General features: G+C 44.0%; 3 protein-coding genes across 7 annotated transcripts; all 3 read right to left on the bottom strand.

Annotated features, from left to right (window-relative positions):
* Nucleotides 1-13,365: 13,365 nt before the first annotated feature.
* On the bottom strand, nt 13,366-49,067 carry MSH4 (mutS homolog 4). Of its 5 annotated transcripts, none has more exons than XM_072127599.1 (20): nt 48,633-49,015; nt 44,416-44,580; nt 42,193-42,356; nt 35,247-35,357; nt 34,805-34,920; nt 34,167-34,340; nt 33,234-33,406; nt 30,677-30,744; nt 26,043-26,117; nt 25,704-25,768; nt 24,117-24,286; nt 23,913-24,043; nt 22,419-22,480; nt 21,210-21,334; nt 20,310-20,510; nt 19,160-19,278; nt 17,537-17,665; nt 16,563-16,737; nt 16,393-16,481; nt 13,366-15,077 (listed from the first exon to the last, which is right to left on the bottom strand). In XM_072127599.1, exons 1-20 carry the CDS (start codon nt 48,868-48,870, stop codon nt 14,886-14,888), a joined length of 2,742 nt encoding a protein of 913 aa, XP_071983700.1. In that variant the 5' UTR covers nt 48,871-49,015; the 3' UTR covers nt 13,366-14,885. The 5 variants fall into 5 exon arrangements, with proteins under 5 accessions (XP_071983700.1, XP_071983702.1, XP_071983699.1 ...); XM_072127601.1 differs by having other exon boundaries at nt 13,367-15,077; nt 22,377-22,480; nt 48,983-49,067; XM_072127598.1 differs by having other exon boundaries at nt 13,367-15,077; nt 22,377-22,480; nt 48,633-49,011.
* Nucleotides 49,068-50,038: 971 nt separating this feature from the next.
* On the bottom strand, nt 50,039-61,112 carry RABGGTB (Rab geranylgeranyltransferase subunit beta). Its single transcript, XM_072127325.1, has 9 exons — nt 60,996-61,112; nt 59,441-59,548; nt 58,603-58,800; nt 58,389-58,494; nt 56,519-56,571; nt 56,239-56,349; nt 56,032-56,157; nt 53,356-53,505; nt 50,039-50,966 (listed from the first exon to the last, which is right to left on the bottom strand). The coding sequence occupies exons 1-9, from the start codon at nt 60,996-60,998 to the stop codon at nt 50,826-50,828; spliced, it is 996 nt and encodes a 331-aa protein (XP_071983426.1). The 5' UTR covers nt 60,999-61,112; the 3' UTR covers nt 50,039-50,825.
* Nucleotides 61,113-63,437: 2,325 nt separating this feature from the next.
* Nucleotides 63,438-71,723, bottom strand: ACADM (acyl-CoA dehydrogenase medium chain). Its single transcript, XM_072127114.1, has 12 exons — nt 71,495-71,723; nt 67,859-67,955; nt 67,459-67,556; nt 66,949-67,018; nt 66,729-66,829; nt 66,079-66,159; nt 65,819-65,949; nt 65,536-65,644; nt 65,285-65,425; nt 65,069-65,164; nt 64,676-64,924; nt 63,438-63,777 (listed from the first exon to the last, which is right to left on the bottom strand). Exons 1-12 carry the CDS (start codon nt 71,699-71,701, stop codon nt 63,706-63,708), a joined length of 1,452 nt encoding a protein of 483 aa, XP_071983215.1. The 5' UTR covers nt 71,702-71,723; the 3' UTR covers nt 63,438-63,705.
* Nucleotides 71,724-72,089: the final 366 nt, after the last annotated feature.

The following is a 72,089-nucleotide window of genomic DNA, read 5'->3' as shown; positions in this document are numbered from 1 at the left end:
TGGGGGGGACATATAAAATAACTTATGGTGCGGGGGGGACATATAAAATAACTAATGGTGCGGGGGGGGACATATAAAATAACTAATGGTGGTGGGGACATATAAAATAACTAATGGTGGGGGGGGACATATAAAATAACTAATGGTGCGGGGGGGGACATATAAAATAACTAATGGTGGTGGGGACATATAAAATAACTAATGGTGGGGGGGGACATATAAAATAACTAATGGTGGGGGGGGGACATATAAAATAACTAATGGTGGGGGGGGGACATATAAAATAACTAATGGTGCGGGGGGGACATATAAAATAACTAATGGTGCGGGGGGGACATATAAAATAACTAATGGTGGGGGGGACATATAAAATAACTAATGGTGGGGGGGGACATATAAAATAACTAATGGTGCGGGGGGGGACATATAAAATAACTAATGGTGCGGGGGGGACATATAAAATAACTAATGGTGCGGGGGGGACATATAAAATAACTAATGGTGCGGGGGGGACATATAAAATAACTAATGGTGCGGGGGGGACATATAAAATAACTAATGGTGCGGGGGGGACATATAAAATAACTAATGGTGGGGGGGGACATATAAAATAACTAATGGTGCGGGGGGGACATATAAAATAACTAATGGTGCGGGGGGGACATATAAAATAACTAATGGTGGGGGGGGGCATATAAAATAATATAAAATAACTAATTGTGCGGGGGGGGGACATATAAAATAACTAATGGTGCGGGGGGGACATATAAAATAACTAATGGTGCAGGGGGACATATAAAATAACTAATATTGCGGGGGGGACATATAAAATAACTAATGGTGCGGGGGGGACATATAAAATAACTAATGGTGCGGGGGGGACATATAAAATAACTAATGGTGGGGGGGGACATATAAAATAACTAATGGCGGGGGGGGACATATAAAATAACTAATGGTGGGGGGGGACATATAAAATAACTAATGGTGGGGGGGGACATATAAAGTAACTAATGGTGCGGGGGAGACATATAAAATAACTAATGGTGCGGGGGGGACATATAAAATAACTAATGGTGCGGGGGGGGGGACATATAAAATAACTAATGGTGCGGGGGGGGGGACATATAAAATAACTAATGGTGCGGGGGGGACATATAAAATAACTAATGGTGGGGGGGGACATATAAAATAACTAATGGTGGGGGGGGGACATATAAAATAACTAATGGTGGGGGGGGACATATAAAATAACTAATGGTGCGGGGGGGGACATATAAAATAACTAATGGTGCGGGGGGGACATATAAAATAACTAATGGTGCGGGGGGGGACATATAAAATAACTAATGGTGGGGGGGGGACATATAAAATAACTAATGGTGGGGGGGACATATAAAATAACTAATGGCGGGGGGACATATAAAATAACTAATGGTGTGGGGGGGGACATATAAAATAACTAATGGTGCGGGGGGGGGACATATAAAATAACTAATGGTGCGGGGGGGACATATAAAATAACTAATGGTGGGGGGGGGACATATAAAATAACTAATGGTGGGGGGGACATATAAAATAACTAATGGTGGGGGGGGACATATAAAATAACTAATGGTGGGGGGGACATATAAAATAACTAATGGTGGGGGGGACATATAAAATAACTAATGGTGCGGGGGGGGGACATATAAAATAACTAATGGTGCGGGGGGGACATATAAAATAACTAATGGTGGGGGGGGGACATATAAAATAACTAATGGTGGGGGGGACATATAAAATAACTAATGGTGGGGGGGGACATATAAAATAACTAATGGTGGGGGGGACATATAAAATAACTAATGGTGGGGGGGACATATAAAATAACTAATGGTGGGGGGGGGACATATAAAATAACTAATGGTGCGGGGGGGACATATAAAATAACTAATGGTGCGGGGGGGGACATATAAAATAACTAATGGTGCGGGGGGGACATATAAAATAACTAATGGTGGGGGGGGGACATATAAAATAACTAATGGTGGGGGGGACATATAAAATAACTAATGGTGGGGGGGGACATATAAAATAACTAATGGTGGGGGGGACATATAAAATAACTAATGGTGGGGGGGACATATAAAATAACTAATGGTGGGGGGGGGGACATATAAAATAACTAATGGTGCGGGGGGGACATATAAAATAACTAATGGTGCGGGGGGACATATAAAATAACTAATGGCGGGGGGGGACATATAAAATAACTAATGGTGCGGGGGGGACATATAAAATAACTAATGGCGGGGGGGGGACATATAAAATAACTAATGGTGCGGGGGGGACATATAAAATAACTAATGGTGCGGGGGGGACATATAAAATAACTAATGGTGCGGGGGGACATATAAAATAACTAATGGTGCGGGGGGGACATATAAAATAACTAATGTTGCGGGGGGGACATATAAAATAACTAATGGTGCGGGGGGGACATATAAAATAACTAATGGTGGGGGAGACATATAAAATAACTAATGGTGGGGGGGGACATATAAAATAACTAATGGTGCGGGGGGACATATAAAATAACTAATGGTGGGGGGGGACATATAAAATAACTAATGGTGCGGGGGGACATATAAAATAACTAATGGTGCGGGGGGACATATAAAATAACTAATGGTGGGGGGGGACATATAAAATAACTAATGGTGCGGGGGGACATATAAAATAACTAATGGTGCGGGGGGGACATATAAAATAACTAATGGTGCGGGGGGGGACATATAAAATAACTAATGGTGCGGGGGGGACATATAAAATAACTAATGGTGCGGGGGGGACATATAAAATAACTAATGGTGCGGGGGGGACATATAAAATAACTAATGGTGGGGGGGACATATAAAATAACTAATGGTGCGGGGGGGACATATAAAATAACTAATGGTGCGGGGGGGACATATAAAATAACTAATGGTGGGGGGGACATATAAAATAACTAATGGTGCGGGGGGACATATAAAATAACTAATGGTGCGGGGGGGACATATAAAATAACTAATGGTGGGGGGGACATATAAAATAACTAATGGTGCGGGGGGGGGGGACATATAAAATAACTAATGGTGCGGGGGGGACATATAAAATAACTAATGGTGCGGGGGGGACATATAAAATAACTAATGGTGCGGGGGGGGACATATAAAATAACTAATGGTGGGGGGGACATATAAAATAACTAATGGTGGGGGGGGGACATATAAAATAACTAATGGTGGGGGGGGACATATAAAATAACTAATGGTGGGGGGGACATATAAAATAACTAATGGTGGGGGGGGACATATAAAATAACTAATGGTGGGGGGGGACATATAAAATAACTAATGGTGGGGGGGACATATAAAATAACTAATGGTGGGGGGGACATATAAAATAACTAATGGTGCGGGGGGGACATATAAAATAACTAATGGTGGGGGGGCATATAAAATAACTAATGTTGCGGGGGGACATATAAAATAACTAATGGTGCGGGGGGGACATATAAAATAACTAATGGTGCGGGGGGGGACATATAAAATAACTAATGGTGCGGGGGGGACATATAAAATAACTAATGGTGCGGGGGGGACATATAAAATAACTAATGGTGGGGGGGACATATAAAATAACTAATGGTGCGGGGGGGACATATAAAATAACTAATGGTGCGGGGGGGACATATAAAATAACTAATGGTGGGGGGGACATATAAAATAACTAATGGTGCGGGGGGGACATATAAAATAACTAATGGTGCGGGGGGGACATATAAAATAACTAATGGTGCGGGGGGGGACATATAAAATAACTAATGGTGGGGGGGACATATAAAATAACTAATGGTGGGGGGGGGACATATAAAATAACTAATGGTGGGGGGGGACATATAAAATAACTAATGGTGGGGGGGACATATAAAATAACTAATGGTGGGGGGGACATATAAAATAACTAATGTTGCGGGGGGACATATAAAATAACTAATGGTGCGGGGGGGACATATAAAATAACTAATGGTGCGGGGGGGGACATATAAAATAACTAATGGTGGGGGGGACATATAAAATAACTAATGGTGCGGGGGGGACATATAAAATAACTAATGGTGCGGGGGGGACATATAAAATAACTAATGGTGGGGGGGACATATAAAATAACTAATGGTGCGGGGGGGACATATAAAATAACTAATGGTGCGGGGGGGACATATAAAATAACTAATGGTGGGGGGGACATATAAAATAACTAATGGTGGGGGAGACATATAAAATAACTAATGGTGCGGGGGGGACATATAAAATAACTAATGGTGCGGGGGGACATATAAAATAACTAATGGTGCGGGGGGGACATATAAAATAACTAATGGTGCGGGGGGGACATATAAAATAACTAATGGTGCGGGGGGACATATAAAATAACTAATGGTGCGGGGGGGACATATAAAATAACTAATGGTGCGGGGGGACATATAAAATAACTAATGGTGGGGGGGACATATAAAATAACTAATGGTGCGGGGGGACATATAAAATAACTAATGGTGGGGGGGGACATATAAAATAACTAATGGTGCGGGGGGACATATAAAATAACTAATGGTGGGGGGGACATATAAAATAACTAATGGTGGGGGGGACATATAAAATAACTAATGGTGCGGGGGGGACATATAAAATAACTAATGGTGCGGGGGGACATATAAAATAACTAATGGTGCGGGGGGACATATAAAATAACTAATGGTGGGGGGGACATATAAAATAACTAATGGTGCGGGGGGGACATATAAAATAACTAATGGTGCGGGGGAGACATATAAAATAACTAATGGTGCGGGGGGACATATAAAATAACTAATGGTGCGGGGGGACATATAAAATAACTAATGGTGCGGGGAGACATATAAAATAACTAATGGTGGGGGGGGACATATAAAATAACTAATGGTGCGGGGGGGGACATATAAAATAACTAATGGTGCGGGAAGGGACATATAAAATAACTAATGGTGGGGGGGACATATAAAATAACTAATGGTGGGGGGGACATATAAAATAACTAATGGTGCGGGGGGGACATATAAAATAACTAATGGTGCGGGGGGACATATAAAATAACTAATGGTGCGGGGGGACATATAAAATAACTAATGGTGGGGGGGACATATAAAATAACTAATGGTGCGGGGGGGACATATAAAATAACTAATGGTGCGGGGGAGACATATAAAATAACTAATGGTGGAGGGGACATATAAAATAACTAATGGTGCGGGGGGAGACATATAAAATAACTAATGGTGGGGGGGGGACATATAAAATAACTAATGGTGCGGGGGGGGACATATAAAATAACTAATGGTGCGGGGGAGACATATAAAATAACTAATGGTGGAGGGGACATATAAAATAACTAATGGTGCTGGGGGAGACATATAAAATAACTAATGGTGGGGGGGGGACATATAAAATAACTAATGGTGCGGGGGGGGACATATAAAATAACTAATGGTGCGGGGGGGACATATAAAATAACTAATGGTGCTGGGGGAGACATATAAAATAACTAATGGTGCGGGGGGACATATAAAATAACTAATGGTGCGGGGGGACATATAAAATAACTAATGGTGCGGGGGGACATATAAAATAACTAATGGTGGGGGGGACATATAAAATAACTAATGGTGCGGGGGGGACATATAAAATAACTAATGGTGGAGGGGACATATAAAATAACTAATGGTGCGGGGGGGACATATAAAATAACTAATGGTGCGGGGGAGACATATAAAATAACTAATGGTGCGGGGGGGACATATAAAATAACTAATGGTGGAGGGGACATATAAAATAACTAATGGTGCGGGGGGGACATATAAAATAACTAATGGTGCGGGGGGGACATATAAAATAACTAATGGTGCGGGGGGGACATATAAAATAACTAATGGTGCTGGGGGAGACATATAAAATAACTAATGGTGGAGGGGACATATAAAATAACTAATGGTGCGGGGGGGACATATAAAATAACTAATGGTGGGGGGGGGGACATATAAAATAACTAATGGTGCGGGGGGAGACATATAAAATAACTAATGGTGGGGGGGACATATAAAATAACTAATGGTGCGGGGGGGACATATAAAATAACTAATGGTGCGGGGGGGACATATAAAATAACTAATGGTGCGGGGGGGACATATAAAATAACTAATGGTGCGGGGGGGGACATATAAAATAACTAATGGTGCGGGGGGGACATATAAAATAACTAATGGTGCGGGGGGACATATAAAATAACTAATGGTGGGGGGGACATATAAAATAACTAATGGTGGGGGGGGACATATAAAATAACTAATGGTGGGGGGGGACATATAAAATAACTAATGGTGCGGGGGGGACATATAAAATAACTAATGGTGCGGGGGGGACATATAAAATAACTAATGGTGCGGGGGGACATATAAAATAACTAATGGTGCGGGGGGGACATATAAAATAACTAATGGTGCGGGGGGGACATATAAAATAACTAATGGTGCGGGGGGGACATATAAAATAACTAATGGTGCGGGGGGGACATATAAAATAACTAATGGTGCGGGGGGGGACATATAAAATAACTAATGGTGGGGGGGGGACATATAAAATAACTAATGGTGCGGGGGGACATATAAAATAACTAATGGTGGGGGGGACATATAAAATAACTAATGGTGGGGGGGGGACATATAAAATAACTAATGGTGCGGGGGGGACATATAAAATAACTAATGGTGGGGGGGGACATATAAAATAACTAATGGTGCTGGGGGGGGGACATATAAAATAACTAATGGTGCTGGGGGGGGGACATATAAAATAACTAATGGTGCGGGGGGGACATATAAATTAACTAATGGTGGGGGGGACATTTAAAATAACTAATGGTGGGGGGGGGACATATAAAATAACTAATGGTGGGGGGGACATATAAAATAACTAATGGTGGGGGGGGACATATAAAATAACTAATGGTGCGGGGGGACATATAAAATAACTAATGGTGCGGGGGGGACATATAAAATAACTAATGGTGGGGGGGGACATATAAAATAACTAATGGTGCGGGGGGACATATAAAATAACTAATGGTGGGGGGACATATAAAATAACTAATGGTGGGGGGGGACATATAAAATAACTAATGGTGGGGGGGGACATATAAAATAACTAATGGTGCGGGGGGACATATAAAATAACTAATGGTGCGGGGGGACATATAAAATAACTAATGGTGGGGGGGGACATATAAAATAACTAATGGTGGGGGGGGACATATAAAATAACTAATGGTGCGGGGGGGACATATAAAATAACTAATGGTGCGGGGGGACATATAAAATAACTAATGGTGCGGGGGGGACATATAAAATAATGGAGAGGGGTCCCAGTATATTTAATAATTAATTCATTGGGCCAATATATAAAATAGTTCAGAAGAGGGTGCGGTTTATTAAATAATTAATTCAGGGGGGCCCAGTGTATTACGGATGCGCTATTTATCCGGCCCTCCAACGGTGTGAGAGGGACAGTGAACGGCCCCCTATGTAAATAGTTTGGGGACCCCTGCCTTAGGGTTTGCTAAACCTCTGTATTAAACTTTATAATGTTAGCTACATCTCTTCTTATCTTATAACTACTGTAAGTGTATGTTATACATATTTATACTAATATAATCCATGCCATGTATACATCCAGCTCTGCTACGTGTGTATAGCTAGAGAGCAGTCTTCCTGTATAGCAGAACCAGGGCCGGTTCTAGACAAAGTGGGGCCCTGGGCAAAACTAAAAGTGGGGCCCCAAAATAAAACTATTTTATGACCAGTCACAGTCAGTAAGAGGCTCCTTTAGTATGGTAAAACAAACTGTAATTTTGGAGAATTTTATACGAGATAGATCAAAGGGAGATTGATGGGCAGCATGGTGGCTCAGTGGTTAGCACTACAACCTTGCAGCACTGGTCAACATCTGCAAAGAGTTTGTATGTTCTCTCTGTGTCTGCGTGGGTTTCCTCCAGGTCCTCCGGTTTCCTCCCACACTCCAAAAAATGACTGGTAGGTTTAGACTGTGAGGCCCATTGGGGAGAGGGACCAATATTTTCTGAAAGCAGACACTTGCCCCATTTTCAAAATTGCATCAAAGTTTATAGACATAAGCGCAATTTTGATTTAAACTGAAACATTTTATAAAAAATACTTAAAATTTGACTTTGATGGCAAAAAAATTTTTCCAAACAGAAAATATTTACCTTCGCATCTCCTAAATGTAATAGATGGACATGTGTAGAGTTCACAAATGTCCCATATTGATATGTTCACATGCATAAATCCACATAATATCACTAAAACTGTAATAACTAGATATCTGCTTTTCAGCTAGACATTTTTAGACAGTCACAACCTGCAAAATATATCAATAAAACAGAATAAAAAGTAAAGGCATAAAACCTATAGAATTTTGAAAGCAGACAACCAGGCCATGCATTTGGCAATTAACAGTCAAAATTTCCTCTAAAATATGTACAAATCCAGATCCTTATATAAAGAAAATCTACTTTCCTAAAACAGCAAGATGTGAGGAGACCATACAGACCCCACATGTGTATAGTCACCAAAATATGCAGCAAAGGGAACTGCAGAAAATTCACACAGATCTATCATTGTCTGTTCCTTACACAATGGTAACCCAAATAATAACTATATATCCATAAACCAAGCTAATGAGATAATAAAAGTCACTTTTAGATGTCGCCATTGTATTAGCTGCACATTAACAGAATCCTCCGCGCTTCATAAGAATGAGAGTGAGAACGTCATAACATCGGTGTAAATAATGGAGGATGATGGGAAATAAAAACTTTATTCCAAAACATATGTGTGTTATTGGTGTTACATATATCTTTATGGACACGTTCTGGGTCGCGGTGTTAATATATAATAGCAACATTTGGCGAAGAGGATCGAATGTTCATCGCATCAGTCAATTTTCCCAACAAAAAAAACTATCACAAAATAGAAGGGAATAAGAGAGAAAGTGTGTTCTCAGATAGTTCTGGATGGAGAAGGGTTAAAAACATGAATATTAGTTGATATTATTCCTTCTCAAAATGCAGTAACATATAAAGTGACTATTTCCATTATCTGTGAGGTGCAGCAGCTCCTGTGTGCAGCAAATGCTCCCTGCAGCTGATGGCTAAGAATCTGGATTGGGGGGTGGGGGGTATAATTTCAGGGGGCTGTATCTCTGGCTCTGTGACACATAGAACCTCACTTCTTTTTTCCTATGAAAGAAGAGAGTCTCCTCTTTTATATGAATCTAAATTTGTGTTTCTATGTTTTAGGAAAATGGAGATAATAACTGTTGAACTGCCGTTGGGAGTGAATTTTATATATAAAATGGCACCTGATATTGTCACTTTAAACCTGAATATCTCTGGATCCATAGCACCTAGAAACAAAATTCAAGATTCATTTGAAAGAAGAGATTCTCCCCTTTCAGGGGGCCCTGGGCAATTGCCACCTTTGCCTACCCATAGCGCCGGCCCTGAGCAGAACCCCTCCTCCCATATTACAGCCCTGCTCCGTATACACCGGTTCCCACCATAGAGAATTCCCCTTCAGGCCATCCCCTGGTCTATTCTTGCCTTAGCTGTGAGCCGCAGCTCATTGTCTTATTGTTTGTGTCCCTTGTGTTGTGTTTGACAGTTACCAATCAGTTGTGTGACGTGAATGCAGACCTCATGGTGCGGCCGATCACACAATACCCGCTCTGTGCGCCTGCAGTCATTTTTAGGACTCAAGTGTCCCAATACTTTGTCATCTACCTCACTGGTCTAGGAGGCTGCTAAGAGGTGACTGCAACAGCACAGAAGCCACAAGACAGAAGCCACAACTGTAACAAGAGAGAAGCCACAAGTGCAACAACACAGGAGCAACAACTGCAACAACACAGGAGCAACAACTGCAACAACACAGGAGCAACAACTGCAACAACACAGGAGCAACAACTGCAACAACACAGGAGCAACAACTGCAACAACACAGGAGCAACAACTGCAACAAGACAGAAGCCACAACTGCAACGAGAGAAGCCACAAGTGCAACAACACAGGAGCAACAACTGCAACAACACAGGAGCAACAACTGCAACAACACAGGAGCAACAACTGCAACAACACAGGAGCAACAACTGCAACAACACAGGAGCAACAACTGCAACAAGACAGAAGCCACAACTGCAACGAGAGAAGCCACAAGTGCAACAACACAGGAGCAACAACTGCAACAAGACAGAAGCCACAAGTGCAACAAGAGAGAAGCCACAAGTGCAACAAGAGAGAAGCCACAAGTGCAACAAGAGAGAAGCCACAAGTGCAACAAGAGAGAAGCCACAAGTGCAACAAGACAGAAGCCACAAGTGCAACAAGACAGAAGCCACAAGTGCAACAAGACAGAAGCCACAAGTGCAACAAGACAGAAGCCACAAGTGCAACAAGACAGAAGCCACAAGTGCAACAACACAGGAGCAACAACTGCAACTACACAGAAGCCACAAGTGCAACAAGAGAGAAGCCACAAGTGCAACAAGACAGAAGCCACAACTGCAACAAGACAGAAGCCACAACTGCAACAAGACAGAAGCCACAACTGCAACAAGACAGAAGCCACAACTGCAACAAGACAGAAGCCGCAACTGCAACAAGACAGAAGCCGCAACTGCAACAAGGCAGAAGCCACAAGTGCAACAAGACAGAAGCCACAAGTGCAACAAGACAGAAGCCACAAGTGCAACAAGACAGAAGCCACAAGTGCAACAAGACAGAAGCCGCAACTGCAACAAGGCAGAAGCCACAAGTGCAACAAGACAGAAGCCACAAGTGCAACAAGACAGAAGCCACAAGTGCAACAAGACAGAAGCCGCAAGTGCAACAAGACAGAAGCCGCAACTGCAACAAGACAGAAGCCGCAACTGCAACAAGACAGAAGCCACAACTGCAACAAGACAGAAGCCGCAACTGCAACAAGACAGAAGCCACAAGTGCAACAAGGCAGAAGCCACAAGTGCAACAAGACAGAAGCCACAAGTGCAACAAGACAGAAGCCACAAGTGCAACAAGACAGAAGCCGCAAGTGCAACAAGACAGAAGCCGCAAGTGCAACAAGACAGAAGCCGCAACTGCAACAAGGCAGAAGCCACAACTGCAACAAGGCAGAAGCCACAACTGCAACAAGGCAGAAGCCACAACTGCAACAAGGCAGAAGCCACAACTGCAACAAGGCAGAAGCCACAACTGCAACAAGGCAGAAGCCACAACTGCAACAAGAGAGAAGCCACAAGTGCAACAACACAGGAGCAACAACTGCAACTACACAGAAGCCACAACTGCAACAAGACAGAAGCCACAAGTGCAGCCTGTGTCTGTGTCACTTCTCCGGGGGCTCCAGCATGAGGACAGGAGATGCAGAAGCCTGGAAAATGCAGCAAACTTGAAGGTATCATCTGACTAGGCAGGAGTGGACCCATGGACTGAGACCCCGGCTCGGCAGCAGCATGTACTTCAGCTCGGTGAGGGGGAATTTCTTTAAGGCGCACGTGCAGAACCACTATGAGAAGGTGCGCTGTGATCACTATATGAAGGAGGTCTCCAAAAGACACGTCCACTCATTAGCCAACATCAATAAGAGCATCAAGGACACCAGGGACACACTGAGAGACATCCAAACAAATTCTGGATACTGCCGAGATGACACAGGACCCAAATCCCAAATCTGGAATGGAAAATCCGAGACAAATCTGTGCAGAAGTGACGCTCAAGCAAGGCCAAAAACATCCGTATTTCAGAGGGAACATTTGGTTTCTGGTGAAACGACCGTGGATGGAGTCAGGGGAAACTCGTTAACTGAGGAGAAGAATGAACGGAATATTCTAGAACAATCAGAGATTTCTATGGATGGGAAGAAGGGTCCAAGCAGCGGGAGGGCAGGCGCTGAGATGAATGGGGATAGAAGTGGACGGTTGCTGAGAGATGATGAACTAGTAAAGAAACCAGAGAGCAGGAATGTGAGCGGCGGAGGTACAAGGGGGATAAGCCGGCAGGGGACGGACAAAAACTGCGAAACTCAAGGAAAACGTCATGGAAAATCCATGTCTTCTGAATCCAGGGAGCATAGAGGGTCCCTCACATCCAGGGAGCATAGAGGGTCCCTCACATCCAGGGAGCATAGAGGGTCCCTCACATCCAGGGAGCTTAGAGGGTCCCTCACATCCAGGGAGCATAGAGGGTCCCTCACATCCATGGAGCATAGAGGGTCCCTCACATCCAGGGAGCATAGAGGGTCCCTCACATCCATGGAGCATAGAGGGTCCCTCACATCCATGGAGCATAGAGGGTCCCTCACATCCAGGGAGCATAGAGGGTCCCTCACATCCAGGGAGCATAGAGGGTCCCTCACATCCATGGAGCATAGAGGGTCCCTCACATCCAGGGCAGACGAACCCCCAAAATCTATAGGGCCTCCTAAGCTTGGAAAATCCACAGGACGCCGAAGTCAGACCGCGCCAGAGAAAGCGGCACGCTCAAAACCGCAGCCGAAATCCGCGCGGACTCAAGAGGATGATGAACTGATGGAAAATATCGGATCTAGATACTTGTCCTTTGGAGACGTGAGGAAGCTGAAGATTCACCTGAGTATTTCCAGGACGGAGAAGAAGAGGATCCTGCAGGAGCTCATCTCCAGCTGCAGCGTCCCCTGCGACAGGAGCGTCCTGGAGAGGGAGCGCCAGAGGCGGCTGCAGGACAAGATCCACAACTTCTTTCAGCTCTTGTTTGAACAGGACGATGAGGAGAAGAAGGATGATGGGAGTGATATCTTCGACGACGAATAGAACTTGTCGCTTTGCAAGGGATGATCCGACATTATACAGGGAGAGGCAAAAGTATGGAACAACTTAAAATCCACTCATCTGTGCGGTTCATCCATCAATTCCATTACATGGGGAGGTATAGCTCTGTATGCTGACTACCACTCCTATCATCCTACTACTCCTATCATCCTACCACTCCTGCCAGCTGCTGGGGTAAGTGATCCGGCCTCATGCAATGTCTGGCTTACGGTCGTCCTTGTGAGAACTCTCTTATAAAGCTCCTGTAACTCCTCACACCTTTATATAATGTTTGTGAAGGGTTTCATCGTTTCATTGGTTGAATTTGTCTTCTTAAATTAAACACACTTAAAAAAAACTAGAGGATTCTGTTTTCCAGGGTTTTGTACAATGTCCGGGGTCGGGGGTTTTTCTCATTGGATTTTATTTAACTTAATAGACACAAGAAAAGAAAAGACATTACACAATGTGAGAGACTGAAATAACGAGACCAATGACACTGGAAACAGGAAATTATTGTAACTTTTCCAAAAAATAAACAACTGAAGAAATGTCCCTTATAGATAGGTGACCCCATAGGTCAGGTCTTGTTTGGATCATGTACTGTAAGAAGCCGAAAGAATCCCCCAGAACTAAGGATGACAAACTCAGCTCTGCTATACGTGTAGATCAGTTACAAATATATATGTGATAAGGAAATGACATCTACCACCAGGATGAAGGATTGTAAACCCGGCACTGACACTGACATACAGGTGTGTGCCCCCTCTGGCAGGATCTGCTCTTCTTTTTTTTACAATAAAAGGATTTTAAAATTATTCAAATGCGCCTCAGGGGCTCAGACTTCATAGGTTTTAATGGAGCTTAGAGCCACTCATTTGCATAATTTTTAAAGCCTTTTAGTCCTAAAAATAAGGGCATAAGAATATTAAAGAAAAGTGGATCCCTCCAGAGGGGGCACACATCAGTATGTCATTGTGCTTGGTTTACAATCCTTCATCCTGGTGGTGGATTTCTTCTAAATCTGTGCTCTTTTATACATGTATTACCCCATCCCATCCAAAGCCTATAGAATAGGGGGGCATACAGGGCCGAACAGAGGTACATCCAAACCCAGTGACTGCATGTGCCATGGTGCAGCTTATGTGCCTTACATATATCTATTAGCTGCTGACTTTACATTTAAAATCCATGTCAACTTGTGCAAACATTTTGTTCTTTTGTAGTGGATCCATTTAATTTGTTAAAATCTCATCCATATTTCTGCTATTGTAATTTTTTTTGGTAAGGATCTTATCTGCAGGTCTAGTAAAGTCAATAGAAGGTTAAACTGAGCTCCAAAATACCAGATCACGACACGTAACATGCAGACCTCGACTTGGATTTTGGAGTGGAGTTAAAGGGGTTGGTCACTTTTACAGGGTAAGTATAAGACCCTGATAGGGTCACCCTTACTATACTTACAATGTTAAGGTTTGCTGTTCTCCGTGGGTCGGCCGGCAGCTGGACTCGGGACTTCCTGAGGTGTCTGAGGGGTCTGTGCAGTCATTACTGTGTGCACGCTCCCTCCATCATAACCACTGTGGCTGGAGGCACATGCGGATGTCCTTGGCCAATGATGTCTGCATGTCCCTCCATCCAGGAAGCCCTGAGTCCTGCTGCTGCCGGTGGGTCATGTGACCGGCGGCTTGCGAAGAGTATAATATGGGTGACCCTATGTTGGTCTTACAGTTACCCTGGCATCCTGCTTATTGGCTCCAAATCTGGATGGAAAATCAATAAAATGCAGAGATTTTCTAACCCCATTGGGGGAAAGTTTGGGGGGATTTAGAACTGTAATAACCAAACCAGGCAGAAATGTCGTGGTTCACCAGCAGATCAGCCATCAGCTTGTGTTATTCTGTGCACTTATCACTCTGTAGACTCCGCAGGAGGACGCTCAGCTCCAGTGCATTGGGTGAAGTATTTGCTCTTCAGCTGCTTCAGGTAGGTCCTCAGACTGTCCGGCTCCAGCTGGGAATGCTTTGCGGCCTGCATCAGTCTTAGAGCCAGTTGGTAGTTTGCCGCTTGCCGGATGCTCTCTGCGCTGCTCCTCTGATTCTGCTGTTAATTAATTCAGAATAAATAAAGTAATTGTTCAACAAAGACGAGCGGAGCCTCAACCATCCGACAAATAGTTAATCATTTAATCATGGACTGACATGTATGACACTGATCAGGCAAAGGTTTGGTCTCTCATGTCAGTGGATAGTGACAGAGATTTCCCATCGCCATTGACTGGGATGAGAGAGTAACCTCTGGGTAACCGAAAAATGTGTCTTATATTCTTACAGTCAGGTAATCTAAAGTAACTGTCCTGAAATCTGACAAAAGCATCTGGGGAATATTGATGTAATGGAGAAATGAGCATCCTGATGACAGGTTTATGCCAAGACAGTAATACCCCTTTAAGGTACCAACGCCCCTTGGCCCTTTAACCCTTTTATGACCGATGGTCAAGGGTTTTCAGTCCTAATTTGTCCCTGGCCTATCTCTGCACACTCTTGGTGCCATGGGGAACTAAGCACATTCTTACTCTTAGGCACCATGGAATCTATAGTACTCTTAGCTATGGTATGGTTAATGTGCTTCACTATGTTTAGTCTGTGATAAATGGAACAGATATCAGGATTCATACCTCATACATAATCATCTATAGTCACCTATGATGCTAGGAGTCCCTGCCTCCCCTTGGGACTACTGTGCCGTACTGAAGACATGACCACAATGTGGGACAGTAATGCTGAGCGGAGGCAGCGACTCCTAGCATCATGGATGACTATAGATGACTATGATGCTAGGAGTCCCTGCCTCCCCTTGGGACTACTGTGCCGTACTAAAGACATGACCACAATGTGGGGCAGTAATGGCAGCGACTCCTAGCATCATGGATGACTATAGATGACTATGATGCTAGGAGTCCCGGCCTCCCCTTGGGACTACTGTGCCGTACTAAAGACATGACCACAATGTGGGGCAGTAATGGCAGCGACTCCTAGCATCATGGATGACTATAGATGACTATGATGCTAGGAGTCCCGGCCTCTCCTTGGGACTAGTGTGCTGTACTGAAGACATGACTACAATGTGGGGCAGTAATGGCAGCGACTCCTAGCATCATGGATGACTATAGATGACTATGATGCTAGGAGTCCCTGCCTCCCCTTGGGACTAGTGTGCTGTACTGAAGACATGACTACAATGTGGGGCAGTAATGGCAGCGACTCCTAGCATCATGGATGACTATAGAGGACTATGATGCTGGGACTCTGGGTCCCGGGCAGGGGTCAGTCCCATGTATGGTCTGTGTTTCATGTGTCTGAAACCCGTCTTAAAAAAATGTGTGTCAAGAAGGAATGAATATTAACCATTCACTTACTAGAATCTTGTCTGCAATGGTTCTTGAGATTTCGTAGGCGTCCTGTAATATTGAGGGGGGGAGTGATGAAAGTGAAGCCGCCTTCAAACCTAAATAACAGGAGGGGAATAACGTATGTTATAAATGCAAGAGACACAGAGAGACCGGACACCAGTGATGCTGTATTTTACCATAATTCTTCTCCTGTGTGTGACCTCTGGACAGCAGGTAGGTGTAAGAGATGGCGTCCTCCTTCCCTGACTTGTCTCCCATGTGCTTCACCTCAAAGTGAAAGTTCTGCACGTTTGGGTACAAGGTGCTGAGGTGACACAGCTCCAAAAAATGAGTTGCGAAGAGTGTAAAAGCCTACAAGAAAAAAAGGATGTCAAAAAGCAAAATAAAACTCACACCCTAAGGTCCTCTGCTCACGAATGTGTGCGGGACCCATAACGGTCCCCATTGAGGCCTCCGGCGCCCAGTAACGAAGCAGTGAGCACGCGTCTCGCTACACTGTGACTGGAGAAATAGAGGACATGTGCTATATATCGCTGTACTACAGTGCTGGCTGCACGCTCTTCTCCTGCGCGCGGCTCGTCTGGGACATTTGTGTGCAAGGAGCCGAACAGAGGAACAGCTAGAATTTTGCGAAAAATATTTCATTGACATGTAAGGAGAGGCGATAGGACCAGATCGCGGAGAATCCTTGTCATTTGCACATGTTCCTGAGGTGTTTTCAGCATTCAGGCGATCCCCTACTTAAGGACACCCGACTTACAGATGACCCCTAGTTACAGACGGACCCCTCTGCCCCCTGTGACCCCTCTGCCCCCTGTAAACCCTCTGCCCCCTGTGACCTCTCTGGATGTTACTATAGTCCCAGATTGCACTGATCAGCTGTAAAGTGTCTGTAATGAAGCTTTATTGATAATCCTTGGTCCCATTACAGCAAAACATTTTGAAAATCCAATTGTCACTGGGGCCAAAAAAATTTTTTTGTTTTGAACTACAATTCTAAAATATACAGTTTCGACTTACATACAAATTCAACTTGAGACCAAACTGACGGACCCTATCTTGTACGTAACCCGGGGACTGCCTTGTATTTAGAGCGAGCAGAGGAGATGCAGCCGTGGATTGTGGCATTGCAGAGGATGTAACGACTTACCTGAGTTCCTATAAAGTGCTCACAGACGGCGTAGCAGATGCCGATGCCTTCCTCAGCGCTGGTGCCTCTTCCTAGTTCATCAATTATGATCAAGGACTTTTCATTAACGCTCCGTATTATGTATGTGATCTGTATGAAAAAGAAAAAGATATCAGTACTTAGAAATCCATAAAAAAATCCAATATTTCTATGAGACACATTTGTTACAGAATAAATCCTAAGCTCCTGCTAGCGGGGCCCTCATTCCAATTGTTTCCATTGACCATGTAATTACTTTGTAATGTTTGTATATGCACCCAATAATGTGTAGCGTTACAGAGGAGCTATATAAAGAAAGATTTATTATTGTTTAGAAGTCAGTGGTTTTGGGACTAAGCACATGTATTTCTGCAGATCCCATCTATTGTAGGTAGCACACTGGGAGTAGTTCTGGTGTGTGTGGCATATAACATTTCCATGTAGAATCGCGAATGCAACTCCAAAAATGTTACATTTTTCACAACTGAAGTTCTTCCGCGCCCCATCCATCTTTCAAAGGATGCTTATAGCACTATATTCTTTTAATCATCTTTAAAAAATCTTGTCCTTGTTTTGGCATCAAAAATAGAATTTAAAGAAATCTACCATCAGGATAATGGATTATAAACCAAGCACTGACATGCTGATATGAGTCCCCTCTGGCAGGATCCGCTCTTCTTTTAGCTTTTTATGCCTTAGTTTTTCCAAAAAAAGACTTTCTGAAAATTATGCAAATGAGCCTCAGTGGCTCCATATTTCATAGAATTTAACAAAGCATGGAGCCCCTGAGGTGCATTTACATAACACTTTTTATGTAAAAACAAAGGCATAAAAAGCTAAAAGAAGAGCGGATAATCCCAGAGGGGACTCACACTAGCATGTCAGTGTGCTTGGTTTACGATCCATAATCCTGATGGTAGATTTCCTTTAAGCAAGAAATTATTTGTTTAATATTTGTGAACGCCCCCATAAATGTGCAGCAGATTAAAGTGCTGACCTGTATAACAGGAAGTATAGTGCAGGAACAAATCATCTCTAATACAGACCACGTAGGGCTAGTAATTTTGAAAAGATTAATTAGTGCCGAATATACATGCACACATGCAGTAACCCTTAAATTGCACTAGTTTAATAAAGGGCTACTATGCTATTATACTACTATTATAGAGCGTATTTGTCTTTAGCATGTGATCATCAGGCCACATCTCATGCTCAGGATTTGGCCACTATTTTGCATCAGGATTTGTAAGCCAAATTCAGAAAGGGAACCTACAGTAAGTAGAGTATAAAGAAAAGATTTATACAATGTCTGGGTTTTGGAGCCACTCATGGTTTTGGCTTACAGATACCAATGCAAAATACTGATCAAATACTGACCGTGTAAAACTACCACTTATGGGGGAATTTTTCTCTTTTCATGGCTGCTCCTGTGCGCCATATTTATGGACCTTTGGTGCCACAATTCTGCTTTTTTTTCTGACATTCACACCTTTTTTTGTCTTTCAATTATTTGGGCCCAGCTTTTGAATCCCGACACTAAGTCCCAGACTAATTAACCACACAATTTGAGCACCAAAAACAACTTTTGTTACATTTGTGAACTACCTCCTTCATTTCCTTCATGAAGGTAGAAGCATTTGTTTCGATATCGTCGTCCATACCAATTCTGGTGAAGATCTGCTCAGCGATTCTGACAGAACAGTATTCTGCAGGGACAAACGAGCCTGTAATAGATAGAACGCTCAGTGTTATTGTGTATCCGTGATGTATCGCTCCCAGCAAGTTATGCTGAAGACTATGGCAACACTGACTGAACTGTGTTGTATCTGTTACATAGACATCTAATAACCAAGGATACCAGTTTTTGTCCTAACTTCTTATTAACATTGCAGTGAGCAGCTTATTAGATCACATTCCTGCTCGCAGCGAGACGACATTCCAGAAGCTTCTACCTGCTTGTGTATGGGCCACAAAGGCTGCCATTGAGAAGGAAAAGGAAAAACTTAAATAAAAGAAGAAATATTAGAAGGAGCTATACTATATAGTGCCTAGGTTACTGCTAGGTGATGCTGCAAACTTTAACCTATCACCAGGGACCTCAGGTTACAGAAGCCCATCACACCTGCAGTGCACATCTACCTTTTCTAAGCATTTGCATTACAATATAATTGTGTGTTATAACTTATCTTGCACCCTGACAGAATCCTCTGTGTAGTCCCAGGGGTTGGGCTTTAGTTTCGATGCATTTCAAAAAACCACATGTGACTTGTCTGTCCTGCTCTGGTCAGCTCTCAGCCTCCACCTTTGTGCTCCTGTACAGCTCCTCCCCCCACTAATGTCAGCTCACCAGGCTGGGAGCTCTGTGAAGGAGCAGGAGAGAGGAGCTGTACAGGAGCACAAAGGTGGGGGCCAATAGCTGAAGAGTCTGCAGCACAGACCTTTTTGTTTTTTGAAATGAATCCAAACCAAAACTCAACCAAGGCTATTGGCAATTGTGACTGCATCCTAAGTGCAATATTGCGGTACTGATTTTTCAGTAAAATTACCCCCTAGTCACCCGTATAGATGCTTGAAATATCACTGGCATTCAGTATCACAGCTGCCCAGATTTACACAAGTCATAAAACTGAATGCATTTGTAGAGGCAACAAAACTCCAAGAGTATCACATGGCGTCTAAAGTATTCTATCTCAATGGAAAAACAAGGTACACAACGAGCCATAGGTCAGTGATATATACCCTGGACCCTCTATACCTATTTGTGCCATGATCTGACACAGCGCAATCTGTTTTAAGTACGTTGATTTTCCACTCATATTCGGTCCGGTGAGTATAATAAAATTATTCCCTTCACTCATGAAAGTGTCATTAGGAACCGGTTTCCCCAGTGCAATCCTCTCTAAGATTGGGTGCCAGCCTTGCTTAATGGCCGTTGTATCTGTGAATTCTGGACGAACTGCATAGAGGGAAGAAAAGAGGTAGCAGTGGTTTATTATTCTTTCATAATGTACATGTATACGTTTATAAGTCACCTACATAGAGGATAATAAAGGGGAGCTCCGACCTAGCATTGCCCTCGGCTGTAACCTAAGATGTGACTAGGCCATTGCTCTACACAAACTTCATCCCCCACATCAGGGACTGGTCCTGTGCAGGAACAACCTATGAGGGGACCCCCATCTATAGCTCCTATAATTATGCTAATCCATAAACAAGTGAGTATTACTGATGACCTGGGGTGATAAGAACCCCATTATGGAATTTGAGGTTTCTATCGGAGTTTTCATACCTTAGGATGCACAATGGAAACACCCTGGGGCCAGTGTTTGCCCCTTCTGGGCCCATGAGCAGCTGAGCAGGATGCACACGCTATAACGCGTGTCCTATGTCCTCCCCTGCTCCATTCGCCTTTTATGTCTACTTAGATTTAATGGTTAGGCATCTACATGGGAATACAAAGGACTCAATCTAATTTTAACTCCAGTATTCTAAGGCTTAATCACAGATTTGTTAAAATGAACCAAGAAGTTGTAGCAATAAGTTTTTTAATAGCTACAATGTGATAATTTCTGTAATACAGAGATACCATGAAGTACAATAGATCTCACACATCAGGTGTTAGTTTATTCATCAAATAATGAAACTTGATTCTTACCATATTCACAAAATGTACAAACACTGGCAAAGGAGAGCAGCATGTCCAGCATGGAGACCGTGTCTGACAACTTATAGAGGCAATGGATGTGTTCATAGATCTCACTTAGAAGTTTGCACACGATTCTGAAAATACAGAAAACAAGAAACTATTAAGAATAATCATTTCACCATTACATGGATAGAGACATTTGGGTATTTAAAGAGGACCTGTCACCCATAACAAAAGCAAACACAAAACAAAAGTAAGCAGCCCCTAGCGTAATCTCAGATGCAGCAGTGTTACCCTGCTAGTGTTATCAGAACTCTCCGATAACGCTAACAAACACAATAGAAACACCGGACCGCACTCGAGGAGCTGCCTCTTCGCCGGACCAACCCGCCCAGTCCATAGGCCGGCGGTGACTGCCGAGCTTCATGCGAAAGTCGCCGCCCCTAGCCCCGCCTCTCAAAGCGGTCCGGCGTTTCTTTGCAGCAGTGTTTGTTAGCGTTATTAGAGGAGCGCTGCGAGCTGCTTACTTTAGTGCTTTTGTTATGGGTGACAGGTCGTCTTTAATATGTTACCAATGCATCCTATTATACACATGCATGGAATATTGTTGCACTACCCTGCTCCTATTAGAAAAATATGTAAATGAGCTGGAAGCGCTGAGGCTGACGTCTCCTGAGCGCTCTCTTCACCCCACCGGCCCTCTGACGTCACCAGTGGGGGACTGCATAGATTAAAATCCGGCAATACCAGGACTTCAGCCTGAGCACCTACAGCTAATTTATATATTTTTTAAATCTTTTTAGCAGCAAATATGTTGTTTCTTTACAAACTGTTCCGATTAGTGCACAAAGAAACGAGCGCGTCATGTGGGACGTCTGCCATCAGTCACACTGATAGAGTGTGACTGATGGCAGACGTCCCACATGACGCGCTCGTCCCAATACAACTGCCGTGACATTCCTGGTCTCCATTCTGAATGATGCGGGGTTCTATGTATTATACTACATAGTCAGGGCCGTAATGTAAAAAATATGCTGCAAATTTGTGGAAATTCTGCAAGGTGTTCATTTGCAAGTTGCAGGTTCAGTATCTGCACTACAAATAAGTTTATGGCGCATAATCTGCCGCAATTACTGCTGATGTGGCAGATAACGAATATATTTTACTAAATCTTACAGATAAGACAAATGGTAGATTTCTTTTAGAGACTCTTGACACCTTTCATTCATCTTAATCAGGTCCAGAGATGTAAAGCTGTACGTGTTCTTCAGCTTTGTCACCTGGAACAAAAAAAAGGACAGTAAAGTGTTAAACCATAAGACAACAAAACCTTCCGCTCTGTTACTGTCAGAGTTTTTGTTGCATTTTTGGTGCAATGTTTGCAGGTAGAAGTCAATGAGGTTTTGAAACTTTTTTGACTGAATTGCACAAAGAAATCTTCAACTATTAAAACCATGGATGGGACGGCTGGTGTAAGCGGCCTCTATGCACCGGATTTAACATTAGAAATTATCAAAATATATGGACCACGGGCGGATGACACATCGTCAGTATCTTTCACAGCTGCATAGACTTCTATGGGAAGGCACCGGCCTCAAATCCAGGCAGGAGTCCTGACTCCACACACAGATGTATGAAAAACACCTTCATGTGCATGGCTCCAGTGACATAAATGTGTCACATCCGAAAAAAAAAAAAAAAACGGATCGCACATGGGTGAGAACAAGTGCGTGTAGTCTAAGACTGCTGAGCGACTATCATTGTGCAAGTCCAATTGCAGGTGTCATTTTTAGGTACAAAGTTAAATTAAGGGAGGCTAATTTTCAGAGTCCTCTGTGTTTTTTGGAGGTCTCCTTATGGTTTGCATAACAAAACATTTTTATATTATCAGATTTGATAAAACCACCCAGTGGCCACAATCTCTGTGCGTTCTACCTAAGGCCACGGCTGCCGCAGTCTCTGCTGCAGATGGTATCTTGGTCTACGTTCACATGAGGCTCCATAAGACTACATTCAGATATGGTGGTTTCATGCCAAGTATAAACTAATAGTACAAGACTGGATCTGTTCATGCTGGTAATAACCGTACTGTAGAAATAAAGAGTACAGGCCGTCCCCTACTTAAGAACACCCGACTTACATACGACCCCTAGTTACAAACAGTCCTCTGGATATTGGTAATTTCCTGTACTTTAGTCCTAGGCTACAATAATCAGCTGTAACAGTTATCAATGGTGCCTATAATTAAGATTTATTGTTAATCCTGGTTCTTATGACAATCCAACATTTTTAAAATAAAAAAAAAAATTTGACTGGGGTTACAATAATAAAGTATACGGTTCCGACTTACATACAAACTCAACTTAAGAACAAACCTACAGAACCTATCCTGTACGTAACCCGGGGGACTGCCTGTATACACACAGACCCTGGGTTACATACAAGATAAGGTCCATAGGTTTGTTCTTAAGTCGAATCTGTATGTAAGTCGAAACTGTATATTTTATAATTGTAGTTCCAGAATTTTTTTTTTTGCCCCAATGACAATTGGAGTATCAAAATTTTTTGCTGTAATTGGACCAAGGATTATCCATAAAGCTTCATTACAGACACCTTACAGCTGATCATTATAGTAACATCCAGAGAGGTCACCAGAGATGACATGGGTCGTCTGTAAGTCGGGTGTCCTTAAGTAGGGGACTGCCTTTATACCTTAATAAATTCTTCAGGGAGGATATTCTGCACATTCCCCTCCATGTTCATCTGAATGAAGAATCCTCGGGCGGTGCTGAAACTGGTCCTGAATGGCAGGCTGTACTTCTCGGAGAGCTTTGCTATCATCCCTGGGAAGAGATGAAGCCGTAAAGCTGCGGCCACCGAAGGAGGTAAGAAAGTATCTTGTAGCTGAGGCAATACCATCAATGTCGTCTATAATTTCTGCGTAAGTTCTTCTAGCAATGTCCAGGAACTCGTTGATGTTTGGCCTCACTGCGTAACACTTCTGAGTTCTCATGCTGAGGCATCCCCTGCTGTATCTGGTGTCATCATTAATAACCGTTTTAATCTTCTCAAGTATGAGGCTAAACCTTCAAAAGAAGCAACACAACAGGAACAGAATCATTTTATGTTTGTAGCCGTATGATGATCACTGTGTACAATGTGCTGCCTGCAGATAGGACACAACAAGCAATCTGCTCAATTCCTCCTGCAGATAGGACACAACAAGCAATCTGCTCAATTCCTCCTGCAGATAGGATACAATCTGCTCAATTCCTCCTGCAGATAGGACACAATCTGCTCAATTCCTCCTGCAGATAGGATACAATCTGCTCAATTCCTCCTGCAGATAGGACACAATCTGCTCAATTCCTCCTGCAGATAGGACACAACAAGCAATCTGCTCAATTCCTCCTGCAGATAGGACACAACAAGCAATCTGCTCAATTCCTCCTGCAGATAGGACACAACAAGCAATCTGCTCACTTCCTCCTGCAGATAGGACACAACAAGCAATCTGCTCAATTCCTCCTGCAGATAGGACGGCAGTTTCATGGTGTTTTTAATGGAAAGTGGTCCAGACGAGAATCGTTTGTATCACTCAAAATCTGTTGTGTCTTTTACTATAATATGATTAAAGGAAATCTCCCATCAGAATCCATCCTGATAAACCCGGGACATAACTCATAGATTCAGGCACCGGGACTGTGGTGTCTTCTTATATCTGTTATATCCATGGTCTCCTTCCTTCTAATATCAACTTTTATAATTATTATGAGTCCCTCTGTGATCTGGCTTTACAGGCTGTTAGGCCTCATGCACATAAACGTATGAACACATATACAGGCAGTCCCCTATTTAAGGACACCCGACTTATAGACGACCCCTAGTTACAGCCGGACCTCTGTGCCCCCTGTGACCTCTGGTGACCTCTCTGGATGTTACTATAGTCCCAGACTGCAATGCTCAGCTGTAAGGTGTCTGTAATGAAGCTTTATTGATAATCATTGGTCCAATTACAGCAAAATATTTTGAAACTCCAATTGTCACTGGGACAATTTTTTTTTTACTGGATCTACAATTAGTAAAATATTCAGTTTCGATTCAGTTTGTAACTTAAGAACAAACCTATGGAACCTATGTTGTACGTAACCGGGGACTGCCTGTATATTTACAGCATACGGCCCCATTCATTACAATGGGGAGTACAGCAATCTATTTTAATGGCCGTACCATGAGCAAGATGTAAAAAGACAAAGAGCATGTCTTATTTTCTCATGTATTTCCATACGCCCCACAGAAGTCGGTGGGAACATATACAATATGTATTGCATACGTGCTGCATACGGTTGTGCATATATATCCAGGCGCAAAACAATAAATGGCCCACATGAATGGGGTCTCACCTCCGCCCCCTTTCGCCCCCTCAGCGCTTGTGCACACGGTAGATTTCCTTTACATCAGAAACTCAGATCTAACCTTAGAATTCCCATTGTCTCCACTTACCTGGGGTCATCTATAGAGGAATAATAGGCTCGGAGAAGGGGCGCTCTGCAATTTTTCAGCACATCCTATGACATAAAATAGAATTATTATAAACCTGAAATAAATGCTGAATATTGGACAAGATACAATCGTCATATCATGGGCAGAACAACAAAAGTGTCAGATATGGACGACACAGACACAACCACTATGTATCACTGTCTATGATAAGCTCAGGCCTAAGAGCCAGAAACTTTCATCTACCTCTGCCCCAGCACACAAAGGGTTTCCAAGAACAGAACCGAGAAACCCGTTACGTTTTTGTATGTTTTGCTGTTACTATAGAAAGCAAGAACATACCTTTAAAGGCTCCACCAGCTCCAGCGTGTGCTTGAGTGAGATTAAATAAGTTATCTTTGTGTCTGCGGCTTTCTCCTGGGAAATAAATCATTTTAACTCCGTTACAGAGAAATAGATGACATAATATTATAATCTGTAAGGACGCATTACATGCAGGAAAACAGAGGCAAATGAATTCTAAAAATGGGTGAGATATTTAGACCACGGCCGGACCCCTGAGTGAGGCTTAACCCATTTCATATGGTAATAAGAGAAACCACCATGGCCGCCATCAGACCGTGCTGTTAGGTGCTATCCAACATGGAAGGAAGGAAACCACAATACAATACAGGAGGAATTAATCAAATTACCATATTTATCGGACTATAAGGCGCACCATCAATAAATGTCTGATAAAACGTCTAGATTCATAAATAAAGTGCACCGGATTATAAGGCGCACCTGATTATAAGGATGAATGACCAGCAGGTGGCAGACCTGTGCACAGTACAAGGCAGCTGTTGTCTGTAAGTAGGGTTCATATATAAGGGGCACCTGATTATAAGGCGCACCTGATTATAAGGTGCACCTGATTATAAGGATGAATGAGCAGCAGGTGGCAGACCTGTGCACAGTACAAGGCAGCTGTGGTCTGTAAGTACGGTTCATATATAAGGCGCACCGGATTATAAGGCGCACCTGATTATAAGGATGAATGACCAGCAGGTGGCAGACCTGTGCACGGTACAAGGCAGCTGTTGTCTGTAAGTAGGGTTCATATATAAGGCGCACCGGATTATAAGGCGCACCTGATTATAAGGATGAATGACCAGCAGGGGGCACACCTGTGCACAGTACAAGGCAGCTGTTGTCTGTAAGTACGGCTCATATATAAGGCGCACCGGATTATAAGGATGAATGAGCAGCAGGTGGCAGACCTGTGCACGGTACAAGGCAGCTGTTGTCTGTAAGTAGGGTTCATATATAAGGCGCACCGGATTATAAGGCGCACCTGATTATAAGGATGAATGACCAGCAGGGGGCACACCTGTGCACAGTACAAGGCAGCTGTTGTCTGTAAGTACGGCTCATATATAAGGCGCACCTGATTATAAGGATGAATGACCAGCAGGGGGCACACCTGTGCACAGTACAAGGCAGCTGTTGTCTGTAAGTACGGCTCATATATAAGGCGCACCGGATTATAAGGATGAATGAGCAGCAGGTGGCAGACCTGTGCACGGTACAAGGCAGCTGTTGTCTGTAAGTAGGGTTCATATATAAGGCGCACCGGATTATAAGGCGCACCTGATTATAAGGATGAATGACCAGCAGGGGGCACACCTGTGCACAGTACAAGGCAGCTGTTGTCTGTAAGTACGGCTCATATATAAGGCGCACCTGATTATAAGGATGAATGACCAGCAGGGGGCACACCTGTGCACAGTACAAGGCAGCTGTTGTCTGTAAGTACGGCTCATATATAAGGCGCACTGGACTATAAGGCACACCGGATTATAAGGATGTATGACCAGCAGGTGGCAGACCTGTGCACAGTACAAGGCAGCTGTTGTCTGTAAGTACGGTTCATATATAAGGCGCACCGGATTATAAGGCGCACCTGATTATAAGGATGAATAACCAGCAGGTGGCAGACCTGTGCACAGTACAAGGCGGCTGTTGTCTGTAAGTACGGTTCATATATAAGGCGCACTGGACTATAAGGCGCACCTTTGATTTCAGAGAAAATCAAAGGATTTGTTTGTGCTCCTTATAGTCCAAAAAATACGCTATGTGCTGGTTTATATTGCTCAAGGAAACCTGTCGCCAAGTTCTTCTAGCCCTCTCTTATAGGGTATCAACCCATTTACCTATAAAATATCTACTCCAAAGCAATGACATGGAAAGAGTCATATTCAACGTGAGATAAGTCAAGTTTAGGGGCTGCAGGTGACTTCAGGCGACACTATCTTCCATTGTTTAACACCTAGATAGTAAATTTTGGTGTCATTTTAAATATAAAAATCTCATCTTTTAGATCACATAAGAACCACCAGCCTGACGTGATGTGAATGATGAGATTATTAAATCAAAGATAGGGGCGTCTGAAGTGATGTTCCCCTTGCAGCATCTGAACTTGACTCATTTCAGGCAAAATATGACTCTTCTGCATTCATTTTCACATGGCTTTAGAGATTATTTTTTATAGGTAAACTGGTGAGATTTCACAGAAAAGGGGGGGGGGGGGTTAAAAAGGACATTTCATCCCCTACCTGAGTAGTCTAATGGAGATAAAGCTTAAGACAGGTTCCTTTTAATCATAAATGCACTTATTACCCATCCACAGGACAGGAGATAAGTGTCTCATTGCTGGGGGTTTAATTGGTGGGATCCCCCTTAGCCGTCCTATGTAGGACCCTGTCATCCAGGAAGCCTTGTAGAAGTCAATTAAGTGCAAAACTTGCTCCTCCTGCGCTGCATTGACTTGTATGAGACTTCCGTGACCGTTCAGAGCCGTTTAGGACGACACAAGTGTTACCGTAATTGATGGACGGAAATGACCAATTCTAGAACCTGGAATTAAAGGCTTACAATGAAATAACACACCAGCTATTTCTCAAGTATCTCATCCAGCAGGTAAAACTACTTGAGAAACACAGGTAGCTATTGCAGGGGAGTGCACTTAGCATTGTGCTATAATAGGTAGGTAGAGCTACAACAGACACTAATGAGTATGTACTGCAGCGTGCATTGTAATAACAGGGAACAATAGGGGAGACATTCTGACACATGGAAACATTCACCTCGGATGTGTGTGAGGTCTCCCTACTCTTATGTAACAAATACATTTTGCTATTAATGGACTCAAGAATTCTCCCTGGCTACAGTGTATTTGCAGTAAAAAATATTACAACTGATAAGGTGAAGATCTTATTATGTTAATGTTAAATTCTGCCCTGTGAGGCAAAATTGCACTTTGAAATACACTTCCAACTCAATACTCGAATCACAAGTCTTTCAATGGAAATGCATATGTCATAGGGACAAGCCCCGCCCCATTGCGCTTGAATTGCGTTTCAAAACGCAATTCAAATACTGCATGTGAACGCAGCCCAGATATTCCCAGCATGTGGTTAAGATCCCATATATACCGCCATATATCTCATCTGTATACATACCGCCATATGTCTCATCTGTATACATACCGCCATATATCTCATCTGTATACATACCGCCATATATCTCATCTGTATACATACCGCCATATATCTCATCTGTATACATACCGCCATATATCTCATCTGTATACATACCGCCGTATATCCCATCTGTATACATACCGCCATATATCTCATCTGTATACATACCGCCATATATCTCATCTGTACACATACCGCCATATATCTCATCTGTATACATACCGCCATATATATCATCTGTATACTTACCGCCATATATCTCATCTGTATACATACCGCCATATATCTCATCTGTATACATACCGCCATATATATCATCTGTATACTTACCGCCATATATCTCATCTGTATACATACCGCCATATATCTCATCTGTATACATACCGCCATATATCTCATCTGTATACATACCGCCATATATCTCATCTGTATACATACCGCCATATATCTCATCTGTATACATACCGCCATATATCTCATCTGTATACATACCGCCATATATCTCATCTGTATACATACCGCCATATATCTCATCTGTATACATACCGCCATATATCTCATCTGTATACATACCGCCATATATCTCATCTGTATACATACCGCCATATATCTCATCTGTATACATACCGCCATATATCTCATCTGTATACATACCGCCATATATCTCATCTGTATACATACCGCCATATATATCATCTGTATACTTACCGCCATATATCTCATCTGTATACATACCGCCATATATCTCATCTGTATACATACCGCCATATATCTCATCTGTATACATACCGCCATATATCTCATCTGTATACATACCGCCATATATCTCATCTATATACTTACCGCCATATATCTCATCTGTATACATACCGCCATATATCTCATCTGTATACATACCGCCATATATCTCATCTGTATACATACTGCCATATATCTCATCTGTATACATACCGCCATATATCTCATCTGTATACATACCGCCATATATCTCATCTGTATACATACCGCCATATATCTCATCTATATACATACCGCCATATATCTCATCTGTATACATACCGCCATATATCTCATCTGTATACATACCGCCATATATCTCATCTGTATACATACCGCCATATATCTCATCTGTATACATACCGCCATATATCTCATCTGTATACATACCGCCATATATCTCATCTGTATACATACCGCCATATATCTCATCTGTATACATACCGCCATATATCTCATCTATATACATACCGCCATATATCTCATCTGTATACATACCGCCATATATCTCATCTGTATACATACCGCCATATATCTCATCTGTATACATACCGCCATATATCTCATCTGTATACATACCGCCATATATCTCATCTGTATACTTACCGCCATATATCTCATCTGTATACATACCGCCATATACATACATACCGCCATATATCTCATCTGTATACATACCGCATCCTGCTTTGGGATCTGTATGAGATTAGAAAGAAGCTGCTCCGTGTCCAAAAACCTTGAAATGACTAAATAAAACATAAATATTATTATATTATTATGTGTTAAAATTGCTTCATTCACTGGGATTGTCTAAACAATCTGAAATGATAAGATGAGCCATAAAACCGATGCTATCATTTGTGTTCTCCAAGAGAAATTGTGGCAGGAACGTCCCCGCTCCAATTATCCCAAGATTAAGCACATTCATAATGTCACCACTTACAGCAGAGGTAAAATAATCATAGAAGCTGAGTACATGCGGTCCCCTACTTAAGGACACTCGACTTACAGACAACCCATAGTTACAGACAGACCCCTGTGACCTCTGCTGACCTCTCTGGATGTTACTATAGTCCCAGACTGCAATAATCAGCTGTAAGGTGTCTGTAATGAAGCTTTATTGATAATCCTTGGTCCCATTACAGCAAAAAATTTTGAACTTCAAATTGTCACTGGATCTACAATTATAAAATATACAGTTTCAACTTACATACAAATTCAACTTAAGAACAAACCTATGGAACCTATCTTGTATGTAACCCGTTGACTGCCTGTATATGTCACCATAACATTGTGTACAGTGGAGCCAGAAGAATCCTCTGTGTCTTTATGCCTGGAGGGTTAGTCCAATGACTAATGACTCATCTCCTGCACCCATCTCTCTAATGGGAGTCCCCCCCCCCCAGTCCTGCCTTGCCAATGGGGGGCATTTATTATTGGCGTTGTGTCAGTTTTTTGGGGGACGGTTGGTTTTTGTTTGTTGCTGCAGCATATTTATTATAGGTTAGCTTCTCTTTTGAAACAACTTTTTAGAATTTTGAATCCTGCCACTTTTCCTGCACTTCTAGTCTCCCGAAACTTTTTCAGATGCAATTTTAGGCACTGAATAAGGCACCAACAAAAAGCAAGTCTATCGATTTGTAAATCCCCTTATGAATGTAGAGTGTCATTTCTGTGCGCCACAATATAACATCACAGTGCAAAACACTGTAAAAATAGAGTGCCAAAAAACATCATCTAGGGGGGGGACTTATTAATTCTGTCGCAACCACGACAGTCGGCATCTGAGATCCGATTACGTAAAGTAAATAATGACCAGACGGAACTAATCATTCCAGTGCCATAAAAATGCCGACACAAATGACATGTGCGCCAAAATCTTACATGGGCTGCGCCATTTTTTCTTTTGATTTCAGACCATTTTTTTCTTGGTCTGTTCTGCGCCAAAAATTGCGCCTAAAAATGCCGACAAACTCCACATAAATGTGGCGGATGATGTGGAAAATGTAGGCCACGCCCACTTGCACCAAAAAAAGATGCACAAGTCGGGATTGTCGGCAAACGCCATTATAAACGATCCGCAACACTGCTGCGCCTAAAAAAACGTGAGTTGGACACTTTTTTTGGTGCATATACGATAATACATCTGCCCCCTAGTGTCAAAAATAATAAATGCCTCCCAATGGGTGTAAGCGGTCATTCACATTATGGTCCGTAAAATACAAGCTTTAGGCTGGCTGCATATCACGGAGTGGACACAGATAGCACTCCAAGCATCATAGTGATATGATTGGAGCAACACAGTCATTTTGTTCCTTTTGGCATCCATCGAATAAATTGTACTCCACTATCTTTGGGTCCATTCTTTGATAACGATATGATACATCTATCAATATGATGTATCTACATCCCCATGGGACAATAGCGCCATAGTGAAAACATAAATACAATAAGGCCCCTTCCACACTAGCGAGTGTGATGCGATGAACTCGCATCACACTCGCAACGCAAGCTGCCGGGAACGCACGGCCCGAACCCTGCACCGCGGGAGTGAACTGACATGCTGAGTTCACTCCCGCGGTGCAGCGTTCGGGCCGTGCGTTCCCGGCAGCTTGCGTTGCGAGTGTGATGCGAGTTCATCGCATCCCACTCGCTAGTGTGGAAGGGGCCTAAGGCAAGGTGGTCCCTCACAAAGTCCTTGCAACTATTCTACTTGGACACCCACAAGCAGAGCTCGGTCAGTGAAATGCAAGCAGAGGAGATGCATAAAAAGTGTCAGTGAATAGATCACAGTCTTATTCAGTACAAGATAAATCATCCCGGATGATGTATGGAGTACCGTAAGTTAGAGCTGTGCAGTTGTACTTTGGAGCAGCTATTAGTTGGTCTATTTTACATTTCAGTTTTCTGGTGCACAGACCAAATTTTTTGGAGCCCGGGTTAGACCGTGCTCCCTTTTCCTGAGGGACACCTATTTTTCAGAAAAGTCAGAAAACTGCCCAAAACTGGTCTAAAACCCTCAAAAAATGTGGTCCATGGCATTACAGAAGGAAATGACTGCATAATACTTGCACAGAAAGGCTGATAAATGTCCCCCATCGTATGTACGCTCTGCGTTTCACAGTTTGAGATGAGAATGTTTTGCCCTGGTGGACAGGAGCGGCTTTAGCACATTGCATTCTATAGGCAAAACTTTTATGCGACTTATAATTTTGCAACAGAAGGAACCATCTACCTGATTGAAGACTGAAGAACAGTTCTTCATCTTGGAGGAATTCTTGGACACAATCCAGTCTTGTATTGATGGTTTCCAGGTCAATCAGAGGCTCCAGGATATTTGATTTGAGTCTTCGGCTTCCACCTGGAGTCTTAGTGTTGTTCAGGACCCCAAAAAGGGTGTGATTGTTTCTGGAATGTAAATTAATGATTTCATTAATAAGTAGACAGAAAAGTGTTTGTCCAATCTCTGCCTATAGTGGGAAATGGTTACACCATAACATTAAAGAAATCAAACCAGGGACATCACTCATAGATCCAGGCACTGTGACTGTGATAATCTTCTTATATCTGTTATCAGTGGCCTCCTTCCTTCTAAAATCAACTTTTAAAAATTATGCTAATGAACCAGAAGGACCATACTAAAGCTCCTCATGCTGTACATTCACAGACTGTTATACTGTGCAGGAGCACTTCTCCTTCCCACTGTGTGAGATTACAGCAGTCAGAGGGAGGAGGGATGTGGGGAGGGTGAGACAGTGTAACAGCCTGTGAAGTTACAGCAAGGCAGGACTCCGGTAACAACCTTAGAGCCTCATTAGCATAAATGTAAAAGTTGATTTTGAAGGGATAGAGGCCATGGATAACAGATATTACAATAAGATTACCACAGTCCCGGTGCCTGGATCTATGAGTAATGTCCCTGGTTTATCAGGATGGATTTTGATGGTAAACATTTCCATAGGAAAAGCAAAAGAAAAGCACAATCCAGCAATATTTCTACCTGCCACCTGTATCATCTAATCTGAGCAGATGGTTTCCTGATGCATATATCTGCACATGTAACCAGGGAGATTGGGATTTTCTCTGCCTTCCATGCTGTGGGTTTTGTCATTGTTTTGCTTTTAATGTTATCATTGTATTTGAATGATTTAACTACTTGTGGCCCCACCTGGAATCTCGGTTATTTACCAGGAGTTCAAGGTTCTGAGCGGACGCAGAATCGATCATAGCAGTTTGTTCACTTCCTTGAAATCGAAACTTCAAAGATTTCGGAGCATAAACTGAATTCTGAATAAATTCGATATATTTTAGCAACGCTGCAACTGCAGCCAGACAATAGTACCTGCAAGAGAAAGATTAGGAATCTTATAAAAAGCACAAAACTTCTTCTCTCATTAGTAGTTATTGCTAGTATTTTTTACTTCAAATTTTCATTTTTAAGCAGCATGAACAAGCGCGAAGCAGCACAGAGACCCCAAGACACTCCAGCACTGCATGCTCTGCACGTTAAGTGACCACCTGTAATGATAGTAAGGGCAGATATGCAACAAAATGGTCACTCAGATTTTCATGCAGACCCAGGGCTCATACACACAGCCCCATTTATGAGCCACCACTTGGGCCAGACATTATAAAGCAGGTCCTAATCCTTCCCCTGTTTACAGCTGGGGCAGTCTTTTCTATTGTCATCAGTGGAAGACTAGCCGTGGACGGAGAACCAATGTTTGACCCGGATTTACATCCAGGTCAAATATTGTGGTGTGAATGTATCCTTACAGTATATATAAACCTCAAAAAAATACATACTTAGACCTAACTTCCATCAATACTGTGCTGAATTCTGGGGCACATAATTGATCGATGTATTCCAGGCCTTTCGTTTCATTGAAATACTTCCGTTGTACGGTAGTAAAGGAGACGTCCTAAAAGAGACAAAATATGACAGAGTTATAAAATATGTCATGCAATTCACTTTACAGCGAGTTCTGTCCCCGGGAGGACAGGACAGGTCTGTCCCTGTGATATTCTGCACTGTATGTTGGATATTGTGCTGCTGCCATAGCTCGGTTATGTATTACAATGAGATAAATGATTACATAACACATTATGGGTGACTACTGACTGTTAAAACCCCTAAAAATCACATGTTAAAATATAAGTAGTATCCAATATATAGATGACAAGTTATGGATTTCTTCTCAAAAAGTTTACAGAACCCAAAACAGTTCAACACAATCAAACACTTCACCTTAAAGTTTTCGTTGATCAGGCGGAACAGTTCTGTGGTCTTTCCACCTTCACACGAAGTATTTGGCATCAGTATCTCTAGAGGTGTGAGAATCTGGAGTTTTGTAATTACCTAAAATATTTCAATGCAATATTATAGAGCCAATACAATGATCCCTATACAATGATCCCTATACAATGATCCTTATACAATGATCCTTATACAATGATGCTAATACAATGATGCCTATACAATGATCCTTATACAATGATCCTTATACAATGATGCTAATACAATGATGCTAATACAATGATGCCTATACAATGATGCTAATACAATGATGCCTATACAATGATGCTAATACAATGATGCCTATACAATGATGCCTATACAATGATGCTAATACAATGATGCCTATACAATGATGCTAATACAATGATGCCTATACAATGATGCCTATACAATGATGCCTATACAATGATGCTAATACAATGATGCCTATACAATGATGCTAATACAATGATGCTAATACAATGATGCTTATACAATGATGCTAATACAATGATGCCTATACAATGATGCCTATACAATGATGCTAATACAATGATGCCTATACAATGATGCTAATACAATGATGCCTATACAATGATGCCTATACAATGATACCTATACAATGATGCCTATACAATGATGCTAATACAATGATGCCTATACAATGATGCTAATACAATGATGCCTATACAATGATGCCTATACAATGATGCTAATACAATGATGCCTATACAATGATGCTTATACAATGATGCCTATACGATGATGCTTATACAATGATGCCTATACGATGATGCCTATACAATGATGCCTATACAATGATGCCTATACAATGATACCTATACAATGATGCTAATACAATGATGCCTATACAATGATGCCTATACAATGATACCTATACAATGATGCTAATACAATGATGCCTATACAATGATGCTTATACAATGATGCCTATACAATGATACCTATACAATGATGCCTATACAATGATGCCTATACAATGATGCCTATACAATGATGCTAATACAATGATGCTAATACAATGATGCCTATACAATGATGCCTATACAATGATGCCTATACAATGATGCCTATACAATGATACCTATACAATGATACCTATACAATGATGCCTATACAATGATGCCTATACAATGATACCTATACAATGATGCCTATACAATGATGCCTATACAATGATGCCTATACAATGATGCTAATACAATGATGCCTATACAATGATGCCTATACAATGATGCCTATACAATGATGCCTATACAATGATGCCTATACAATGATACCTATACAATGATGCCTATACAATGATGCCTATACAATGATGCTTATACAATGATGCTTATACAATGATGCTTATACAATGATACCTATACAATGATGCTTATACAATGATGCTTATACAATGATGCTTATACAATGATGCTAATACAATGATGCCAATACAATGATGCCTATACAATGATGCTTATACAATGATGCCTATACAATGATGCCTATACAATGATGCTTATACAATGATGCCTATACAATGATGCTTATACAATGATGCTTATACAATGATGCCTATACAATGATGCTTATACAATGATGCTTATACAATGATACCTATACAATGATGCTAATACAATGATGCTTATACAATGATGCCTATACAATGATGCCTATACAATGATGCCTATACAATGATGCTAATACAATGATGCCAATACAATGATGCCTATACAATGATGCCTATACGATGATGCCTATACAATGATGCCTATACAATGATACCTATACAATGATGCTAATACAATGATGCCTATACAATGATGCCTATACAATGATACCTATACAATGATGCTAATACAATGATGCCTATACAATGATGCTTATACAATGATGCCTATACAATGATACCTATACAATGATGCTAATACAATGATGCCTATACAATGATACCTATACAATGATGCCTATACAATGATGCTTATACAATGATACCTATACAATGATGCTTATACAATGATGCTTATACAATGATGCCTATACAATGATGCTTATACAATGATGCCTATACAATGATGCCTATACAATGATGCCTATACAATGATGCTTATACAATGATGCTTATACAATGATGCTTATACAATGATGCTAATACAATGATGTCAATACAATGATGCCTATACAATGATGCCTATACAATGATGCTTATACAATGATGCCTATACAATGATGCCTATACAATGATGCTTATACAATGATGCCTATACAATGATGCTTATACAATGATGCTTATACAATGATGCCTATACAATGATGCTTATACAATGATGCTTATACAATGATACCTATACAATGATGCCTATACAATGATGCTTATACAATGATGCCTATACAATGATGCTTATACAATGATGCTTATACAATGATGCTTATACAATGATGCTAATACAATGATGTCAATACAATGATGCCTATACAATGATGCCTATACAATGATGCTTATACAATGATGCCTATACAATGATGCCTATACAATGATGCTTATACAATGATGCCTATACAATGATGCTTATACAATGATGCTTATACAATGATGCCTATACAATGATGCTTATACAATGATGCTTATACAATGATACCTATACAATGATGCCTATACAATGATGCTTATACAATGATGCCTATACAATGATGCTTATACAATGATGCTTATACAATGATGCCTATACAAAGATGCTTATACAATGATGCTTATACAATGATACCTATACAATGATGCTAATACAATGATGCTTATACAATGATGCCTATACAATGATGCCTATACAATGATGCCTATACAATGATGCTTATACAATGATGCTTATACAATGATGCTTATACAATGATACCTATACAATGATGCTTATACAATGATGCCTATACAATGATACCTATACAATGATGCTTATACAATGATGCCTATACAATGATGCTTATACAATGATGCTTATACAATGATGCTAATACAATGATGCTTATACAATGATACCTATACAATGATGCTAATACAATGATGCTTATACAATGATGCCTATACAATGATGCCTATACAATGATGCTAATACAATGATGCCTATACAATGATGCCTATACAATGATGCTAATACAATGATGCTTATACAATGATGCCTATACAATGATACCTATACAATGATGCTAATACAATGATGCTTATACAATGATGCCTATACAATGATGCCTATACAATGATACCTATACAATGATGCCTATACAATGATGCTTATACAATGATGCTTATACAATGATGCTTATACAATGATACCTATACAATGATGCTTATACAATGATGCCTATACAATGATGCTAATACAATGATGCCTATACAATGATGCCTATACAATGATGCTAATACAATGATGCTTATACAATGATGCCTATACAATGATACCTATACAATGATGCCTATACAATGATGCTTATACAATGATGCTTATACAATGATGCTTATACAATGATACCTATACAATGATGCTTATACAATGATGCCTATACAATGATGCTTATACAATGATGCCTATACAATGATGCCTATACAATGATGCCTATACAATGATGCTTATACAATGATGCCTATACGATGATGCTTATACAATGATGCCTATACGATGATGCCTATACAATGATGCCTATACAATGATGCCTATACAATGATACCTATACAATGATGCTAATACAATGATGCCTATACAATGATGCCTATACAATGATACCTATACAATGATGCTAATACAATGATGCCTATACAATGATGCTTATACAATGATGCCTATACAATGATACCTATACAATGATGCCTATACAATGATGCTTATACAATGATGCTTATACAATGATGCTTATACAATGATACCTATACAATGATGCTTATACAATGATGCTAATACAATGATGCCAATACAATGATGCCTATACAATGATGCTTATACAATGATGCCTATACAATGATGCCTATACAATGATGCTTATACAATGATGCCTATACAATGATGCTTATACAATGATGCTTATACAATGATGCCTATACAATGATGCTTATACAATGATGCTTATACAATGATACCTATACAATGATGCTAATACAATGATGCTTATACAATGATGCCTATACAATGATGCCTATACAATGATGCCTATACAATGATGCTAATACAATGATGCCAATACAATGATGCCTATACAATGATGCCTATACGATGATGCCTATACAATGATGCCTATACAATGATGCCTATACAATGATACCTATACAATGATGCTAATACAATGATGCCTATACAATGATGCCTATACAATGATACCTATACAATGATGCTAATACAATGATGCCTATACAATGATGCTTATACAATGATGCCTATACAATGATACCTATACAATGATGCTAATACAATGATGCCTATACAATGATACCTATACAATGATGCCTATACAATGATGCTTATACAATGATACCTATACAATGATGCTTATACAATGATGCTTATACAATGATGCTTATACAATGATGCTAATACAATGATGTCAATACAATGATGCCTATACAATGATGCTTATACAATGATGCCTATACAATGATGCCTATACAATGATGCTTATACAATGATGCCTATACAATGATGCTTATACAATGATGCTTATACAATGATGCCTATACAATGATGCTTATACAATGATGCTTATACAATGATACCTATACAATGATGCTAATACAATGATGCCTATACAATGATGCCTATACAATGATGCCTATACAATGATGCCTATACAATGATGCCTATACAATGATGCTTATACAATGATGCTTATACAATGATGCTTATACAATGATACCTATACAATGATGCTTATACAATGATGCCTATACAATGATACCTATACAATGATGCTTATACAATGATGCCTATACAATGATGCTTATACAATGATGCTTATACAATGATGCTAATACAATGATGCTTATACAATGATACCTATACAATGATGCTAATACAATGATGCTTATACAATGATGCCTATACAATGATGCCTATACAATGATGCTAATACAATGATGCCTATACAATGATGCCTATACAATGATGCTAATACAATGATGCTTATACAATGATGCCTATACAATGATACCTATACAATGATGCTAATACAATGATGCTTATACAATGATGCCTATACAATGATGCCTATACAATGATACCTATACAATGATGCCTATACAATGATGCTTATACAATGATGCTTATACAATGATACCTATACAATGATGCTTATACAATGATGCCTATACAATGATGCTTATACAATGATGCTTATACAATGATGCTTATACAATGATGCTTATACAATGATGCTTATACAATGATACCTATACAATGATGCTAATACAATGATGCTTATACAATGATGCCTATACAATGATGCCTATACAATGATGCTTATACAATGATGCTTATACAATGATGCTTATACAATGATACCTATACAATGATGCTTATACAATGATGCCTATACAATGATACCTATACAATGATGCTTATACAATGATGCCTATACAATGATGCTTATACAATGATGCTTATACAATGATGCTAATACAATGATGCTTATACAATGATACCTATACAATGATGCTAATACAATGATGCTTATACAATGATGCCTATACAATGATGCCTATACAATGATGCTAATACAATGATGCCTATACAATGATGCCTATACAATGATGCTAATACAATGATGCTTATACAATGATGCCTATACAATGATGCTTATACAATGATACCTATACAATGATGCCTATACAATGATGCTAATACAATGATGCTTATACAATGATGCCTATACAATGATGCCTATACAATGATACCTATACAATGATGCCTATACAATGATGCTTATACAATGATGCTTATACAATGATGCTTATACAATGATACCTATACAATGATGCTTATACAATGATGCCTATACAATGATGCTTGCCAATTGTCCAGTCCTGACCAGAAATATGGCCACGTACTGCTCTGTTATCATACAGTGGTACAGGCAATATAATATATACAGGCAGTCCCCGGGTTACATACAAGATAGGGTCTGCAGCTTTGTTCTTAAGTTGAATTTGTATGTAAGTCGGAACCATATACTTTATCATTGGAACTCCAGACAAATTTTTTTGGTCTCAGTGACAATTGGATTTTAAATTTTTAAATGTTGGGTTGTCATCAGAACCAGGATTAATAATAAATCTTAATTGCAGACACCTGTGATATCTGTTATAGCTGTTTATTGTAGTCTAGGGCTAAAGTACAGAAAATTACCAATTACCAATTTGTAACTAGGGGTTGTCTGTAAGTCAGGTGTTCTTAACTAGGGGACCACCTGTATATAGAAAATAAGTTCTGACCGGAGCTCCCGATTCTCTTGCTTCTGTATGTCCTTCTTCTTCCAATATGTCACTCACAAATGCAACATATGTGTTGGTCTGAATAGCGGTATATTCTTATCAGAGGACTCAGGAATTTGTGCTGGACGAGTGTGAATTTGGGTTTACTGGATCAACCCTTGACTGTTTGTAGCTCCATGAGAGAGGTGTGCAGCACATAGCTGTTATTGCTGTATTTTTTTATAATATATATATATATATATATATTGGGATTTACCTTTCAATGCTCAGTGGAAAATCTATTTATTTGTCTAAGCAGTGAATGGAACCTACGTGGCAGAAAAAAGTGCAACAAAAGAATTTGTGCGCCTTCTGTCATTTGGATCCCTTCCCGACTTTGATTTGTAAACAAAATACTGAATAAGATGCATAAAGCTCAAGTCTGTAAAACAAGTAAGTGTTCACCTTTACATAAATGCTGCTGTCTGAAAACTGAGATAAAACCACATCAGGATTCTTTAAATCCAGACTCGCCATTCCGATTTCTCCTCGGGCGAACCCTCTCCCCTCCACTACTGCCACGACTACAGAGGCCGTGGAACGAGCCGATGTGGAAGATGATGTTGTTGCTGGAAATTAAAAATGTTATCTATTATACAGGAGAATAACACAACTAATCAGTGCAGGAAATGATGAGTGTAGTAGGTAGCTCTACAGGAAACATAAGTAAGTGTGAGAGAATACTGAGGGTTTATGAGAGTAAAGCATTACATGGAGTATTTACATCTTTATAACAAGGAAACATGGAGGCTCCATGCACATGATGACTGGTATGTGCAAGAAAACCTTAAAGGGACACTCCAGTCACAGCTGATTCATTGAATTGTACCTTGTGCAGGACCTGAAAGGAGGAGCAGGACCACCAGGATCAATGATTGTAAATCATACACACTTACATGCTGGTGTGTGGCCCCCCTGCCAGGATCTGCTCTAGGTTTACCTTCCTTTACCTCTGTTTTTAAGAAAAAAAAAGTTTTAACAATTATGCAAATGAGCCTTCATTTAAATCTATGGAGCCCGCAGCCCCTCAGGTGCATTAGCATAATTTTTAAAACCCTTTTTTTTTTGTAAAAACAAAGTCCTAAGAAGCTAAACGAAAAGCAGAACCTGACAAAGGAGGCACACACCAGCATGTAACTGTGTGCTTGGTTTACAATCTTTCATCCTGGAGGTAGATGAAAGGGGTTGTCGAAAATTTAAAAAAATATGGCCACTTTCTTCAAAAATTAGCACCACACCTGTCTATGGGACACAATCATACAGTGTAGCTCCATCATAATATTCAGTCTGCAGGCAGGTGTGGCACCATTTCTTAGGAAGCAGACAGACATGTTTCCTTTATCTTGCACAAGCCTCATAAGGGCTTTGAGAAATTATGGAGCGACTCTGGCATAAAAATAAAGGAAAATGTCTGGGATTTGCAGCAACTTTCAGCCATCATTTACATGCAGCAAATCACCCCATATCCACAGCAATATTCCAAACCCACAACGTAAATAATTTTATTCTGCAGGTTTTTTTCACAGCATGTGGATAGGATTTATATAAATGACATGCACCATACTCTTGATGTAGATTGCTGTGGGGTGGAAAAACGCTTAGTGATGCTACTTAGTGTATTCCACCTGCTCTATCTTTTGCGTCTCACACAAAATTAAAGGGGTTTTCCCACGAACAAAAGTTAGGCCCTATTTACAGATCATGAAAACAAGGGGTCCGATGGGGTCCATATTCCTCTGTCAGACTAATGGAGCAGACGGCCGTGCATGACCGTTCTGCTTCATTAATCTCTATGGGGCTGATGGAAATTTCCGAGCGCCGCGCTCACCAATCTCTGTCTTCTCCATAGAGATTTTCGTGATCTGTGGGGGTCTCATCACTAAGACCCCCACTGATCAGCAGGTTAGGCCCTGTCCCGTTGATAGGGCCTAACTTTTGTTAGTGGGAAAACCCCTTTAAAGAAAACCTACCACCACAGATCTACCTATTAAGGTAGATCGGGTGGTAGGTGCCTCTATTGTACGTGAGGATAACCCATTTAAGGGCTAATCCTCACGTCCCCTGTATCTTTTTAAAACTTTAATTTTGGTGATATGCAAATTCCGCATGAAGCTCCGGCTTCATGCGCAGAACCCAGCTTGGGAAGATGTCAGGGTGGCCGGAACGTAAGAGGCTACTGGGGCATGGAGTAGCCGCACCGTGTAGCCTCAGCATCGCCTACTCAACGCCCCAGTAGCCTCTTTTGAAAATTTGCATATCACCACAATTAAAGTTTTAAAAAGATACAGGGGACATGAGGATTAGCCCTTAAAAGTGCTATCCTGATGTACAATAGAGGCACCTACCGCCCGATCTACCTTAATAGGTAGATCTGTGGTGGTAGGTTTCCTTTAACAGACGTGTGCACAAGCTTACAGAAGCAAATGAGGACGTAGAACATACGGCTTGCACATTTCCTCATTTCCTCGCTGTGTGCATGTAGCCTTGCTCTTATAAAATGTGTTGTCATGTTATCACTGATAAGATCACCGTAGGCCTCACTCTGATGCCACCTCCAGTTACCTAAATGCAGGGGCAGAAGCATCGCCCCCCCCCGTGCTCCGCTTGTTAGTCACCGGACAGCCCTACCTGTATTTCCGGTCACAGGAGTCTGGATCTTGGATTTGGTAAAGTAGCCGCCCACCAGTTTTCTGGCGCAGGAACTTCCGGGAGCCCGACAAGAGCTGCTGCTATGGGAGTTAACATTGGCGCTGGCATTTTCGGTAAAAGAGCTTTTATCTGCAAAATAGGATTCTGTGAATAAAACAAAATGACAGAAAACATTAGTAGGGGTCACATAGCAGCGATACACAGTCCATTACAGCCATTACACGGCATATTCTGATGTGCAGATATATCAATACCCAGAATGCTGTGGTTTACGGGAATATGTATTCACCGGTGAATTACAAAATATACACAATTACACAAAGGCAAATTCACATCAAGTTTTATGGATTCGGTCAGCGCATGTGCAACACCCTCGCCGATGCAAGGCGGAGGAGTGGTTGCGAATACGTCCCACCATGTAGCTTGCAGCCTGTGTAGGGTCTAGTCAGCCCCACAGCATGTCACTACATCACACTACATAGTCCTTATAGGACACAGGGGAACACTGCAGTAGTAGATCCTGCCTGGCAAGGCAGGAGTTAACTGTTTTGTCTGATGTCAAATGTGTCAGCCAATCACATGTGTTATACTTTGAGATGTAAGCTGAGATATAATTGGAGGAGCAGCCACCACCTGACCAGGGGAGTAACAAGACCCTGTCAGGAAACTTCCAGAAGAAGTGAGTTCTCTCAGAAGAGAGTAGAGAGCAGTCAGACCCAGGAGTCTGCAGAAGCAGACTGGAGTTACTCCTGTACAGACTCTGTACAGCTAGCACACCAGACCAGAGCAGGAAGAGCCTAGCCCCTGCCTGAAGAGTGGAGCTAATAGCTAGTAGTGAGGAAAGGGGTTTCATCCTACCTTTAAGGGTGATACCTGAAGCAATCCAGGACAAGCTGAAGCTTCCTACCAGGACACAGCTGCCTCCCAGCCTGCCCTATACATCCAGGCTGGCGCTCTACATCCTGTGGCTCCCTCCAACTACATCTCAGCACTCCACTACTCTGTTAAAGGCAAGTTGCTGAAGTTTCCTGTCGGTTCCAATAAAGAACTGTAAGTTGTTTTTGTTCAACCTCTGCCTCCGTCTGGTCCCTGCTACTACAGCTGCCATCATCACCGGCACCCTGTCCACTACACAGAGACTCATACTCTAGACACCAAAGGATTGCCCCAGGGAGATCCGCTATAGCAGCCTCTCCCTCCATATTTCTTGCCAACACCACCCTGCTGGAGACCTGCCAGGCTGTAGGACAGCCCTCCGGTCCCCATACCAAGCACCGTGACACTAGCGTGCCTAGGCCGCAACCGCCAGCCACTCAGGTACTGCGGGCCCCGGCTGACTCCAGGCCCCGAGAAAAGGCTAGGCCCCGGTGGGGAATGTTGCACATGCGTCAGTACAGCTCCCAGTGTATACACTGAACATACTCTGCCTGCCCAGTATACATTGACTCCAGTTACGGCTTTCCACCCTTCAGTGGAGGTCATAAAAGCCAATAGCAGAAGTATTGCATCCATACCCGAACTCAGCTGAACATATGCTCAAAAAGATCCCCATTGATGTAGATGATAATATAAGAACCGTGAAATAACTGGGGAAACACCGTGATCATCACTTCTACACCTGCTGCTTTCACTGTATAAGCAACAGGGAATGTGCCCAATGTATCCTCACAGCGAGATGTGAGTGTAATACAAGAAACCACGTGCACTATTTATGGGAACATTTCAGAGCAATACTCTGCAGTATAACATACACAGCCATGAGCTTCTAGAAGAGTAAGAACATATAGATGCAGACCAACAAGGAAAACATCCCCTTCCTAATGGTAAGGTGTAAATGTGTCGCCTAGACCGGGTGCCCAAGCTACAACCAAAATACAAAGTGCCAGCACAGCAATTAAAGTAGCTATATGTTCTACCACAAATTTTAATCTTATCGGCCTCTAGAGGACAACAAAACAGTTGAAAGAAGAAGGGGCAAATTTGGACTAATGTTGTAGCATCTCACCATGGCCCCCTGTACAGGAAGTAGCCCAGAGGAGCTCTAAAGATAATCCTACCCCCTTTCCACACGTTCTACCTCTTCCTGCCGTCCCAAGCTTTATAATAGCCCTGAGAGCAGCATTTCTGGAGTCGCCTGGGACTGCAGGATGATTCTTTGAGTTCTATGTCGAGTGCTATATTGATGGCTTGAGTGCCCAAAAAGAGGGCTCCGAGTGCCTCCTCTGGCACCCGTGCCATAGGTTCGCCACCACTGGCCTAGAGGATGTCTAATGATGAGACAATTAATTTAGTCCCCGCCCACAGATTTCACATAAGAAATCTGCAGACAATCAGAAGCAGACACAACCTTTAAAAGTGTTGGCCACTTGGAGCAAATTTATCCAGGTAAGTACAAGACCCTGGTCAGCTATATTGTAGTTACCCTATTACATGTTGCCGGGAGACATGACACATATGCACTTGCCCCTCTAACCACTGATAGGGGATTGGCTCTGATGGAGGGGTCAGCATAAAATAATGACTGCACAGCCCCCGCCATCCACCAGGAGACAGCAGGACATGTGACATCACAGGAAATGCTGCAGCCCGGGGGGTCATGTGACCCGCAGCAATTAGGATAAGTATTAGTGATGGGAATTCCAGCTCTTCTTAGCTATCCGGCTCATTAAGCTCCGCTCACTAAGAAGAGCCGGCTCTTCTGGCTCCTGAATGGGTCCCTATTAAATATATAATAGGGAGCGGCAGGCCAGGCAATTACCCCACGCCACTCCACTTTTGACCCGATTGTATTGGGATAAAGGGGGTGTGGTGAGCCGATTAGGGGCGGGGTAAAGTGAGCTCCTGTCATTCACGAACAAGAGCCGGCTCTTACTAATAAGTATAATATGGGGGACCCTAGAAGGGTCTTCTATTTACCCTGTTAAAGTTTTCTATAAGTGACCAACCCCTTTAAAAGCAAATGTTGCCTGCATAAAGGTCCTGAAAGATGTGATGGGACATCCGGCTCTTCTTAGTGAGTTGGATCATTAGGCTCCGCTCACTAAAAAGAGTCGGCTCTTCTGGCTCCTTATTAAATATATAATAGGGAGCCTCAGTCCAGCCAGTCACCCCACTCAACTACAATGTGTAGCCCAATTTTATCGGGTTAAAGGGGCGTGGTGAGCTGATTAGGGGAGGGGTTAAGTGAGCCATCGGGTTATAGCAGGGAGCCGGCTCCTGACGTTCACGTTCGCAAACGACCCATCACTAATGACAGCTCCCCTGACTACAGCTCTACTGCCTGGCTTATAGGAACCTTAGTTTCTGCACCTCCTTCACCAGGTCATGTTGTGGAGAAAGCAAAGACAATGGAAAGGAAAGGGCCTAACTTGCTGATTGGTGGGAGTCTCAGGGATGAGACCCCCACAGATCACAAGAAAGGGGGGTCCGAGGTGCCTCCATCAGAGCCCGTGTCACTCCCTGAGATGAGTGGAGCAGGCGGCTGCTCATGTCCGTTCTGCTCCATTCATCTCTATGGAGGTGTGTGTAAGGGTGACGGCACACGTGGTGTTTTGAACACATTTTGGGCCCTTTTTATGCAATCCATTAAAAACGCATGCGTTTTTGACAGGTTTGACCAATTATCTTAATTCAAACGGGTCAAAAACGCATTCAAAACGCCGCGTGTGGCATCGCCCTTAGGTAACTTGTTGCACACGGCCTCCCATCTGTGTAGGAGAGGTAAGTACCTCCAGCTCACGCCTCATATATATATATACATGGTCACATCTCCCGGCGGAGCCCATTACAGCGAGCTGTAGCCCTAATATATGAGGAGCCCTGCACCAGCGCGTACACAGGGGTAACAGGACATCACCAGCCAATGTGAGGGGGCAATTATACCCTGTGGTGGGGGAGTGAGGGGCAGAGATTAGGGCACATTACACTCCTCTTTGCAGATGTTGGAAGGAAGGTGCTAGGGCTCCATTATCAGGGGCACAAACTATTTTTGTAACTAAGGAAATAAAACATTGAAGAAATCTTGGTGATTAAGAAGTGGGGAGTCGCCAGCCAATCACATCCCGGGTTTCATCTGCCTCAGACCCTTAGGAAATTGAGAGCTGGCATGTGATTGGCTGGTGCGCTGCACTAGTTCTTCTCATTCTGCCCCAGCTATGACTTCTGCCCCTATAATCTGCTTGTGTTTTGCCCCTCACCCTTATTCGGGGTGCTGCAGCCAGGGGTCACTCGGTTTTTATACACAGTGGACGCCCGACTACTGCAAGCAGTGGAGCTGTCGGCCGGGGTCTTGAGGAGAGACGTAATGGCCGGGGGTCCTGATGAAGGCGCCGACTCCCGGCCTGAGTAACACGAGGAGTCTGAGGAGCCCGGAGTGTGACGTGGGGTGCCCGGGAACCCCGACATGTGACGTGTGACACCCGGGAATCTGGACATGATGTCACTGGCTCCACCGCCGCCGCTGCGCTGATGACGTCATCTGGAAGTGGCGGGAAAGTTACCTCAGACACTGTTCACACTGTGCAGAATGTCACCAGCGGCTCCTTACCTGAATATCGTCCTTCAAGCACTAATTATTAATTTATTCCTGAAGTAAAACTTGTAATATTCCCACGATGTTTCTGTCCCATTTATTAACCACATATTTATTATGAAAGAAAAAATGTAAAAACCAAAAAATGTAAAGCCATTTTTAGACGCATCTAATACGTATTTGTGTCTCCGCATTACAGACGCCTGAGTCCGGGCGCACACAGAATCGGATATTGAGGTGATCATCTACGTTAATATATAAAATGCGCTACAAAAACCGTCTCTGATGAGTGATGGAAGGAGACGTAAAATATCTCTGGATGGGTGCAGAACATTGAGAATTTTTTATATTTTTCAGGGGGGGGGGGGGGGTTCCACCATTTGCATTTTTACTAATATCCCAGCCTTAGAAATGTCTCCTTTCTGTGCGATGTATAACGTGAGACTGGACACTGATGGCTGCCGGAGCACGGAGGGCTGGATGATTTTGGGAAATCTTCCTGGACGTCCTGGGACAATATAATTTCCACCTTGTAAATAATCGTCACATTTGGTGTTTGTGTCTGGGCCTTTCCACAGAAGTCTATGGGAAGGTGAAATATCCGGATGGCACGCTGCTGTTATTAGTACGCCCTCTGTATTTGAGGATCATTTTAAGTGGTTGATGACCAAGGACGAAATACATTGTCCTAATCACTCGGCCGGTGCTGCGTTTGGACGATCTATTTTGTCCTCCGGATCGCACTGACACACTGTTATATACGGAAAGGTCCATGCTGCGTCGGCCATAGATCCTGTCACATCCATAACCCTTCCCCCCCAGAACAGCGCATCATACCCCCCCCCCCCCCCACAGGGCTTCATCTAAAGACCCTCAATAAGTGCACCGTCACCCTAATAGGGTCACCCACATCAGGACCATCATCAGTGTGTAAGTATAACACCCTAATAGGGTCACCCACGTCAGGAGGACTATCATCAGTGTGTAAGTATAACACCCTAATAGGGTCACCCACATTACAGCCCGTACAGTCCTGCTGTTCCTTATGGACGATGACAAGACTCGGACACATCAGGTCTCAGTTCGTCTTTATTGCGCTCCCTCGGTCCGGTTTATTCCAGTCACCGACGTCTGTGATGGTTGGTAAAAATAAAAAAAAATCACAAATACACAATTTTTAAATAAAATCTACAATGAGCGGAAACACGTGTTCCTGAGCGCAGCCCTCGCTTCTTTCTATAGTGCCTGAATTAAAGGGGATGTCCTACAATAGATGTAGGATTTAGGAGAAGTGTTATTAGGGATCAAGGCCCCAGTGCGTATGTGTAAGGAGCTTAATATTCACTTCTAGGTCCTTGTGGCTGAATAGTGTGGGCGGTCACTTAAAGGGGTTGTCCACTTTTCAATAAATCTCTATCATTAGACATGTCTCTGCATGTACCTGTGTCTCCTTTAAGAGCGTCAGCCTTTCTTACCTCTCTGCCTGTACACAGCTTCCCATCTCTCACTGCTCCATGTCACATCATGTCCTCACTGACAAGAGATAGGAAAAGGGGAGGGAGCAGGATGAGTCATAATCTCCCACTACAGCCCCTCCTATTCAGCAGAGCTCAGTGATGTAAACAAAGAAGCAGGGAGAGTCTGCACACAGCACAAAAGTAACTTACAGGACCTCTGAATCATATGATGAACATTGACCAGCCCCTTTAATTCACAGGTCCCCCATATTTCTGACTGATTGCACCCCCATTGATCTGACATCCTGTAGATAGGGGATATGTGTCTCTTATGCGGCATTCCCTTTAAGAGCATGGGAACACTAGCAGCTGATTGCGCCATTGCTGGTCTTCCTGCAGTCTCAGCTCAGGAGCTCCGGCTGTACGTTGATCCTGCGCAGGACCTCCTCCGGCATGCAGAACACTGGATTCACCGGCTTGATGACTTCTTCTCCCAGGAGAGACAATCCGGCAATCCCGAAGAGGGTATGAAACGGATCCACCTGGAATAGAGGGACCGGACTTTACTGGGTGATACTGGAAACACTCGCACCAGCAACACTTGGGGCAGGTGCACGCCGTTAGCTCATGAATCATGGAGCGTGCAGGGTCCCGTTTCCCAAACCTACCACTGTGCAGAGGATGGGACTCCAAGCATCATAGTGATATAGGATCCATGGAGTCCCTTCTCCAGGAACTGTAATCACAATGCACAGAGTCCGGCCCTAGATCTGTCATGGGTCCATGAAACGGGACACAACACGATTCACATAGGTAGCAACGTATCGGCATTGGGGCCAGTTCACATTTGCACTTAGGCTTCGGGCTTTTATAACTTAAATGTAAATGTCCAGATGGGAAAACTTCTTTAATTGAATTCATTTTCCATATATAAACATTTCTTCTATTGGATGTTATTAAAAAAAAGTTCCTGTGTGAAGATCATTTCTCATAAATGTGGCCATGTTGTCCCTTAGAAATTAGATGGCTTCCTTGGATACGACCACCTCACATTTTGGCAGCGGTGGCCAGACATGGGCTATGGAGTCCTGCCTGACCACCTGGGTTCAGCCTTCATTACCAAAGGACGGCTGTAGGATGTGCAGTATCTCCATTACATATGCAAAAACCTTTTGTGTCTTTGTGCAATCCCTCCAGCAGAGGTGGTCGTATCCAAGGACACAGTCTTGTTTCTAAGGGACCATATGGCTACATTTATGAGAAGTTATCTTCACACAGGAACATTTTTTTTAATAAAACCCAAATGAAGAAATGTTTACATATGGAAAATGAATTCAATTAAATGTCCAGATGGGAAAACCCCTTTAAATAACGGATGGTAACATCTTGTTTTTCTCCCTGTTGATTTCAGATTTTGGTTGGACCAGGACGGCTGCGCTATAAGTACCGGGAGACTCCTCCTCATCCTATTCTTAACATGGTTCCCTATGGATGACGGATGCTCTGTATCAGTTTTACATTCCAGAATTTCAATGCGACCTCTAGTGGGTAAAGCAGAGGAGCAATAATAATAATAATAATAATAATAATAATAATAATAATAAAGATAGCTGTAATTTAATAAAAACATTTTTTAAATGTTTTTTTTAAACTTTTTTTAAGAACTGATCCGTTAAAAAACGGACACACAGATATTTTGCTACTGATGGATCCATGTGAATTACAATCTGTTATTTTCAAAAACACAAATGTGAACTGCCCCTTACACGTACTGCAGTACAGCCGCAAACCTGGAGTCTTCTACAGAATATAAAGTATAGAATATCCCTAGGATTGTGATCGCTCCAATCATTAGACTCACAGCCGCTATACGGTCTGAATGATACAGATGTAATGTTGTCATGTGAATCCGGAACATTATATCAGATTTGCTATAAATGACCACAAGTATCTGTGACGGATTCTGTACCGGAGGCCCCAAATATGAACTTAGAGGGTGTTCTCATCAGAGCACTGACATTTAATGCATCTCCTGTATATTTATTGTATACATACACACAATTCCTTTATTGGATGTTATTAAAAATGGCATGTGTGAAGGTAACTTCCCATAAATGTAGCCATATTGTCCCTTGGAAAAGAGATTGTTGTCCTTGGATACGGCCACCACTGCTGGAGTGGCTGCACAAGAAAACTAATTGTTTTGCATATGAATAGGCTGGGAGATAATGTAATAAACGGTGAATCCAGGTCTTGTAGGTCAGAGGCCTCAATATTGCGTGCGCAGCCGCCACTGCCAGAATTCGAGAGTGGACGTATCCAAGGGCAGCTATCTTCTTTCTAAGGGACAACATGGCTACATTTTTGGTACATAATCTTCACACAGATACATTTTTAACATACACTTGAAGGAATGTCTATATATGGCAGATCAAGAAAATGAAATGTGAAGCACAAAGTTGTGTTCTAATTAAAATTTTGAAAACGCTGCAAATTGCCCCAATCCACGTTTTCTGCACTTACTTATTTTGTACCACATCTCCCCCGCCTGTAGGAGCACAGGATGCCATCACTTGTGCATATAATGTCGTCTACGTTGGCATCATGTGCCTGCCTCACCCATAAGAGGTCACATGACGCCCTTGTATCGGCAGCGCAGGGTGCCCTGGTAGACTGATGGGCCCTCCCAACGACCTCCAGAACAAGTTTCCAGAGAATCCGGAGAATGGGGGTCCTGTTCTTACTAATGGGTGGAGCGGTAGGTTATATGTGTCCAGCTGTGGAAGTGTCAGAAATTGCTGAGCACAGCGTTTTGGTATCTCCGTGTGACCCCCCTTCCCCAGACTGCTGGGGGTCTGCACTGATCAGCTGGTTACCCCCTATCGCCCTATCATTATACGCGGTCATTCCGCGTTCTCGGCAGTATCTCACCATATCTCCGGGCCGGTCAGCGAACCCCCCGGTCTCCTCGTCCTGGCAGGCCAGAATAAAGAGCCGCAGCTTCTCTCGGTCTATCCAGTGCAATCTTCCAATTATTTTCAGAGAAGCCAAAACCCACCACGAGTAGCAGACGTCGGGGAGCTGGAAGACAAGTCACGTCTTATAAGTCAGCGAGTAACTGGACGAGCGGCTACACTTTCTGCTGACTCAGCGTCTGTGCAGGGATTGCACCAATTACCAAACCTATTTATTCTCGGCAGCTGGACGGGTGACATTTAGCAGATCAGCTTATTACAGATATTGAAACTGGCAAATTATGGATCCCATATATTCCTTCCAGTAGTAAGTCTGCAGTCATTAAAGGAAATGTACTCAGAATCCATCCTGATAAACCCAGGACATTACTCATAGATCCAGGCACCGGGACTGTAGGATCTTCTTATATTTGTTAGGGTCAACTAATAAGTCAGAAGGACCATGTGGGCGTTACCAGAGCCCCTCCGTGCTGTAGCTTCACAGGCTGTTACACTATGTGCTGTCTACATATGTGTTCTGCAGTTACCAGAGCCCCTCCGTGCTATAGCTTCACAGGCTGTTACACTATGTGTGGTCTCCATATGTACTGCAGTTACCAGAGCCCCTCCGTGCTGTAGCTTCACAGGCTGTTACACTATGTGTCGTCTCCATATGTACTGCATTTACCAGAGCCCCTCCGTGCTATAGCTTCACAGGCTGTTACACTATGTGTCGTCTCCATATGTACTGCAGTTACCAGAGCCCCTCCGTGCTGTAGCTTCACAGGCTGTTACACTATGTGTCGTCTCCATATGTACTGCATTTACCAGAGCCCCTCCGTGCTATAGCTTCACAGGCTGTTACACTATGTGTCGTCTCCATATGTATTGCATTTACCAGAGCCCCTCCGTGCTATAGCTTCACAGGCTGTTACACTATGTGTCGTCTCCATATGTATTGCAGTTACCAGAGCCCCTCCGTGCTATAGCTTCACAGGCCGTTACACTATGTGTCGTCTCCATATGTACTGCAGTTACCAGAGCCCCTCCGTGCTATAGCTTCACATGCCGTTACACTATGTGTCATCTCCATATGTATTGCAGTTACCAGAGCCCCTCCGTGCTGTAGCTTCACAGGCTGTTACACTATGTGTCATCTCCATATGTATTGCAGTTACCAGAGCCCCTCCGTGCTGTAGCTTCACAGGCTGTTACACTATGTACCGTCTCCATATGTATTGCAGTTACCAGAGCCCCTCCGTGCTATAGCTTCACAGGCTGTTACACTATGTACCGTCTCCATATGTATTGCAGTTACCAGAGCCCCTCCGTGCTGTAGCTTCACAGGCTATTACACTATGTGTCATCTCCATATGTATTGCAGTTACCAAAGCCCCTCCGTGCTATAGCTTCACAGGCTGTTACACTATGTGTCGTCTCCATATGTATTGCAGTTACCAGAGCCCCTCCGTGCTGTAGCTTCACATGCCGTTACACTATGTGTCATCTCCATATGTATTGCAGTTACCAGAGCCCCTCCGTGCTGTAGCTTCACAGGCTGTTACACTATGTACCGTCTCCATATGTATTGCAGTTACCAGAGCCCCTCCGTGCTATAGCTTCACAGGCTGTTACACTATGTACCGTCTCCATATGTATTGCAGTTACCAGAGCCCCTCCGTGCTGTAGCTTCACAGGCTGTTACACTATGTACCGTCTCCATATGTATTGCAGTTACCAGAGCCCCTCCGTGCTATAGCTTCACAGGCTGTTACACTATGTACCGTCTCCATATGTATTGCAGTTACCAGAGCCCCTCCGTGCTGTAGCTTCACAGGCTATTACACTATGTGTCATCTCCATATGTATTGCAGTTACCAAAGCCCCTCCGTGCTATAGCTTCACAGGCTGTTACACTATGTGTCGTCTCCATATGTATTGCAGTTACCAGAGCCCCTCCGTGCTATAGCTTCACAGGCTGTTACTATGTGTCGTCTCCATATGTATTGCAGTTACCAGAGCCCCTCCGTGCTGTAGCTTCACAGGCTGTTACACTATGTGTCATCTCCATATGTATTGCAGTTACCAGAGCCCCTCCGTGCTGTAGCTTCATAGGCTGTTACACTATGTGTCATCTCCATATGTATTGCAGTTACCAGAGCCCCTCCGTGCTGTAGCTTCACAGGCTGTTACACTATGTGTCATCTCCATATGTATTGCAGTTACCAGAGCCCCTCCGTGCTGTAGCTTCACAGGCTGTTACACTATGTGTCGTCTCCATATGTATTGCAGTTACCAGAGCCCCTCCGTGCTGTAGTTTCACAGGCTGTTACACTATGTGCTGTCTACATATGTATTGCAGTTACCAGAGCCCCTCCGTGCTGTAGCTTCACAGGCTGTTACACTATGTGTCGTCTCCATATGTATTGCAGTTACCAGAGCCCCTCCGTGCTGTAGCTTCATAGGCTGTTACACTATGTGTCGTCTCCATATGTACTGCAGTTACCAGAGCCCCTCCGTGCAGTAGCTTCACAGGCTGTTACACTATGTGTCGTCTCCATATGTATTGCAGTTACCAGAGCCCCTCCGTGCAGTAGTGAACCCAGGAGGAAGCTCTTCACAAACATCTTTATATCTTTAGAACAATTCCCACCTTTTCGGGGCGTCCGTTGAGCCCCCCTGATGGCAGCTGCCGCTCACAAAGCCACCAGCCCAGTAAATCTGCGTTTATTTGGTGCAGTTGATTTGTGACGGCCAGAAATCCTGTGCAACAATAGATCTAAAATTACAAACACAAAGTTTTCATGTGTAACGTCCAGTACAGGATCCATCCAGCAGCCGCCATCTCCACGCGTCTTACCTGCCCGGAGTGAGACTCGGAGCCCGGCCTGCAGCCGAAACCACCATCAAAATTCATACACGACAACACAAACTCGATGGCTTTCTCCAGGTTAACGGCGTTGAGTTTCCCCTGCAAAATGGAAACGGACAGACCCCATTATAGAAGTGAGCAGCGTCCATCAGATGCCGCAGATCTCCAGCGCTATCTGTGCAATAATGCAAATGTGAACAGAGCCCGAAAGCATCTGATACATCTCCCCTTATACTAAAAACTTGTGCCAAGAATACGTCAGACCTACCAAAAGTGCAAGAGTTGCCACCGCACAGAAGGAAAACCGGGTGTCAATTTCCCCTGCAAGAACACAGAGAACACAGATGAGCTTTAAAACCTTACAATATATTCAATGCCCCGTGTTATCTGTGGTCTCTCTCACACGTTACCCCTTTTCTTTTTTTATATCTACAAGGAGTGAAAAGCAAAATCCCTTTAAAGGAAATCTACCATTCAGGCGCAGCGGCTCATCCACAGAAGCTCCAGTCTCTGCCGGCTTCACTGCGCCTCCACATTGGATGTGCATGGGGAGGGGTCTTCAGAGGTTACTCAGGCCTTGGAGTAGCCCTAGCCCTGGAGCACAGAGGTTACTCAGGCCTTGGAGTAGCCCTAGCCCTGGAGCACACAGAAGTTACTCAGGCCTTGGAGTAGCCCTAGCCCTGGAGCACAGAGGTTACTCAGGCCTTGGAGTAGCCCTGGAGCACACAGAGGTTACTCAGGCTTTGGAGTAGCCTTAGCCCTGGAGCACACAGAGGTTACTCAGGCCTTGGAGTAGCCATAGCCCTGGAGCTCACAGAGGTTACTCAGGCCTTGGAGTAGCCTTAGCCCTGGAGCTCACAGAGGTAACTCAGGCCTTGGAGTAGCCCTAGCCCTGGAGCTCACAGAGGTTACTCAGGCCTTGGAGTAGCCCTAGCCCTGGAGCACACAGATGTTACTCAGGCCTTGGAGTAGCCCTAGCCCTGGAGCTCACAGAGGTTACTCAGGCCTTGGAGTAGCCATAGCCCTGGAGCTCACAGAGGTTACTCAGGCCTTGGAGTAGCCCTAGCCCTGGAGCACACAGATGTTACTCAGGCCTTGTAGCCCTAGCCCTGGAGCTCACAGAGGTTACTCAGGCCTTGGAGTAGCCCTAGCCCTGGAGCGCACAGAGGTTACTCAGGCCTTGGAGTAGCCTTAGCCCTGGAGCACACAGAGGTTACTCAGGCCTTGGAGTAGCCCTAGCCCTGGAGCACACAGAGGTTACTCAGGCCTTGGAGTAGCCCTAGCCCTGGAGCTCACAGAGGTAACTCAGGCCTTGGAGTAGCCCTAGCCCTGGAGCTCACAGAGGTTACTCAGGCCTTGTAGTAGCCATAGCCCTGGAGCACAGAGGTTACTCAGGCCTTGGAGTAGCCATAGCCCTGGAGCTCACAGAGGTTACTCAGGCCTTGGAGTAGCCCTGGAGCACACAGAGGTTACTCAGGCCTTGGAGTAGCCTTAGCCCTGGAGCACACAGAGGTTACTCAGGCCTTTGAGTAGCCCTAGCCCTGGAGCACACAGAGGTTACTCAGGCCTTGGAGTAGCCCTAGCCCTGGAGCTCACAGAGGTTACTCAGGCCTTGGAGTAGCCCTAGCCCTGGAGCACACAGAGGTTACTCAGGCCTTGGAGTAGACCTAGCCCTGGAGCACAGAGGCTACTCATGCCTTGGAGTAGCTATAGCCCTGGAGCACAGAGGTTACTCAGGCCTTGGAGTAGCCCTAGCCCTGGAGCACAGAGGTTACTCATGCCTTGGAGTAGCCATAGCCCTGGAGCTCACAGAGGTTACTCAGGCCCCCCATAGACGGCAATGGCTGCACAGAGCGATAGGGTAATGCTCCGTACACAAGAAAAAGATAGGACATGCCCCGTGTGTACGGCCTGTACGCCATGGATCTCTATGGAGCCGGATGTATGCCTACCCGGCAGGCGTATGTAGTGTGTATGCAGTCTATAAGGATCTACTAAGTAAATACTAAGTAGATTTCCCTTAATCCAGAAGATCACATAATCCAGAAGAGTTAATCCTCATAGAGATGTTGATCGGTGTATCAAGAGTCAGTCAGAAGATTTGGGTCTGCATTCTGATCACCTCTTGGAGAACTCACCCCATTTGTCTCCAGCAAACGATCCGTCTTCCTTCTGTAGAGATTTCACATATTCCACTACTTTTTCTGTGTCTACTTCAGCGAGGCTGTCAAAAAGAGTCAGGATCTGCAAGAAAACAAAAAGTGACACAAACGTCATCACTACATGTATGTCTACAGACCCCTCAGCTGTAATACTGCAGACACAAGGACAGAACCCCCTGTATGACGTTACCTGGACGGCGCTCAGGGTGTACAGCAGATGGGGGTCGTGTCCAATACTTGCGCTGAAGCCGCCACATTCATGCTGACAGGACTTGATAAAGGTCAGGATCTCCTCTTTGTTCATCCGATGAAGCTCCCCCATCAAATCCATAACAGTCAAACCCCAATACACACCGCTCATCCGCAGGTACTCCGACATACAGTACTCCTGCAGAGGCACAGACAATCACAGGTCAATAACAGAGGATTAAGAGGAGCCCACGGATATCCATACATTACACATTCATTTGCTGAGAATTGTGTAATGCTACATTTGTCCACAAGGTGATGCTGCAGGGAAAAAAATAAAGCTTTTTGGGTAAAAGGTTGTCCTAAAGCGGGGGGACCACCTCACCCTTGTGGTTGTTCTAAAAGGACGGAATGTCATCTATACATAGATAAAATGTATCTGCTCAAGCTGTGTAGTAGTTACATGTATAAACCATTAGAATCAGCCATTAGAGGGAAATCACAAAGTCGGAGCAGAGCCCCCGCAGTAGCCATGAGCATCATCCCCTGGTGTCTCCATCCATTAGGAGTAACATGTCCCCATCTTTAGCTCTATGGTAACTTAGGACGACCCCTTCATGTCTGATCTGTAGAGACAATGAAGAATCTCTCGGACTAAAACTAAACTCGCAACTGAATCAAATAATAGAAAATGGATATTGTATCTTTCGGAGCTCCGGAGCCCTTCTTTTATGTTGGACAGCTGACCCCCACCCTCAGCGAGGGGGCCGGTAACATACAGAGCCCCGGGGGAGACGTCTGGAGCCCATTAGATCCAGTGATACAGAACTGCTACTCACATAATCATCTTTCTTGGCTCCATACGACTCGATGTACTCAGAGTGTTTGTCCAGCAGGAGGGTTTTGGGGGCATCGGCTTTAATAACAACGTCCTTCTGTGGGGTCCCCTGTAAATAATAAAAGACAGTGACTTCCACATTCCTTCTCAGCGATTCCTGATATAACAATACAACAGAGAAAGAGCCACACAATTGTCTGACCCCTATATAGAGGAACTAATGGTCTATACGGCCACTGAATTACTGATGGGGGTTTCCCCCTCCATCTGTGAGCCTGTGCAATGCATAGGATGGAGGGACGGGAGGCCTGGAGCGACTATTACACAGAAGTTAACCCTTTTCTGGCTCTTACGCAATGAGACAGATTTACTTACCCGGTCCATTCGCGATCCAGCGGCGCGTTCTCTGTGGAGGATTCGGGTCCGGATGGGATTTACTATGGCAGTTCCCCCGATGTCCACCAGGTGTCGCTGCTGCGCTGAAGTTCGGAGTTCACTAAGCCGGGCCGAGTGCAGGTAAGTTGCGTGTCAAGCGACACATTTTTTTTTTTTTTTAAATGCAGCTGGTTTTCAGAATCCGTCGGGTTTTCGTACGGCCACGCCCCCCGATTTCTGTCGCGTGCACGCCGGTGCCACAATCCGATCGCGTGCGCCAAAAACCCGGGGCAATACAGGGAAAAATCGGCGCAAAACGGAAAAATTCAGGCAACCTGCCGGAAAACCGCGATTCGGGCCCTTAGTAAATGACCCCCATTGTCGTGATCGGTAGGCAAATCGCAGACTGTACAGTGTCCTGTTTAATGAACCAACCACAGCGCAGAGTGAGGGACTCTGTGCATCGGACATGATGGAAACAAGACACTGAGCGATCCGTGATTCACAGCCTGAGCACAGCAGTGTGAGAAAGCCCTTAGCCCGGGTGTGCCGAATGGAATAGTCTGACTTTGATCAGATTCAAGTCGTAGTATCTGTGTCCTGATGTATGACGATATTCCTGATATTTCGGATACTGGTAGATCCCTGCTCCTTCAGCACTTCCCCCTTCCTCCTAGCTGAGGACGAAGTGCACTTGAACAGTGTAACATCCTGTGAAGCTGCAGCACAGCACCAGTGCCTAGGTGATCACCGCTCCATTCATTTCTATGGAAAGGATGGAGCAATGTTTCTGTTGCCTTAATGATTGGTGGGGGATTAAAGGGTCAAACCAATCCTAATTCTACACGTAAGAGCAGACACTGGAGATGCTGATCAGTGATCCCCATACTCCGGGGTCTCAGGGGGGAGTTACTACTGCTGGAGTTTCATTATACTCCAGGCCAGGGGTAGGACAGAGGGTAACACTGTAGAGCAATGATCTGCAAGGTGTGGATTTACATATATTACAGAAAACTACAACTCCCAGCATGCCTTGCCACCAATAACATGTCCCTGGCGCCATTAGCATGATGGGAGTTGTAGTTTCATAAAAGAACAGGACTGGCAGGGGTGTGACAATGACCGGACTGCGGGAGGAGAGACACATAACCGGGAGAGGAGCCCCGGGACACAGCACTCACCATGTCCGCCCTGGGAGGAGCCTCTGCGCGCTAAGCCCCCGCTGCTGCACAGGGATTGGACGACTGTGACGTATACGTCTTCCCTCTGTGTAGCTGTCCTCGGTACTGCCGGTCTAGAAAACCGCGCTGCAGGCGTCCACATTCACTGATACAAACAGGCATTACACGGGACAGCTATCCGCATAAATGGCCCCGTGTAAGCGGTCATTAGGTCCTGTCCTTCCAGGGGCTTCTTGGAAGCCGGTAGGTGTCCATAGCGATGCCTGTCTGATTAGTAATTTATTAATTTAGTAATTTAGCTATTATGGCACAGATAGTAAATCTGCCTTTATACCTATGATCTATGAGAGCGTGTAAAGGAGAATTTGTAAAGAAAATCATAAATCCATATTGTGTATTAGTTGCTATGGGTAACAGGTTTACATTAAACCTTTTTGGAAGACAAAAGGGTTTACAATAATAATGGTGTAGATTTACATTTATTGGAGAAAACTACAACTCCCAGCATGCCCTGCCACCATACCACCCCCACAATCACTGCATTATAGCCACTCAGTAATGATATGCAGAATGCCCCCAGCTATGCTTAAATACAGCCCAATAATGAGGGACAGATCACACACATTTATAGGGGTAACTAGGAGAGGCAGGACCCGTAGGCTTCTGCATAGGGCCCCCTACTCGCCAATATACATACATATTTGTATACTCACAGATGCAAGTTAAGATGACACATATGTGTACACATATAGGGCATATATACATACACACACACACACACATACAGTGCCATATACAAACGAACACCATATACACATCACAGACATGTCATATACATATTATAATGTACATTGTGTAGCACAATATGTATGTAATGGTGCACATCCTCCATTCTTTATGTCAGGTCAGATGACGGGGGCCCCATAGCGGCTGCTACCACTGTAGTAACACCCCTGCAATTAACCCCATTCACTTAGAGGACATCTACCACCAGGATGAAAGTTTGTAAACCAAGCACTGACACACTGGTATGAGCCCCCTCTGACAGGATCTTCTCTTCTTTTGGCTTAAGCCCTTGTTTTTATGGAAAAAAAAACTTTATTATACAAATAAGCCTGAGCGACTCCAGGCTCCCTTGTCACATCAGCATGTAAATGTGCTTGCTTTACAGTCCTTCATCCTGGTGGTAGATGTTATGAAGACTGCCCCAACATTTACTCACCTTATAATCATATATCAATATGCAGAGCACCCCAATATTCACTCAGTTATAGCCTCAGAATAATAGGAAGAACGTCCCTATGTCATAGGACAGAAACCCCCCACACTCATCAAATGGAACCCAATAATGATAGAATGATCACCCAAAATTCACTCAGAATTATAGGCAAAGCATCCTCACAATCACTCAGTTATAGACTAATAATGATGTGTAGAGTTCCCTGACATTCACTCATTTATAGCTGGACATTGGATGGTAAAGTATAAGCGCTACAGAATATGATGGCGCTATATAAGATTGTTACCCCCCCCCCCCCCCCTCAGCCTCATGATGATTGGCAGAGCTCCTCCAAAATAACTTGGTCACAGTCGTATAATGATAGGCAGAGCTCTCCCCATTAATGGTCCACAGGGTCTGCGCCAGTTTTCTCTTGGACTTTTCACATGTATTTATAAAGTGTCTGCGTTCTGATGAATATATCGCACGCAACACAAGTAACTGCACATAGTACAGGCTGCACTAGGTTTATAAATGTGGCCCAATGGGTGACATGTACATAAAGTGTCGGTGTCTGCACTGCTTGGTTACCGACTTGCTCTCGGAAAGGAGATACATATTTATTATTGTGAAGATGTGCAGATACATTTCTGGCACCGAGACCAATATTTGTCCCAAGCTCCAGAAATGTGTGAACCAGTCAGTCAGAGAAGCGGCTGAGAGCAGCCCAGGAGCAGAGCAATGGCCGCAGGTGCAATGCATCAGTGGCTGACCGCGTCCAACAGCTCGACAAGTCACAATTGGATGCCAGAAGGACAGGCAGCAGCCATTCTAATGTGGTGAGGGGATGCCAGAGGCAAAACAAACACATCTACATTCTATAGACCCTCATACAATTAATCCAAAATCTATTATAACAAATGCAGTAAAACGCAATAAGATTTTAAACTCCACTTTCCAGAAGCAAGTTCCCTGCAGTCTAACATTACATTACAGTTTAGACCAGTACGTCAGATCAATGATTTAAGCACAATTTTGCTACAGATGATACAGGCTCAGAGGCAATTTTTATACTGACTGTAGGGGGTCGCACACCTACACACACGCTACAGGGGTACAACAGCTCTGCTATTATTCAGACTCATTCACTTTGATCTCCACTAATCAGATAATAGTAAATGCTAAAGCAGGCCATAAAAATAGACACCAAAAAACAACACACAGAATATTAAAGTGTTTTATTTTCCATCACCTCAGGACGCATGACCGTTTTATTTTCACAGGTCGCACTGATGCCCTGACATTCATGGGATATGACACCTATACATACACTGTACAGAACATTATAAAACTGATGGATACAATCAAGAAGCCGCTCATTCATACAAAGTGGTATAAAATTTATAGGGAAACTCCTGCAGCAAAGAAACCAAACTTGTCATTAAGGCTGGGGGTGAAGTAGGAGAACAGTCCATGGCAGGCGTTAACTCTTCATTCTTTGTACCTCCCAAAATGTTCCCGAGCAATGATGAGTCTCTGGATCTGGGCTGTGCCTTCATAGATCTGCATTACATGAAATACATATGTACAGAATGAGGAACCCAGTACGATATCATAGATACAGGCAGTCCCCTACTTAAGAACACCTGACTTACATACGGACCTCTGGATGTTGGTAATTTAAAGGGAACCTGTCACCAGGAGACCCATTTTTATCCCTCCCCCAGTCCCTACAGAGCATAGCACATACACTGCCAAAGTGTTTTTGTATTAAAAATTGGTTTTACAGAAAAAAAAAAGATATGTTATATCGTACCCTTCATTAGCATCTGCTGTGTGACTAGGCAGTTGCCAAATGGGAGGGGCTGGAAAGGAGCAGTTCCCCCCACCCTTGGTTAACAGCTCCTCCATGTGACCTTTTCAAATATATGAAAACACCCATCACTTGGCTTAGCGACGCCCCCTGCTCCTCTACAGCCAATCCCGAGTGAGGGGAGTTATTCGTATATTTGAAAAGGTCACATGGAGGAGCTGTTTCCCAAGGGTGGGGGGGGGCTGCTCCTTTCCAGCCCCTCCCAGGGGACGAGTGCCTAGTCACACAGCAGATGCTAATGAAAGGTACAATATAACAGATCTTTTTTTCTGTAAAACCTATTTTTTATACAAAAACACTTTGGCAGTGTATGTACTATGCTCTGTGGGGACTGGGGGAGGGATAAAAATGGGTCTCCTGGTGACAGGTTCCCTTTAAATTACCAACATCCAGAGGTCCGTATGTAAGTCAGGTGTTCTTAAGTAGGTGACAGGTTCCCTTTAATACACTTTAGCCTTAAGCTACAATAAAAAGCTGTAACAGTTATCACAGGCGTCTGTAATGAAGCTTTATTGTTAATCCTGGTTCTTTTGACAATCCAACAATTGTCACAGAGACCCAAAAAATCCTAGTTTCCCCGTCTCTTACCTGATAGATTTTCGCGTCCCTCATGAGCTTTTCTACAGGATAGTCACTGTTGAATCCATTTCCACCGAATACCTGGACGGCGTCTGAAGCCACCTGATTAGCGATGTCTCCGGCAAATGCCTTGGCTATAGAGGCGTAGTACGTGTTCCTTCTGCCAGAGTCCACCTCCCATGCCGCCCTCTGATACGCCATGCGGGCGAGCTCCACCTTCATCGCCATCTCAGCCAGTAAGAAGGACACCGCCTGATGCTGGACAAGTGAGTAGGAGAGATAATAAGGTTATTCCGGCTTCTTATGCAGAGATCTGCCGCATACTTCCCGAGAAAGATGCCGGGTGTGAAAACCAACACATCTGCTCCAAAGTAAAGACACAACATGATCACATGTACTTACCTCTGCGAGGACTTTACCAAACGTCTTCCTCTCCAGGGAGTACTTGGTGGCCTCATCCAGGGCTCGTTGTGCCAGTCCCACGGCACCAGCTGCCACCTACAACACGTTCACAATAGATTAGGGTCACATAGCCCCCCATACCCTTCATAGAGCCACCGCCCCCCGTATCCTTCACACAGCCCCTCCGTATCCTTCTCACTGCCGCCAACTTCTTACCGGAGGTCGGGTCTTATCAAACGCCCCCATCGCAATCTTAAAACCGGCTCCTTCTCCTATTAATACATTTTCAGCGGGAACCCGGACGTCTTCAAATACAATCCCCCGGGTGTCTGAGCATCGCTGCCCCATGTTCATCTCCTAGAGGCAGCGAGACAAAGGCCATTATCCAGGAAGGTGGAGGATTCACACCTTATGTTATCTAAATTAGGAATCCAAAAATCTTCAGGATGATGTATAGAAGTCCTCACCTTTCTCCCAATTTGTACCCCGGGACTATCAGCGTCTACAATAAACCCAGTGAAGGCTTTTCCTGTTGGAGCCTTGGGGTCAGGATTAGTACGGGCCAAGAGAAAGTACCTGAAACATACAAGCAGACACATTATACATATTATATTATACAGCGTATTATATATTAGCATCCAGTGCTCCTGGGCACCACGCTGCAGCCCATTAGCTGTATAACCCCTGTGGGTAGTTCCTCTGTGCTATAGGATTGCTATATACCACGTATACAGACATTGCAGAACGCACCAGTTAGCTTTGCCTCCATTAGTGATCCACATCTTCTGTCCATTGATGATGTAGTCATTGCCCTTCTTCTCTGCTCTCGTCTTCAGGCCGGCCACATCGGAGCCAGCGCCGGGTTCAGTGACACAGTACGCCTGGAGGAGGCGACACAGAAACAAAGATATAGATACAAAATACACAGTTAGATTTTCTTAATTCTGTCGCCAGATTAACAAAATTTCACAGTAACTGCATATTCTGCCAATATATAAGATATCACTCACACACATCAGCGGATCCTCAGTCATTCGTCCCAGGTACTTCTTCTGCTGGGCCTCATTACCTGCAATTATCACCGGCATTTGCTGCAGAATAAAATAAATCATCATCCCAAGTTACATCCTGTATTATACTCCAGAGCTGCACTCACTATTCTGCTGCTGGTGCAGTCACTGTGTACATACATGACATTACTTATCCTGTACTGATCCTGAGTTACATCCTGTATTATACCCCAGAGCTGCACTCACTATTCTGCTGCTGGTGCAGTCACTGTGTACATACATGACATTACTTATCCTGTACTGATCCTGAGTTACATCCTGTATTATACCCCAGAGCTGCACTCACTATTCTGCTGCTGGTGCAGTCACTGTGTACATACATGACATTACTTATCCTGTACTGATCCCGAGTTACATCCTGTATTATACTCCAGAGCTGCACTCACTATTCTGCTGCTGGTGCAGTCACTGTGTACATACATGACATTACTTATCCTGTACTGATCCTGAGTTACATCCTGTATTATACCCCAGAGCTGCACTCACTATTCTGCTGCTGGTGCAGTCACTGTGTACATACATGACATTACTTATCCTGTATTATACCCCAGAGCTGCACTCACTATACGATTTGTCCTCTACACACTTACCCCCAGGGAGTTGGCCTCTATGGCCGTCTGAATACCGGTGCAGCCGTATGCAATCTCCTCTGTTATCAGACAAGTGTCAAAGATGCCAAGGTTCAGGCCGCCTGTAGATAGCAACAGAGATCAAAACATCAAAGGGGTTGTCCCAATATTTCAAGTTATCAGAGGGTCACATGTAACACTATAAGTCACGTTGCCTTCAGGACCCTAGACCTGTCCTTACCGCAGTGTTCGGGGATGTGTCCGTTCATCAGTCCCAGCTCCCAGGCTCTCTTAATGAGGGGCACAGGATACTAAGAGCAGAAGAGGGTCATTACTGAACATCTCATCACACCGCGCTCGTTACACAGCGGTGACATCACACCGCGCTCGTTACACAGCGGTGACATCACACCGCGCTCGTTACACAGCGGTGACATCACACCGCGCTCGTTACACAGCGGTGACATCACACCGCGCTCGTTACACAGCGGTGACATCACACCGCGCTCGTTACACAGCGGTGACATCACACCGCGCTCGTTACACAGCGGTGACATCACACCGCGCTCGTTACACAGCGGTGACATCACACCGCGCTCGTTACACAGCGGTGACATCACACCGCGCTCGTTACACAGCGGTGACATCACACCGCGCTCGTTACACAGCGGTGACATCACACCGCGCTCGTTACACAGCGGTGACATCACACCGCGCTCGTTACACAGCGGTGACATCACATTGCACTCACCTCCCCGGTTTTGTCATAATGTCCGGCTACAGGAATGATTTCTTCCCGGGCAAATTTCCGAGCCGTAGCTTGAAACTCTTTCTGCTGCTCGTTGAGCTCTGTGCAGGGGGAAATACAAGAAGGTGAGCTGATGCTTAAAGGGGTGCTCTACTGAACTGGAACCCATATTCTCTGTAGTAGAACCCCCACCGATCAATATGACAGAGGAGAACCCCAAATGTAAGTACAATCCCTTTAACACCTTATTTCAGTCATTATAAACCATAGATATTGGAGTCCTCCCCTCTGTATAATCGGGTCGCTCACAGAACCGGTTCAGCAATGAATCGCGCCCTCGCATCGCTGAGCCATTGCCAGATTTCCTTTGGGATGTGTCATGCGATTATCTGCATCTACTTACCGAAGCTGAAGCCGGGGTGGGAGGTGGCGGCGGCGCTTGCGGCATGGGGGGCCGTGGACTGTGATCTCCAACCGGTCTTGGCGATGTTCTGCAGAACCTGGAGAGACATCACCATAAGGAAAGGGATACACCCCAGAACACTAGAGAGACCCCCTAACAAATAATTATGAACATCATCTATGGGGAAGCAATTCTTCAAGTGTTGCAATTTTATTAGCACTGCTTGCTGCCAAAGAATGGAAACATCTCTTTTCAGTAGAGTATGTATCATAGAGGGACTGCCTGGCAGTGTAGAGGGACTAAAAGGGGGGGGGGGGGGGGTTCTGGTCCCTTTCTTGGTATAGACCATTACTATGGGATCATGGGAGTCCAGCCCCCAGACCCTGCACCCATTAGCCCTTCTAGCACCCGCACTGTACAGAACACAACTGAATGAGGCTGTGCATCCTATAATAATAATTCCTTTATTTATATGGCGCACACAGATACCACAGCGCTGCACAGAGTTTGCCAAATCGGTCCCCAATGGGGTCACAATCTAATCACCTACCAGTATGTTTGGGAGTGTGGGAGGAAACCGGAGGACCTGGAGGAAACCCACACATACACGGAGAGCATACAAACTCTTCGCTACTCCTACTCCTGTGATTCTCAGGCCCGGCACCGTGCGGATGTGACCCGCGCTCCTTGGGAGCAGGATGTGGGCGCACGTGACATCGTGCCAGGACGCCGGATACATCCCTGCAAATAAGTGACACCAAGGGAACCCGTCGCTCCAAACATCAGCTGATCCGTCAGACGCTCCAATGGACGCAGGATCCGGATATTAACACCCGTAGATCACTGCATCGTTTCCCAGAGGAGACTGTAAGTATAATGCCGACCACCTACCTGACCTCCGCCCGGGGAAAGGGGAACTACAGACAAATACAAGTTATATAATGTATACAATTCTATCTGCTTCCTATATATATCCGTAAAATACTCTTTTTTTCCCACACTTTTGCAAAACTCAGATCGCACCCAGCTTTCCTAGACACCCAGCAAACAGAATTTGGGAAATGTGAAGGCGGGAAAGTTTCATGAAAAGTTGGATGTCAAAATCCACCTCCCATCGATCTTAGCAACGTCCTCTGGATTCTATGTTTATTCCGCTAAAAATACAGCGCACAAGGGTCAGATGGAGATCTCAGGAACCCTGGACAGAAGAGTAATGGAAGCAGTAATGGTCAGCACCCAGCTTTCCCAGGCTCCTGATGGACAGCTCCGTCTAATCATATGGAAATATACTATAAGATCTAGAAGAAGAGGTGTAATGGAGGCAGTAATGGTCAGAACCCAGCTTTCCCAGGCTCCTGGTGGTCAGCTCTGTCTAGCTATAAGGGAAGTCTACCATACAGACCTGTGAGCGATGGATGGGAGCAGTAATGAAGGGGTTACTAGCGAGTTACGCAGCAGTGGAGGCAGTAATGTAATCTCATCACAAGACTTTGTGTAACCTTTGCTCCAGAAACGTGAACTGATATAAATTATTACAGGAGCACAAGGCCACAGGGGCAGCACTGACGTCTGTGTCACACGGGGGGCACAGGAAGACCCCCAGAGAGCAGGACTGCCCCTTTACATGATCCACATGGACCAATTCATCCAGACAATAATCCCGGCCCAGGACACCGTGTAATCGGCTTATTACCCAGACGGGACCTTCACAAAGGACACAGATTGTCTTAAAGGGAACCTGTCAGCAGATGTAACCATGTAGGACTGCAGCCAGTGCTATGTATTGTCCCTGGAGAGATGTGTAATCAGACCTTTGTTTATGGTGTTAGTAGCAGCGGGACTGTGACATGTGGATTAATATTCCAGGATTGTACAGTGGAAAGTGTTCTCACAGTCCTGCTGCTACTAACACCGTACACAAAGGTGTGATCACACATCTCACCAGGGACTATACAGGCGGTCCCCTATTCAAGAACACTCGACTTACATACAACCCCTAGTTACAAACGGACCTCTGGATATTGGTAATTTATTGTACTTTAGTCCTAGGCTACAATAAACAGCTATAACAGATATCACAGGCGTCTGTAATGAAGCTTTAGTGTTACTCCTGGTTCTTATGACAACCCAACATTTTTAAAATCCAATTGTCACAGAGACCAAAAAAGTTCTGGCTGGGATTACAATGATAAAATATACAGTTCTGACTTACATACAAATTCAACTTAAGAACAAACCTACAGACCCTATCTTGTATGTAACCCGGGGACTGCCTGTACATAGCACCGGGGGCAGTCTGCATCTATGGGGGTTCCTATTCATTGGAAGCAACTGAGATCCTGAAAACATAAACATGGCAGCAAAACAATCCGGATCACTTCCTTCTAACTGCTGAGGGTTCGTCACAATTGCATCCAATGATGTAATAAGCGGATACACACAGTGCGGTTATGTTACGCCTCACATCAGCGCCAAACGCAGCCAGTACATGGCAAAGCCCTTGTATCACATAGCGTCACGACAAGGGCTTCTGCAACATGGTGCAACTGTACCAGAACTGCAGCTCACTACATACATGCTGGCCACCAGTCACTGACAGCAAGCAGAGATGGACAGGAACTCTGACACTGCAGGGCATTAATGCTGCTGGGACTTGTAGTGCCACAGGTCAGCCCCTGCTGGACAGTGTGAGGGTCACCATGTCTGCAGCAGAGCCCCCCCTCAATATGTCTGCAGCAGAGCATGCTGGGACTTGTAGTGCCACAGGTCAGCCACTGCTGGATAGTGTGAGGGTCACCATGTCCGAAGCACCCCCCCCCCCATGTGTGCAGCAGAGCATGCTGGGACTTGTAGTGCCACAGGTCAGCCCCTGCTGGATAGTGTGAGGGTCACCATGTCCGAAGCACTCCCCCCCCCCATGTGTGCAGCAGAGCATGCTGGGACTTGTAGTGCCACAGGTCAGCCCCTGCTGGATAGTGTGAGGGTCACCATGTCCGAAGCACCCCCCCCCCCCCCCCATGTGTGCAGCAGAGCATGCTGGGACTTGTAGTGCCACAGGTCAGCCACTGCTGGATAGTGTGAGGGTCACCATGTCCGAAGCACCCCCCCCCCCCCCATGTGTGCAGCAGAGCATGCTGGGACTTGTAGTGCCACAGGTCAGCCCCTGCTGGATAGTGTGAGGGTCACCATGTCCGAAGCACCCCCCCCCCCCCATGTGTGCAGCAGAGCATGCTGGGACTTGTAGTGCCACAGGTCAGCCACTGCTGGATAGTGTGAGGGTCACCATGTCTGCAGCAGAGCCCCCCCCCCCCCCAATATGTCTGCAGCAGAGCATGCTGGGACTGCTGGATAGTGTGAGGGTCACCATGTCCGAAGCACCCCCCCCCCCCCCCATGTGTGCAGCAGAGCATGCTGGGACTTGTAGTGCCACAGGTCAGCCCCTGCTGGACAGTGTGAGGGTCACCATGTCTGCAGCAGAGCCCCCCCCCCAATATGTCTGCAGCAGAGCATGCTGGGACTGCTGGATAGTGTGAGGGTCACCACGTCTGCAGCAGAGCATGCTGGGACTTGTAGTTCCACAGCCGGTGACGATCTGCGGTCACTGCGCCATGAGCCGCACGCGGAGGCTGAGCTTACCCGGGTCACCCTGAGCGCGGACATGACGGCGGCCTCCGAGCTGCACCGACCACTTAAGGACTTTTGATGACACGGAAACCACGTGACCGCACTTAGCCCTACACCTTGTACCACATGACCGCTCCGGACCAATCCGGACCAACGGAGGGCGTGGCGACGACTTTGGAATCTGGACGGACATCGTGACTCGGGAACACCGTCGCGCATGCGCGTGAAGAGACGCAGGTGACAGCAGTGCAGGCCTCTGCTTAAAGGGGATGTCCATTATGTGTTATGTTGTCCTGGTTGTCTGTAGGGGGCAATGTTTAGGGCGGGTTAAAGGGAACCTCTCAGAGCAATTTGGGACACTAAACACCCCACAGATCCTTATGGACTGGGGTTTAGTCTCCCAAATTGCCCTTTTCCAAGTCCTTCTGTGGCCGCAATAAAAAAACCCCAAACTTTATACTCACCTAGAGATGAGCCACAATGCACAGATTCCCTGCGCCTGCGCTGCACCCCCGGCCTCATTGTGCAAATACCGTAACTACAGCGTCTGCGCAGAGAAACCGCGGTATAGTGCGCCAGCCTCGCTGCACAGAGCACCAGAGCAAGG

This window comes from Engystomops pustulosus, chromosome 10 (genome assembly GCF_040894005.1).
Source record: "Engystomops pustulosus chromosome 10, aEngPut4.maternal, whole genome shotgun sequence".
Lineage (NCBI taxonomy): Eukaryota > Metazoa > Chordata > Amphibia > Anura > Leptodactylidae > Engystomops > Engystomops pustulosus.
The sequence above is the reverse complement of the archived record's forward strand: the minus strand, read 5'-3'. Positions and strand labels throughout refer to the sequence as shown.

Bases quoted from the DNA above. Each gene is read 5' to 3' on its own strand.
- RABGGTB (XM_072127325.1), bottom strand. The intron at 58,495-58,602 runs GTAACGTCATAC...GTTTTCTTGCAG, and splicing joins ACACCCTGAGCGCCGTCCAG to ATCCTGACTCTTTTTGACAG. The intron at 50,967-53,355 runs GTGAGATACTGC...CCTCTATTCCAG, and splicing joins CTGACCGGCCCGGAGATATG to GTGGATCCGTTTCATACCCT.
- MSH4 (XM_072127598.1), bottom strand. From the start codon at position 48,870: ATGTCCAGATTCCCGGGTGTCACACGTCACATGTCGGGGTTCCCGGGC. The intron at 33,407-34,166 runs GTGGGGCCACAA...TTTACATTCCAG, and splicing joins GTAAATAACCGAGATTCCAG to AAACAATCACACCCTTTTTG. The intron at 16,738-17,536 runs GTAAGTCGTTAC...TTTTTCTTGTAG, and splicing joins AGCACTTTATAGGAACTCAG to GCTTTTACACTCTTCGCAAC.
- ACADM (XM_072127114.1), bottom strand. From the start codon at position 71,701: ATGCGCGACGGTGTTCCCGAGTCACGATGTCCGTCCAGATTCCAAAGT. The intron at 67,019-67,458 runs GTGAGTGCAATG...TTCTGCTCTTAG, and splicing joins ATTATGACAAAACCGGGGAG to TATCCTGTGCCCCTCATTAA. The intron at 63,778-64,675 runs GTAAGAGACGGG...CATGTAATGCAG, and splicing joins GGGACGCGAAAATCTATCAG to ATCTATGAAGGCACAGCCCA.